A 72089-nucleotide genomic window follows, 5' to 3' on the forward strand; every position below is an offset into this window, starting at 1 on the left:
ATCCCTGCTTAGCCATTTTGCACTTCCTGTCGATCTCATTTTTGAGACGTTTGTATTCCTTTTCGCCTGTTTCACTTACTGCATTTTTATATTTTCTCCTTTCATCAATTAAATTCAATATTTCTTCTGTTACCCAAGGATTTCTACTAGCCCTCGTCTTTTTACCTACTTGATCCTCTGCTGCCTTCACTACTTCATCCCTCAAAGCTATCCATTCTTCTTCTACTGTATTTATTTCCCCCATTCCTGTCAATTGCTCCCTTATGCTCTCCCTGAATCTCTGTACAACCTGTGGTTCTTTTAGTTTATCCAGGTCCCATCTCCTTAAATTCCCACCTTTTTGCAGTTTCTTCAGTTTTAATCTACAGGTCATAACCAATAGATTGTGGTCAGAATCCACATCTGCCCCTGGAAATGTCTTACAATTTAAAACCTGGTTCCTAAATCTCTGTCTTACCATTATATAATCTATCTGATACCTTTTAGTATCTCCAGGGTTCTTCCATGTATACAACCTTCTTTTATGATTCTTAAACCAAGTGTTCGTTATGATTATGTTGTGCTCTGTGCAAAATTCTACCAGGCGGCTTCCTCTTTCATTTCTGTCCCCCAATCCATATTCACCTACTATGTTTCCTTCTCTCCCTTTTCCTACACTCGAATTCCAGTCACCCATGACTATTAAATTTTCATCTCCCTTCACAATCTGAATAATTTCTTTTATTTCATCATACATTTCTTCAATTTCTTCGTCATCTGCAGAGCTAGTTGGCATATAAACTTGTACTACTGTAGTAGGTGTGGGCTTCGTATCTATCTTGGCCACAATAATGCGTTCACTATGCTGTTTGTAGTAACTTACCCGCATTCCTATTTTCCTATTCATTATTAAACCTACTCCTGCATTCCCCCTATTTGATTTTGTGTTTATAACCCTGTAGTCACCTGACCAGAAGTCTTGTTCCTCCTGCCACCGAACTTCACTAATTCCCACTATATCTAACTTCAACCTATCCATTTCCCTTTTTAAATTTTCTAACCTACCTGCCCGATTAAGGGATCTGACATTCCACGCTCCGATCCGTAGAACGCCAGTTTTCTTTCTCCTGATAACGACATCCTCTTGAGTAGTCCCCGCCCGGAGATCCGAATGGGGGACTATTTTACCTCCGGAATATTTTACCCAAGAGGACGCCATCATCATGTAATCATACAGTAAAGCTGCATGCCCTCGGGAAAAATTACGGCTGTAGTTTCCCCTTGCTTTCAGCCGTTCGCAGTACCAGCACAGCAAGGCCGTTTTGGTTATTGTTACAAGGCCAGATCAGTCCATCATCCAGACTGTTGCCCTTGCAACTACTGAAAAGGCTGCTGCCCCTCTTCAGGAACCACACGTTTGTCTGGCCTCTCAACAGATACCCCTCTGTTGTGGTTGCACCTACGGTACGGCTATCTGTATCGCTGAGGCACGCAAGCCTCCCCACCAACGGCAAGGTCCATGGTTCATGGGGAGGACATGACCAGTAACCCACAGAAACATGACATCGGCTCCACCAAGACTGAGCAAATGACAGTTTTCCTGGACCCGCTGCACTAAGGGATGAGCAGTGTACAGCGCACAGAGACTTTGGAGGGCGCTGAGTGAGTCTGAGCGGAGGACACAATTGGGAAGGCTGTGTCGCTGGATGTACTCCATGGCCTGATACAAGGTGAAAAGCGCGGCTGTAAATACTGAGTAGTGCACCTGAAGCCGATATCGAAAGACACGAGTGCCTAGGATGAATGCACACCCAACCCCGTGGTCAGTCTGACAGCCATCAGTGTACACGAAAGTACTATCTCTAAGTTCCATGCAAAGGTTGTGAAACTAGACGTGATAGACTGAGGCTGGAGTAGTGTCCTTAGGAAGTGAATGAAGGCCAAGGTTAACATGCACCGCTGCACGAAGCCAAGGTGGTGAAGGGTTCACACCCACGGGGAAAGTTGCAGGTAGCACGAAGTTAAGCCGCCGTAGCAAGTGGCAAAAGTGGATGCCAGGAGGTAACAGGGAAGAGGGACAAGCCCCATACTGATGATCTAAGGAATCATCAAAGAAGGAGGCATAGGAAGGGCAGCCACACACGGCAGACAAACAACATGCATACCTGCTGAGGAGAAAGTCACGGCCTTAGGACAGTGGTAGTTCAGCAGCTTCAGCATACAGACTCTCAATCGGGCTGGTGTAAAAGGCACCCGTGGCCAAACAGATGCCAATGGTGGACAGTGTTGCAATGGCATAAAAGGGATGGGTGTGCAGATGCATAAACAAAGCACCCATAGTCGAGTTTCGAATGGACAAGGGACCAGTACAAACGGAGGAGGGTGGTTCGATCGGCACCCCAATAAGTACCACTGAGGACATGGAGGACACTGAGGGACTGTGTACAGCGGGCTCCCAGGTAAGAGACATGGGAGGACCAAGAGAGTTTCCTATCAAGCATGAGACCCAAAAATTTCGTAGCATCAATGAGTGGAAGGGCAACAGGCCCAAGACTTAGAGATGGCAGGAGAAACCATTTGCGCAGCCAGAAATTCATACAGACAGTTTTGTCATTGGCAATGCTCCAGGAGTGAAGACAGTCAAGACAGCACCGAAGACACCGCTCAGTGAGACAGGTCCATGGGGAACTGAAATAGATGGCAAAATCATCAACAAAAAGGGAGCCTGAGATGCCCGGCGGAAGACAGGCCATGATAGGGTTAATGGCGATAGCAAAGAGGATGAAGCTCAGGAGGTAACCCTGAGGCACACCATTTTCCTGAATAAAGGTGTCCAGCAAAGCAGAACCCACTCGCACCTTGAAAACACGGTCTTGTAAGGCTGGAAATGGGGGAATGGATCTTAGTTCCGGAGAGCTGTTGGAGATTGGCCCACACAACAGAGGAAGGTGTGGAACTGGTAAAAGAACTAGTGAACGAAATCCAACTAGCTCTTTTGCTATCCCGAAGAACTCGATGACACTTTGCATGCATCTGTTTATAATAAATGCAGTTTTCCAGCGTAGGGTGTGGGATAATCTGGATAGGAATACATGTGTTAGATTGTCTGGACATCACAATTGCATTGACTAGATTCTAGGCTACCTACTTTGGATCCTTTTGTTCCTGTGTGCAGTCTGTTCAGGGGTGTCTAGACTTCTCAGGGGTGTTTTTTTTTTAAGTTGATCATATCTCTACTTTAGGCTGATTTTGGGTTTTGTCATAGAAAATGTTGCTCTGAGGAAATCTACTACAGTGGTATGTAAATATCTGGAAATAACTAAACGCCTGTGGGATAAATGGATATTTCAATGAGTAGTCACAAGCACCAGATGAGATGAATACTAAATGAAAGGATTAACTGATGTACACTGTTGCAATATTATGCTTCAGGGAGACTCCCCCACCCCTATATTTAAACAATAATGTATGAAAACCCAAGATGGAGTGGTTGTATTTACATGAAGGAAAGGTTAGACATACCTGACAAAACATTGCAACAGATAATTTGTTTGATTTTGAAATTTATCGATCTACCATACATTTGAACAATAAGTGAAGGTTAATTGTATGCATCAATTCATTAAAGTGGAATATCTCACTGTTTTTTAGTAAATAATTATATTACACAAATTTTTTTCATGTAAAATGTTGAATGTACAAAAATAAATTACATAGCTTTGGCATGTATGAAATTTAAACCTGTCCAATACTTCTAACAAGTTGTTTTCCTGCAGTCATATTTTTAAGAAATTCTTTCTTCTGTTCAGACTTCATCATAGACCAATTAAACCATGATACCTAGAAAAAAGAAAAAAATATTTATATTTTTTCAAAGTCGGTCTCTGGCAAATTCTAAAAATGAATATACATGTCACTTACCAAGGTAGGTTTGTAGCCCAGTCTCTTAAGCTGTCGAATTTTAGTAACTATTGCACCAACAGGTCTGTCCTCCCCTCTTATAAATAAATTCCATCCTCCAATTACAACAGCATACCACAAAGTTTGATCTTCATTTGTTGGAGGTGGTTTCACAAGATGAAGAGGAAGTTCCTTGAACTGAGCAGGTATATTACTTGGCTTTCCATTGTTGTCAATACCAAAGACAATATCTGTTAAGGCATCATAAAAGAAAGACAGTGATGTAATTTATAACAATACAACTCTATTAAGGGTGTAATATGATACTATGGAGTGCTTCTAAGCAATTAACTTCCAACACATGCTTAGTACTGATTTTAAATATACAATTAAATTTGTGACTACCCTACAACCTTCTTCCTACAAGCAATTATACTTCAAACACATGCTTAGTATTGATTTTAAATATACAATTAAGTTTGTGACTACCCTAAAACCTTCTTCCTACAACTTAATAATATTTTCCATAAATAACATATGAGTTTACTATGTAGAAATAAATACATTATCTCCAGGGAAATTCACTTGAGAAATTAGGAGGAGACTGAATGGTTGGGCAGTGCTTGCCTCTTGAAAGTAAGTACTGGTCAGCCAGTTTGTCTCCTCTTGATTTTAATTATACAGGGTGTCCCACATAAAACTACTATGCCTCACGCCCAAGATTCAAGTAACAATGAACTAACCAAAAAAAGAAAACAGTAATGTTAAAAACATGTAGTTACCTGTTTATAAGAGATGCCAGTGGTGTGCATAAGCATCTCGAGACATAGTATTGGCACTTCACAAGCAGTTAAACTAGAGATGATTAACTGGTATGAAAGGCATACCAATTTTATGTGGGAGACACTGTATTTTCCGAAGTTGTTCTTGTCATCCTTACCTGCTCTCTCATACTGGGGCAGAATATGTACAGCATGTAAATTATGTGGTCCTCCAAGAATTTCTTCAAGACTGTCCATCACTTCAAGCATAAATTTGTCTGTTTGGCTATGGCTTCTTTTTCCCCTCGATGGAGTCCACTTTGTATTACTCTGCAACAGTATTTACAAAAGAACAATGATAGAAGAAATGAGCTATCCAGGCATGACACACAAGCTGCCCTTACAGTTTTACTTCCACCAATACCAATCATACTTTCCAAGCTTCACAGAGGTCCCTCTGTATAACTCACAGAATTAGCACTCCTAGAAGGAAGACTATTGTCAAGAAAAGACTTAGCCAGAACCTAGGGGATTGCTTCCGGAATGAATTTTCATTCAACAGTGGACTGGACACTGAAGAGTAAACATTAATTCTGGGAAGTTTACACTATTTTATGCTGCAGCATCTATGTCAATTTCTTAAGGCCATTTGCATATAGTTCTCTATCTTGAAGGTCCTATCTTTTATATGTTAACAGCTATAATCTTTGACTACAAAAACAGTGAGCTTAAATCGGCTAACACACAGACTGAAATGGTTTGAAATTTTTGTGTTCTAATTCGAAACCTTGTAAAAACTAGTCAAAAAAGTTTTGTATTGTTCTCATGACTATTTCAGATTATTTTTTAATTGGAAACCTCTTTCTCAACACGCTTTTGACCACAGGAAATTGCTATATACAACTATCAGCGTGATGAAGGTGAAAGTAAACCGCCATCCTCAGCACAGTTCAACAGAAGTGCACTAGCACTACGTCGCCAAATCATGACTGGGAGAAAGCAACTTGTGTACACTGTTCAGTCTATCAAGATATCAAAATGCCTTGAACAGTCATTTCAAGTTTACACCACATTCATATTGTCACTTTATGGTAAGAAGGTTCGTCAGCATAGGAAATTAACATCTGCCAAGGGGACACTTCTCCACCCTATTTCCACCTCAGTATTTGTTTTTCTTAAATATGATCCCGATGGACCAACTGTGGTAGGGACAATAATTCTGATGCTCGGATTTTTGCATATTTGCATGTTAATGTATATAACTGCATATACATATAATAGAGGGAAACATTCCAATTGGGAAAAATATATGTAAAAACAAAGATGATGTAACTTACCAAACGAAAGTGCTGGCAGGTCGATAGACACACAAACATACACACAAAATTCAAGCTTTCGCAACCAAAGGTTACTTCATCAGGAAAGAGGGAAGGAGAGGGAAAGACGGAGGGATGTGGGTTTTAAGGGAAAGGGTAAGGAGTCATTCCAATTCCGGGAGTGGAAAGACTTACCTTAGGGGGAAAAAAGGACAGGTATACACTCGCACACACACACATATCCATCCGCACATACACAGGCACAAGCAGACATTTGTAAAGGCAAAGAGTTTGGGCAGAGATGTCAGTCGAGGCGGAAGTACAGAGGCAAAGATGTTGTTGAAAGACAGGTGAGGTATGAGCAGCAGAAACTTGAAATTAGCGGAGGTTGAGGCCTGGCGGATAACGAGAGGAGAGGATATACTGAAGGGCAAGTTCCCATCTCCGGAGTTCTGACAGGTTGGTGTTAGTGGGAAGTATCCAGATAACCTGGACGGTGTAACACTGTGCCAAGATGTGCTGGCCGTGCACCAAGGCATGTTTAGACACAGGGTGATCCTCATTACCAACAAACACTGTCTGCCTGTGTCCGTTCATGCGAATGGACAGTTTGTTGCTGGCCATTCCCACATAGAAAGCTTCACAGTGTAGGCAGATCAGTTGGTAAATCACGTGGGTGCTTTCACACGTGGCTCTGCCTTTGATCGTGTACACCTTCCGGGTTACAGCACTGGAGTAGGTGGTGGTGGGAGGGTGCATGGGACAGGTTTTACACCGGGGGCAGTTACAAGGGTATGAGCCAGAGGGTAGGGAAGGTGGTTTGGGGATTTCATAGGGATGAACTAAGAGGTTACGAAGGTTAGGTGGATGGCGGAAAGACACTCATGGATCTCGTTTCAGGGCAGGATTTGAGGAAGTCGTATCCCTGCTGGAGAGCCACATTCTCAGAGTCTGATCCAGTCCTGGAAAGTATCCTGTCACAAGTGGGGCACTTTTGTGGTTCTTCTGTGGGAGGTTCTGGGTTTGAGGGGATGAGGAAGTGGCTCTGGTTATTTGCTTCTGTACCAGGTCGGGAGGGTAGTTGTGGGATGCGAAGGCTGTTTTCAGGTTGTTGGTGTAATGGTTCAGGGATTCCGGACTGGAGTAGATTCGTTTGCCACAAAGACCTAGGCTGTAGGGAAGAGACCGTTTGATGTGGAATGGGTGGCAGCTGTCATAATGGAGGTACTGTTGCTTGTTGGTGGGTTTGGTGTGTGGACGGACGTGTGAAGCTGGCCATTGGACAGACGGAGGTCAACGTCAAGGAAAGTGGCATGGGATTTGGAGTAGGAGCAGGTGAATCTGATGGAACCAAAGGAGTTGAGGTTGGAGAGGAAATTCTGGAGTTCTTCTTCACTGTGAGTCCAGATCATGAAGATGTCATCAATAAATCTGTACCAAACTTTGGGTTTGCAGGCCTGGATAACCAAGAAGGCTTCCTCTAAGCGACCCATGAATAGGTTGGCGTACGAGGGGGCCATCCTGGTACCCATGGCTGTTCCCTTTAATTGTTGGTATGTCTGGCCTTCAAAAGTGAAGAAGTTGTGGGTCAGGATGAAGCTGGCTAAGGTAATGAGGAAAGAGGTTTTAGGTAGGGTGGCAGGTGATCGGCGTGAAAGGAAGTGCTCCTCGCAGCGAGGCCCTGGACGTGCGGAATATTTGTGTATAAGGAAGTGGCATCAACGGTTACAAGGATGATTTCCGGGGGTAACAGATTGTTTTGGTGGCAACACAACCACCTAACCTTTATGCACATCGTTGTCTACCAACCCTAGTTCACCACAGGATCAACACAGCCCAGCGTTAACCAACACTTTTTCGCCTTTTTTCACACCAGATCTCCAGTTGCTTTCTAGTTTACCTATACCTCTCCCCATATATTTTTATTTTCATTTTCATTTCAGCCTCATGTTACACTTTCAACCTTCTAATACCATGTCACCCTCACAACACCCCCACAACGACCCCATTAAGTTTTATTTACATTCCCTCCGCAAACATGGCTTCGCCCTAGCCAGATTACGCTCCCATATTCTATTTTCTCAGGCTTGTCTGACATTTGGCATCACCCCCAAAGGCCTCACACTTAAAGTTCCCATCTCTGGCTGCAACCCTTCTTTCCATCAGTCCCTATACCAGTTCCAAACTGAACAATCCATTGCCGTCACCCACCTAATCCTTCACCTTCCTTTCACGCCGATCACCTGCCACCCTACCAAAAACCTCTTTCCTCATTACCTTAGCCAGCTTCATCCTGACCCACAACTTCTTCACTTTCGAAGGCCAGACATACCAACAATTAAAGGGAACAGCCATGTGCACCACGATGGCCCCCTCGTACGCCAACCTATTCATGGGTCGCTTAGAGAAGGCCTTCTTGGTTACCCGGGCCTGCCAACCGAAAGTTTGGTACAGATTTGTTGATGACATCTTCATGATCTGGACTCACAGTGAAGAAGAACTCCAGAATTTCCTCTCCAACCTCAACTCCTTTGGTTCCATCAGATTCACCTGGTCCTACTCCAAATCCCATGCCACTTTGCTTGACGTGGACCTCCACCTGTCCAATGGCCAGCTTCACACGTCCGTCCACATCAAACCCACCAACAAGTAACAGTACCTCCATTATGACAGCTGCCACCCATTCCACATCAAACAGTCCCTTCCCTACAGCCTAGGTCTTCGTGGCAAACGAATCTGCTCCAGTCCGGAATCCCTGAACCATTACACCAACAACCTGAAAACAGCCTTTACATCCCGCAACTACCCTCCTGACCTGGTACAGAAGCAAATAACCAGAGCCACTTCCTCATCCCCTCAAACCCAGAACCTCCCACAGAAGAACCACAAAAGCGCCCCACTTGTGACAGGATACTTTCCGGGACTGGATCAGACTCTGAATGTGGCTCTCCAGTGGGAATACGACTTCCTCAAATCCTGCCCTGAAATGAGATCCATCCTTCATGAAATCCTCCCCACTCCACCAAGAGTGTCTTTCCGCTGTCCACCTAACCTTCATAACCTCTTAGTTCATCCCTATGAAATCCCCAAACCACCTTCCCTACCCTCTGGCTCATACCCTTGTAACCGCCCCCGGTGTAAAACCTGTCCCATGCACCCTCCCACCACCACATACTCCAGTGCTGTAACCCGGAAGGTGTACACGATCAAAGGCAGAGCCACGTGTGAAAGCACCCACGTGATTTACCAACTGACCTGCCTACACTGTGAAGCTTTCTATGTGGGAATGACCAGCAACAAACTGTCCATTCGCATGAATGGACACAGGCAGACAGTGTTTGTTGGTAATGAGGATCACCCTGTGGCTAAACATGCCTTGGTGCACGGCCAGCACATCTTGGCACAGTGTTACACCGTCCAGGTTATCTGGATACTTCCCACTAACACCAACCTGTCGGAACTCCGGAGATGGGAACTTGCCCTTCAGTATATCCTCTCCTCTCGTTATCCGCCAGGCCTCAACCTCCGCTAATTTCAAGTTGCCGCCGCTCATACCTCACCTGTCTTTCAACAACATCTTTGCCTCTGTACTTCCGCCTCGACTGACATCTCTGCTCAAACTCTTTGCCTTTACAAATGTCTGCCTGTGTCTGTTATGTGCGGATGGATATGTGTGTGTGTGCGAAGTGTATACCTGTCCTTTTTTCCCCCTAAGGTAAGTCTTTCCGCTCCCAGAATTGGAATGACTCCTTACCCTTTCCCTTAAAACCCACATCCCTCCGTCTTTCCCTCTCCTTCCCTCTTTCCTGATGAAGCAACTGTTGATTGCGAAAGCTTGAATTTTGTGTGTATGTTTGTGTTTGTTTGTGTGTCTATCGACCTGCCAGCACTTTCGTTTGGTAAGTCACATCATTTTTGTTTTTACATATAACATATATATACAGAGTGACCAAAAAGTCAGTTAACATTTGAAACTGCACAAGTTCACAGAATAATGTAGGTAAAGTGGTAAAACTGGACACACATGCCTAAAATGACATGGGATTTTACTGAAACCAAAAACGAGTGCAGAAACTTGCCAACAGATGGTGCTGGACAGCACCACACTAGTGATGCCGCATGAGAACCCTGTATATAATGAGTTGTAGTGAGAGAGTGAGTCAGATGGGCCAGCAATTGTGGCATGTTGACTTTACCAGAAAAGGAACTGTTAGTGAAGTTTTGCTGTCAGAATGGAGAATCTGATATTGCAGATTTGTGTACCTACCGCCATAAGATGGGTATTTGAATAGGTAATAGCCCTGTGACAAATACTGCTGTGAAGAAATTGATTATGACGTCCAAAGCCATGGGTTGTTTAGACAAATCGTTCTCCTCGTGGATGACAAGACAAATGCTACTGCTGCTTGGAAAGTTCAGGAAGAAATGGTGATTTTAGCAATTCATCTCCCTGTGATGATGTTAGCGCTCCTAAAGTTGTGCATTGCACCGGCATTCCATGCACTGCTTTCTAGTGTCTGCTCAGCTGAAGCATATTCCCTGGGTTAGTGCGAGCAATAAAATTTCTCATGGTCTTTCCCCTAAATTATTCTACAGTGCACACTGTTTGTCCAATGTAAGGTATTTTGTAAACCCCTGGTCTTCCGAGATCTGCTGCATTTTTAACTGATCTCAGTAATTTCCAGATTTTTGATGCAGACCTGCAGTCAATTTGATTGTGTGCCTTTTCAGCAGGTGGCTTATTTTACCTGTCACAGAGCCTCTAAACGGGAAAAAAGCAAGTTTCTTTTCTTGCTCCTTGTCATTGGTCTCACTGTGATTCTTGCTTTTGATACTTCATTAATTTGCCGATTGTTGTAACAACTGTTCCTGAAGACCTTATATATATGGTTAGCTCATGAGGCAGGTTATTGGTGTCTGATATTGTTCTTGCATGATATGTTAAAGTTTGTAACACAGTACACTTTTCTGCTGGGTGATGATGGCTGATGGCATGCAAGTCCAGATCAGTGTGATGTTTCTCCAGTATTTGAACTCCTCCCTTCTGAATATTCACTATGAAAATGGAGATGCCAGTAGCTTAACGTTCCTGGATGTCACGGTTAGAAGAAAACCCAACGGAATACTGAGACATAGTGTATACCACCATAGAGTTATATTTGCAGACCAAAAGCTGTCATCATTCTGCAAAATATGATAGTGCCTTTGTGTCGAAGCAAGCCGGGATAATTTCACTTCCCCTCTTGTTTTGCAATCTGCCTTCTTAAAATTCATTGTTTCACTTTTAATTAGCATTAATATAAATGAGTATAATCTGCATTTTCATAAAAGAGAAAGGTTGGCCCTCAGTTTTAAAGAATATAACACCAGATCTAATTTTGTGCTTAGTTTTATGTATGTAATTGATTTTATAATTTAGTTTGACTATTCCTAGTTAATACTTTCATTATAGAGTGGAATCAGTAATTGTTTCGTAACTTCAATTCTATTGTTGACATACAAACAAATATAAATTCTGTATTAATTGTAAACATTCGGAGGAACAACTAATAGTATTCTTAAAGGATCCATTGGCTCTATTAGAAAACATGTTAGCAAAGCCTGCTCTTAGTTGATTCCAAAGTAATTAACAGTTTTGTCCAAAATATTGTTTGCGTAATGATATTTGTCAATTTTAAGACGTAAACAAATAATTTGGCCTGACTCTTGCAGTAGAAGAAACTGTTAAAAGAACCAATTTTTTGATGCATTCAGTTAATTTAATGAGTTAAGTTTTAATTGTAATTTCTGTAAATTAAACTTCAAACCGATTTTTGGTCCCAAGACAGTCAGTCCACGGCCGAGTTTCAGACGAGAAACCTGTATTTGTTAGAACAAAAACAATGCATCTGTGAAATAAGTGTAACACAATTAGGCCATGTGTTAAAACAATGACAGCGTCTGCTCCCTATGTACCTTGTCATTCTTCAAGAACTGTGTGGTTAGGTTTTTACTGTTCATAGATATTCAACAGTAAACTAGTGTAGCAGTATGTTGATGTTTGCCTGAAAACTATTAATGAGGCTTATCGAAAGCTAAACAGTAGTGCACTGGTCATATTAAATGTGTATAATGGGGGTTGTGAAAAGTGAAAGTAAACAACTGTGAAACGCAAATGTGCATTTGTTGGCTACATCATTTACAGTAGACAGTACTGCACTTCCACCCCTTATTTTTCCAGCCAGTACGTTGACACTGAGGACAACAAATGAAGAATAAAAGAAGGCAGGACCATCCCATGTGGTGCCCCAGGTGAGGGCTATTATGTGTGGGCACAACAAAATTGGACTCACGAATTCTGAGCAGTGAACTAGATAGTGGTTTACAGTGCAGTGGTGCAACAGCCAATCAATGCATGGGTTTCATGGCCACAGTATGACAGCAACCAATCAGTGAGCGGGTTCTATGGAAGCAGCCATTGAGTACAGGAGTAGCCTATCTGCATGCAGGTGGACACAGCTGACTGGGGTAAACAAGACGCTTCACCAAGAGAATTACAACTTTCCGCAGCCGTGCAGTTCCAGATAACAACCACAACAACAGCAGCTGAGAAGAAGGAGAAGAGTGATTGAGAATAAGGTAATTCATTGCAAAAGCTGTTTTGTATTCAGTGATACACAATGAATGACTTTGATGAACAAGACAGTGTGACTGAGAACAAAGCTGTAGAGGTTAAGTTGTTAAATGAACAGAAAGACCTAAGTGGGACTAGTTCTGTAGTGATTATAAATCAAACAAGAATGTAACTTTGAATGATGTGGATGAAAGTCCTATTGTAGGTGGAATGATGAAAGCGTCATCTACATTGTGTGGTTATGTGAGTGAAATGGACGAAAACAGTACTGAAATGGGTGAGATCGTTAAGGTTAAGGAGGAGGGCATCTAGTAGTGAAAGTCAGCAAGGGCAACAGTTTATGGCAGACAGAAATTTGGAACCAATGTTAAGGCAAATTATGAGTAGTCTGAGTATTACGAGTACGAAAGAAGACATTAGTAGTATGAAAGAAGACATTAGCAGAGTAGAAAAGAAAACTGATAGCATTAAAGCTGACATGACTAGCTTAAATGATGAACTGAATAAAGAAATTATAAAGGAGATTCAGATAGTCAGCTCTAATCTTTCAGAATTAAATAAGAAGGTTGAGGCAGTAGGGAAAGATTGTGATGAAACGATAAAGAAAGTAGAGCAGGATACTAGTGAGAAATTAACATTAATGAGCAGTAAATGTGTAGAAGAGAGAAAGAAGCTTTGTGATGACTATAGTAGGATGGTGGAGGCTTCTGAAAAACAGTGCAAAGATGAAGTCAAAGGAGCCAGGAAATTTTGTGCTGAAAACAGGGTTAAACATGAGAACCAAATTGATCAGATTAAAAATTATTTAGAAACAGAGGTAGAAACCAAGTGTGCAGTAGTGGTAGGGGAAAAACCGGTAAAAGTAAATAAAAATGTAGATTCAAAATTGGCTGAAATAGAGAAAAAGATGGAAGAGGTGCAAAATCAAAAGCATACAGTGTATAGTGCCCCAAACAGTCCTTCATTTGTTGGTTGTAAGAAATTTAATAATTTTGAACCATACGGAAAGGGCATCCACTGGAATTAATGAGAGAATTTAATTATTTGCCTGAAATATGGAATGACAAAAGAGAAAATGTCATTTGTGAGAGGTTTTTTTGAAGGGGGACGCTTATGGATTGGCAGCTCAGGTAGCTGATAGTTGTACTATTGTGGCAAAGCTTTGAGAAAGCATCTTTTGATGAATATTGGACCTCAGCTTTGGATAAACAAAGTGAAATATTTGGACAAAGAGCTAGGTAGCGAATCAATAATTAGAAATTAAGTTGTCCCAGAAAGTTAGATAATTGCTTGTACCTGCCCCTAGGGATAATATTAGTGATTTCTTGATTTATGTTGATAAAGTGGAGAGAGTGAAGCCCTCAGTGGAAGATTGTAGGAGGAATTTTGATGACAATATTTAATCAGGGAGAGAATTTCAGGTAAATAGGGTGAACAGGATTAATTACAGTAGAAATTCAAGGAATGGTTGGGTAGATGAGAGCTAGAAATGACATGGAAATGGTAGGAGAAATTCAAATAAAAGAAATGGAGGAGATGATTTTAGTTCTGGATCAAACCATCTAAACGAGATAATGCTTCAGTTTTGCCTCACACTAGAGCAGGTAGTGATGAAGAGCCACTTGTATATAAATGTGCTTTAATCAGAGTTAAGAGTAATGTAAATGATAGTAATAAGAGGAGTGTAATTTCTAATTCTAGTGAGATGCAGAATGATGGTGTGGGTAGCAATTTTTATCACCTAAAAGGAGGAGGAGGAACTTACTATAATAAAATCAAGCCATGAAACAGTGTGCGTTGATGTTGCTCAGGTTGTCCAAAGTGTCAAAATGGATAGTAAATTTTTAAGAGAACATAAGGAATTCAGATGTTTTGCTTTGTGGTCTAATACTGGAAACAAGGATCAACTAATGAGCCAAGTATTTGAGGACAGCATAAGTGACAGTGGGTCTGATTCTGACTGTAGTTGTAATGAGAATGGGGTATTTGAATTTATAATTGATAATGAGGACAATGTCTTAAGTAAAGAAAGAATTAATGAGGATTTGTTGTATGAAGATCACTTGGTAAGCAATATGGAAGTGTGTCACCCTGTAATAACGGCAAGTGTACAAGGTATACATGTTAAGTGTTTATGGGCAATGGTAGTGATTTGAATGGCATGTCATAGGCATTTTTTAAAAATATATTAAGAACACAGAGGGTATAGTGGTGATCCATGTTTCTGGAATAAAAATTGTTGGTGCTACTGGTAAGCTATCAAAGAGTGTGAAATGAGAGATACTATTAACTGTGAAATTGGCAGGACAGCCGTTGGAGTGTAACTTACTAGTGATTCAAAATCTCAGCATTGATGTAATATTTGGTACTAACTCCTTGTGCAATTAGCAAGTAGGGGGTTCAACATTCTGTGTTGGATTCACTATGTGGCGATAATGCTTACCCCAGCTGTCTGTCTCATTTTTTGTGTTTCCTGAGGCAGTCAAATTCTTCTCCTATCATATCTGTAAGTTATAAGTGGATCAGAAGCATTCTTTCTTTGACTGTCACATGATTTTCTGCAGTAGGATACTTTCGTATACGAATATTTTAGAAAAGGTTTCTCCAGTGTTTACACACACACACACACACACACACACACACACACACACACACACATGTTGTGTTAGTGATAAGTAATGAAATCATAAGAGGATGGAAGAAAGTAAATTGGTACAATGGTTAAAGAATTTCTGTCAAAGAATAAGTTAAACAGAAAATACTCGTAAAAGGTGTCAACATATGTGGAGGAGAAGGTGCAGCTTATCTGAAAACTTTACCATCTGAAGTAATCAGCTCATTGGTGTAGTAGCAGATGCAATAAGCAATATAAACTGTTGTGACTTGGCAAGACAGCCAAGCCACTACGAGGTGAAGCCGAAAGGCACGCATTTAAGCTCACGCAGGCTGGCGTGAGGTCTGGAACAGGTAAGGGAATTTATAGTAGCAAAGAACATAAGTAACTACTGGAATACTTAACTTTAATTCATAATTGGTGAACATCGGTCTGACGGTACATGTATCACAAGATAAATAGCAAATGATAATGGCGCCTTGCTAGGTCGTAGCAAATGATGTAGCTGAAGGCTATGCTAACTATCGTCTCGGCAATTGAGAGCTTAATTTGTCAGTGAACCATCGCTAGCAAAGTCGGCTGTACAACTGGGGCGAGTGCTAGGAAGTCTCTCTAGACCTGCCGTGTGGCGGCGCTCGGTCTGCAATCACTGATAGTGGCGACACGCGGGTCCGACGTATACTAACGGACCGCAGCCGATTTAAAGGCTACCACCTAGCAAGTGTGGTGTCTGGCGGTGACACCACATAAACCATCTTGGATACTACGTCTTAATATTAATTGGGATATAATAGAAGTGTTTGCTTTCAGTGCAATCTGTATATTGAGATAAATATCTACCTATAGATGTGTGTCATGGTACAGCTTTTTTTAACATTAATGAATTATAACTTTGAACATAGTTGTCTGGAGTAATGTGTGTGGAAAGAAGAAGCAAGATCTGTATGTATATCACCCTTCAGGCTAGAATCTCCAGCGATTTGATGGAATACACTGAAATAATAGTTTTTCTAAGTGATAATTGTGTCTGATCAGTAATGAGAGTTAAGTTTGCCTTAGCGTAAGGATCTGTTACTGTGGAGTGTTTTTATGTAGAATCAATTTTGCATTAGATAAGCAGAGCAGGTGTTTATTTATTAGATAATGAAGCAGTAAGACGAGAAAACTGTACTGGTTAGATCAACAACAATGTACCCGTGAAATAAGCGTAACACAATTAGGCCGTGTGTTAAAACAATGACAGTATCTGCTCCATATGTACCTTGTTATTCTTCAAGAACTGTGTGGTTAGGTTTTTACTGCTCATAGATATTCAAGAGTAAACTAGTGTAGCAGTATGTTGATGTTCCCCTGAAAACTATTAATGAGGCTTATTGAAAGCTAAACAGTAGTGCACTGGTCATATTAAATGTGTATATGGGGGATTGTGAAAAGTGAAAGTAAACAACTGTGAAACACAAATGTGCATTTGTTGGCTACAACATTTACAGTAGACAGTACTGCACTTCCACCCCTTATTTTTTTCAGCCAGTACGTCAACACCAAGGACAACAAATGAAGAAACAAAGAAGGTGAAACATCACACCTTATGTTCACTCTTCATTGTAAAACATTTGCTCTTTGATCCTTCAGCCTGCCAGGTGATCTGCAACATCCAAGAATGGTGTTCCAACAGAATGGTTATTCTGATAAACAGATATGTAATGCATTGCCATGAAAGTGAATTCAGTGTATGGATGTAAATGAATATGTGGAGGCAACCACTGCAAAAGCCTTCTCGTTGTATTTTGGCAGTAGGTCTTAGAGAATAAAACGAATCCTCAAAAGAGACATTTTTAAGTGTGTTTTTTATCCAATGGTAACAATGATCTTGGCTGTCGAAAATGGAGTTTATTGTGAGAAATCTTGTATTGGACAGATATGAACATGTTGCACACTGTCAGAACAATGTGTAGAAAACTACTGTTGTATATGCCTGGGTCAACACGATAATTCAGCAGCAGCATAGCGCTGCCTGTACAGGGGGGCATCACATGTTTTATGAAAAACATATTTCATCATCATTCTGGATTGTATTTTTGAGGAGGCCATAAGTATCCATATGGCAGACAATCTTATAAACAGGGATGTGCGATTTGAATTAAGCATTGTTCTCATTTTATTAAGACACAAGAAACAAGAACCTGTTATTTTTATCCACAGAAGCATTTGGCATCACAATCATTGCCCACTGCTTACATGCAGAAGGCCTCTCTTTGGTTCCCAGTAGTGGGCACTATGAGGCCACTTTCATCCAACTGTAACACCTGTCAGTATATGTGTAATTAATGCTTACAGCACAATAAATTTCAACACCTGTACTGTCAACCAGACTGTACTGGGTGGGTATACCAGACAGGTCTTATACCTGGATGTTACACAGTGGTGTGGTCCACATAGCAAGAGGCTGGGAGCATATGTGGCATAAGGATGGTCTAGGTTATCACGTACACTCTGTGGGTTGCTAATACCACTTTGGGAGGGGTGGGAAGGATTGGTTGGTTAGTTTAAGGATTAAAGGGACGAAACTATGAGGTCAGTCTCTCCTACTGCAACACGAAAGTCAACAAAACTACACACCAAAGAATGGCCTAGTGCATGTAACCGAAGGGAAGAAAACCCCAATGTCTATTGAAGGTCAACAAACACTAGTGAAAGGAACAAGGAAGAAGAAAAGGGGGAAAGTCAGAAAGGCAAGTGAGGTGCCCTGTCCAGGGATCAGCAGAGGTCCTCAAGGACAGAAACTGAGATGAGGGACATACCACCCGTGCCTCCCCCACCCAGACCAAAGGCATCCCACCCAACAATACACAGTAAAGACTAGCAACATGAACATGGCAACTGTGAGAGAAGCACAGGAAAATGGAGAAGAACACGAAATCAGTCAGAGAAAGGCTCCAAGAGCAAAAGAATGGGTAGGGCAAGGGCTAGGGCATACTATCAAGCCCAGAGAGCCATTGCCCGGTCAGGGCAGAGGAGGCAACAGGGCGTTCTGCCACCCCCTAAAGAAGCCGACAAGGCTGAAGTGTCTTCTCTTAGAGAGAGTGATCAAAACTTCCTTCACAAATAAACAGTAAACAAGGTCAGCTGCTGAAGCATCATCTGGTAGCAACAGGGGTAACGAGTCAGGAAGATTGAGAGTCCCCCCAAAAGGTGGCTAGGTTAGGACAGTTAAGCAAAATATGGACCACTGTCAAATAAGCGCAACAAAGACAGTGGGGGAGATAACGATGAGTTGTCAATCAAGTACGGCTGATGTGGAGCCAACACAGGACAATGGAGTCCTTGTGAGAAGGCTGCATGGAGGACCTCCACAAATTCGTGGTCTCCTTTATCACCCATAGATAGTTTGGTAAACTCAGAGTATGCAGTTCCATATTCCAAATCCTAAGAACTTGATGGTATAATACCAATCAAAAAGGTCCAGTGCCATATTACCAATCTCAAAAGATGGCTTGCCAGCAGCCAATTTGGCCAGTCTGTCAGGGAGTTCATTCCCCGGGGTAGAGACAAAGGCCACCGTACATCTACATTGTTTGAGGGCAAAAAGGGTATCTTGGATAGTCAGGACCATGGAATGGTGAGGGTAACACTGGTCAAGAGCTTGTAAAGTGCTCACGGAGTTGCCACAGATGAGGAAAGATTCAAGAACAGATTTGCTCAAGAACACAAGACATGGCTACTAACACCACAGTGAAAACACTGCAGCTGTATGACAAGGAATGAAGCTCAGTACATCCCACATGAATGTAAGCAAAACCAGTGTGACATGCAACCAATGTGCCAAGAATGGAGAAGAATTGCGTCTCAGGCAGGGCTGGTCTTTCGGATCTCATGACAAGTCAAGACAGAACTGTGGGCGATGGATGCACCCAGGATGGGCCCAGAGAAGAAGTGTTACAGGGGAAAGACGGAGTTCTGAAGAAAGGGATTGGATGTGGATACTGATTGTAACCCCAGACATAGGCTGTCGTTGTGGGAGGCAAATCTCTGTACCTGGAAAGAGAAGTAGTTTGGGTACTCTGGGTAGCAGTAGATGGCTAATACATAAGCGATCAATGCTTACTGGTGCCGAACATGCAATGATTGAACCCCTGCCTCTCCCGGGAGGCTGACCATACAGTTCATCCCAAAGACAACAGTTGCCAGTCGTACCCCACCATGGTGTATCAGGTCCACCAATATAATGTCGAAGATGACACCAAACTGTATGCGAGACTCCCATAATTTAGATGGGACTGGACCAGCACTTTGTAGAACCATAGCAGAGTAGAGCAGTTTGCGCTCAAGTTGGTATTGCTTAGGCATCAAAGAGCATTGAGATCTGACCAACATGTCTGCTTTAGTTAATGAAGATAGGGAAGCCATGTCAATCAAGCATCAAATGCCAGTCCTAAAAAAAAAAAAAAAAGTATTGAAGAGTCCACCACACTGAGGAGCTGGCCATCAAGGTACAGATCCAGATGGGAACGCTGGCAGCTGAAAATTGGAAGCTATGAGTAAGAACCCAAAACTGCACTCTTTTTGTATTGTTCCCTGCAGTCCACAGTCAACAATGCCCATCATGGATGAATAAAAATAAATACAAAAGTCATCAGCATACAAAGAGGAAACATAGGTCCCACAACTGCCACCAGACCACTGATAGCCACTAAAAAGAGAGGTACACTCGAAACAGAACCCTGTGGAACTCCTTTCTCCTGCAGATGGGAGGTGCTACAGGAGGTGCCACCCTGTACCTGAATAGCATCACATGAAAGAAAATCCTGGATAAAAATCAGGAGCGAGCCATGGAGACCCCACTCATGTAAGGTGGCTAGGATGTGGTGGCGCCATGTGGTATCATAAGCTTTATGCAGATCAAAGAAGACTGCAACAAGGTGTTGCTGCTGGGCAAAAGCCATTTGTATAGCAGACTCCAGGTGGACTAAATTATTTGCAGTAGAACAACCTTATTGAAAACAACCCTGGGTCAAAGCCAAAAGGTCCTTGGATTCAAGGATCCGATACAGCCTTTGACTCACCACACATTCAAGCAACTTGCAGAGGAGATTGGTTAAATTGATCATATGGTAGCAATCCATCTGAAGAGGTTGTTTACCCAATTTCAAAACTGGAATAATGAGTCTTTCTTGCCAATGGGAAGGGAATTCTCCTTTGCTTCAGAGACACTAAAAAGGGAAAGTATATGATGTTGGCTAGCCACCAATTAGTGTTGAAGCATTTGGTTGTGCACTCAGTCCAGTTCAGCAGCCATGTAAAGGCAGGAAACAAGAGTGCTGGCGAATTCCCACTCACTAAATGGAGTGTTTCAAATCTCCAGGCGATGGGAAATGGAAGATAAAGGAAGTCGTTCCAGACAGTGTTTGAGAAGACGGAATGTGGGCAGATAGTGGACCGACGCTGAGGCCTAGGCGGAATGCCGAATAAAATGCTCAGCTATAGAGCCCGCAGACTGGTGAGGATAACACCATTCAGGAAAATTCCCGGGACACCTGTTGGAGGATGGTGGCCAAAAATGTGCCTGATCTTTGCCCATACTTGCGAACAGGGAGTACGCCGTCCTATGGCAGTGATATATTTCTGGTATTTAATTAAATATCAGGCATGGGCATGAAGTTGTTTAACGGACAGGAGGTGGTTGAGAGACAAGTGCCATTTGTAGCATTGGAGAGCCCGATGGCTCTAGCAATTTCAAGGATCCATCAAAGGATATTCTTCAACATGGGAGATACTGAGGAACAGAGAATCGCTGGAGCAGCTGCGAAAATGATGGTGTTGGTCTAACTCTGTACGGACTTATCAATGCCATCATATGGTAGAACGGTTGGGATGGCAGCGCAGGAAAAGACATCCCAGTCCACATTGGTAAAGGACCACCTGGAAGGGCACCCAGGCGAGTGATGCTGAAGAAAAGATCGCTGTTGCACAAATTGTCATGAACTCCCCACTGAATCATGAACTCCTCACTGAAGTGTGAGGGAGCTTCAGGGTTGAGGAGGCAGAGATCCATTCCTGCCAGAAGGCTTCAATAATCTAGCCCCGATCAGTGGTCGGAGAACAACCCTAAAGAGGGTAATGGGCGTTAGAATTCCCAAGGAGACTGACGGGAGGAGGGAACTGTTGAAGGAGGGCAAGAAGAACAGGAAGCATAGGAGTGAAATCTGTGGGGAGATAAAAATTGCAAATTGTTACTGCAGAGTCTAAATGAGCCCGAACAGCTACTGCTTCCAGTGCTGTTTGAAGAGGAATCCAGTAACTGACAACATCCGTATGGACCAATCTGCAGACACCAAAGGAGGTTCACAAAGGGGCCAACTGGTTGTGGCAGAAGGCATGGGAATCACAAAGAATCGACAAATGAGTATTCATAAAATGAAATTCCTGCAATACAATACAAGCTACAGAGTAGAGAAAAAGAAGAGACTGCAATTCTGGAAGTTGATGATAGTAACCATTATTGTTCCATTAGAGAAGAGTAATATGAGTGCCAGATCAGAATCAACCATCGGGCTGTGTCGGAGTGTGTCACCAGTAAGGGTGGAGTGACATCCATCAATGTAATACTGAGCCCAATTTAGAAGGAGGGGGTGACACCCTCTGGGATGTAGGGTGGGCCTCATGCCGAGACATACGCAAACTTCAGTTTCTCCTTAGCAGAGTGTGGGGAGGTGTGTTTGGGAAGAGAGCAAGTCGCAGCAATATCTGGGTCCAAAAGAGAATGAGTGGTCCTGAGGCCCACAGGGCACAGTTCCTGCGTCCAACTCAAAGTAGCAGGCTTCTTGTCTTGGAGAAGCCAGGGAGAGGGGTTCCTAGAAGCAGCTCCATCCCCAGCGGGTACCAGAGAAGAGGTTTTTTCTCTGGTTGAGGAGAAGGAGCAGCTCTGTGAAGGGAGGGAACAGGAATCGCCGTGGAGGAGGAAAGGGAAGGGGGACAGGATGAGGCACAGAGAAAGCAGGAGGAGGAGGATGAGGAGGAAAGAACACAACAGAAGGAAAAGCAGATGTTAAAGAAACTAGGTGCTGACAGACTAATTTCTTTTGGACTCAGAGGAGGACGGATGGTCAAGAGTTTTGAGTTCCTCACTCTTTCTTTCTGTTTTATGGATCAGGCAATATGGCGAGCAAGCAGAAAGTGGCTGGAACAGTTCATGTACTTGGGCGGTGAGTGCAAGGACTCCCCATATATACAGGGTGGTCGCAGGTGCTGCAAATAGGAGTCGCCTCCCATTGTGAAGACGTGACCAAAACAGAGACACAGGAAATGGTACATGGAAGGTGGGCTATAGGATTTCAAATCTCAACAGTAAACTGTAACTTTGACTTTTTCCAGAAGGTATTCCCCTCAAAAGCCAGGATGATTGTCCTTAGGACCTCTCTGGACTTGCCACACAAAATGAATGCCGTGTTGTGCCAGATCAGTTCCAATTCGCCATCAGATTGAAGGAGGAGATCCCTGTGGAAAATAATGCTCTGGGTCATATTTAAGGACTGGCGAGGAGTAACACTCACTGGGATGTCTAAGTGCTCAGAAGAACAAAGGAAAACTGACTGACTGACAGCAGAGGTTTTAATCAATAGGGGAACTGACTGCATTTTACCTAGGGAGTCAACTTCCCCAAACTTACCTCCAATGTGTCCTACAAAAAAAGAGCAGTTATACAGCAGCGAAAGTCCATTACTGCACAATAAAAAAACCAAATAACAGGGAAAGGGTTTTGCCACAAGTTGTCAATCCTTGCCCTTCTTCAAGGGAGTGGCCAGGGAGGGTAAGACTGATGAGGTAAAATTAGGAGCAGAGAGTGAACTGCTCCTATTTGAAAAGAAAGCTGCAGAAGAGTGACCAGAAGTTTGGAGCTTACCATGATTCTTGCGCAGAAAATCTGCCCTGGTACCACTCACTCTGATCAGGGGCTCACATCATGGGCACTGCCTGGCCGCAGCGAGGGTTGCCTGTCACAGCAGTCGTTGCTGGGAGTTTTGAAGCCCCAAAAAGATGCGCACCCACAATGAAGCATACATGAGGTGGTGACAGCTCAGTACCAGAAGCGTGATCCCATTGTTGTCAGGGGGCTCAGCTGGAATGGTACATAACAGTCCCACCACAGACTGGCTACTGTGCCAGTGACCAAGCTGGGGTGGGGGGAGTGTAGTGGACACTACAGTGGAGAAGAAAGGGAGAAACATGAGGATAGAGAGGACCCACACCAGGGACACTAGGGAGAGAGTTCTTCCCCAAATGGCTCACACTATGGAAACAATTTAGAATGAGAGATCAAACCCCAAAGGGGACCAGCAAAAGCTGAGAAGGAAAAAAAGAAAGAAAGAAAAGGAGGGAGACTGGAAATGCCAGACAAGACCATAAAGGAATAGAAGAACCAAGGAAATAGCTAGTCATCGTAAAGGGAAACACTGAGGTAGATAGACGGGGAGCAGGAGGGGGGGAGCTAGGATGGGAAGGAGTGGATGTGGGGAAGGGAATGCAGCCTGGTAGAGAAGAGAGGCTGCAATAGGTCGAGGCCCCATGCATGCCACACACATATCCACGAAAGAGCTATGGACCAAAGGGGGGGGGGGGGGGGGGATAGTGGGTAGAACGTTCTTCGTTTATGGATATGATGAAAGTAGTCAAAGTGCTGGCAAAGAGTACGGTTAAGTTGTTTCAGTGCAAAATGACATTGAGTCATGGGGGAAAGTTGTGCGTGGGGGGGGAGGAGCAGCCTCTTTGCAGTCAGTAAGAGGAGAGGATTAAAGGTGTCTGGATATGGCATGTGATATTTGTTTGCGGGCTATGTTTGGGGGTAATATCTGTCTGTGACATCATTAGTAAGACCTTCGGCATACTGAACAACGGATTACTTGTCACTGCAGAAGGATCACACATGGATGGATGTAAGGCCTTGTAGAAGTATTTTATATACAATAAATTAAACAGGGAAGAGTGGTCACAGAATGAACAAGGGCAAGAAAATTTGCAGTTTGGGTAGGGTTCAGAACACTCCACTAAGTCGTGATAAAAACAAGGATAACAGTTCAAGATTAACCACGATAAGGAAAAAATGTCTAATAATTTTGGAAACAGAGCTTTTTGTAGGGAAATGCACATGGCACCATCATATGTCATGGTGTATTTTTCCTGTAAACATGCATGACTGACATAATGCAAAATATATACATTGGTTGACAAAATAAGTGACGCACCCAGAAGACAAGGTCAGATATTAATGTAATTTCATACACAATCCCACCATTGGCTGGTATGTTACTCATTAGACTTGCAATTCTCTGCGACAAAATGACCACCAGTGTGCATTATAGTGTTGTTACCAGGCCTGGTATGGTATATAAGGGACCAGAACAGCAGCAGGTGTTGAATGATCACTGTGAATGAAATGAAGATGTCATGTACTCATGTAAGACAGCGTTATCAGCACCTCACCTCACTGTGGGTCTCCATTTGGCTAGCTGGTCAAATCACACAATGTCTATAATTAAGCGGTTTTTGACGTGACAGAGGCCTGATGTTGGATTGCATGGAAATGTGAGAGTAGGCACACTCGCTGTCAAGTTTCCTGTCGATCACATGTGACGATCACAAGAGAGAATCACTATACTGTGTTCCAACCACATTGTAAGCCCTTCACACCTAAGCCCGCCATCTGAGAACAAGTAATGGACTCCGTAAAACAATCTGTGCCATCCTGCACCATCAGTTGGAGACTAGCAGCAGCTGGACTTGGGAATTAACATATAGTGTGTATGTTGCCGTTGACATCATAACACCAACAGCTGCATATGGAGCAGTGCTGCAGTTGGGAAGCATGGAGTGCCAACAAGTGACATTGCATTGTGTTCAGCAATTAACTGCAGTTACGCACTATCCTGGAAGACCATCATCGGTGAGTATGGTGACAACCTAACATGAGCTCTCATTTCTCCAATGTTTTGGAGAGGCACAACAATGTTGCTCTTGGCGTCACAGTATGAGGAGCCATTGGGTGTGACATCAGGCCACAAGTAAAAGTGGGCGAGAGAACTCTGATGGCACAACAGTTAAGTCACAGACATTTTGTGTACTCGTGTGTTGTGTCTCACGCAACAATACTGAGGTACCATTTTTCAACAAAAAAATGCTTGTCCACACATGGCACGTGTCTCTATGAACTGTCTGCATGTTGTTGAGGTACTCACGTGGGTCACGAGATCCCCAGATAAGTCCCTGGCAGAACATGTCTGACCACCTCAGATGTTAACACTGGCCCAGTGCCAGTATCCAGGATATGAAGTGCCAGTTACAAAAATGTGTGTTTCAGGAGGGAATACAACAGCTTTATGGCACCCTTCCCAACAGAACCAATGCATGCGTTTAGGTCAGCAGTGTACAACATCCAATTGATAAAAAATGGGCTCATACTACAAGTTCTTTGTAAATTTGACTTGAATTTTGTAATCACTGAAATAATGTTGCATACCATCTCAACCCCTGTGGTTTCATTTCAATCCCTCTTTCCCTGCTTCAATTCTTTTTTTCAGGCAGTGTAAATGCAGAAAAGCATCAAATAAAATTGTTGACAGTACGAAAATCCAACTGCAGGTGTAGGTACGGCAAGATTGCAAAAAGTAATCTGCAACAACACTGGACACTCGAAAGTATAGTAGCAAGGTAGTTCTGGTAGAACAGATCCCATAAAGGAAGTGAACACATACTATTACAGTAATTTCTAAGAGTGAAAACACATTGCAAGAATGTTAGGGGTATAGGGAAAAAAATCAATGACTGATGCCCATTAATGTGCATCTAACATTATGGAAGGCCCAATAAAACTACTTCTGCACTCTCAATGCTGCAGTAATACCTATATCACAATTCTGCACTGGTAAATATGCGCTGTCATCCGAAGTGATTTTTTTTCCTCCATAAAGTGCAGATATATTATGTATTACATTATTACCTTTGTAATCCTTGATCTTGTTTTCTGAGAAAGTCTATTCCCATTATAGTCTGGGCATTCCAGTTCCACACCAACATCCAGACAAAGTAACTCACGTCCATAGGCAAACTCATTTTTACCTGTTACGGGGAAGAGGACCAAAATAATTATACACACTGAATTTAATAGTGAAAATAATCAAAATGAAAATGCTCACTCACTCATGCCATGTTCCTATCAAAAGAACTGAATATTTGATGAACATTTCAGACACAGGAAAATGATGTACAGAGGAAATATGGGAATTTCTTATCCAATGTACTTAATGAGTGTAGTAGAGCTAATCACTGAGAACACACAAAGCTTAAAGTAGGAGGACATGTGCAAACAACTGTTTATACAATAAAAACTACGGTTGCAAAAGCGACACTAAAATCTGTAGGTTGACTACGAATACTACTGCACCTTCCCTCAATATATACAATTATTGTTTGGCTATCCTGCAAGTCTTCAGTTTTATCATTCATTTGATTTTTCTTCATTCATTACATTTACGTATTGTATTACTTGGATTATACTATTCAGATAAATTTTCAGGAAGGTGGACCGAGTTGAGACATATTAGGCAGCAGAAGAAGTAGTTAAGAACTAATTCCAAATATGGTAATAACTATCACTAAACTTCAACACACTATTAGTCCTTATGAACACTTTATTTTTAATTGGTGATCATTTTACATGAAATTAGCTTCATTGTATATAGACCACAGTAGGGTCATTAAAAAGTAAACAGTACAGATACAGTCTTAAATACTAAAATCGAGATTGTTCATCTCAAATGAAAGAATACAGCTATAATCTTGTACATTAAAATCAACACTGTCCTTATGATAGAACTCTTTTATATTTTAACTTAGGTTCGTTGTTATACCTGTATCTACATATATACTCTACAAACTGCCATATAGTACATGGCAGAGGTACATTTTACCAATACTAATCATCTCCCTATCCTGTTGCAGCTGCAGACAGAGTGAGGGAAAAATGATTGTCTAAAAGCCTTCACATGTGCTCCAATTTCTCTCATCTTATCTTCATGGTCCCTATGCGAAATGTACGTCAGTGGCAGTAGAACAGTTCTACAGTCAGCATAAAATGCTAGTTCTCTAAATTTCCATCCATAATGCCTTGCAAAAAGAGTGTCACCTTCCTCCCAGGGATTCCCATTTTAGTTCATGAAGCATCTCCTAATACTTGCAAGCTGATTGAACCTACCAGTAACAAATGTAGCAGCATACCTATGAATTGCTTTGATGCCTTCCTTTAATCCAACCTACCAAGGATCCCAAACACTCACACAGTATTCAAGAATGGCTCACACTAGAATTAAGTACACCATCTTCTTTATGAATGAGCTACATTTTTCCAAAATTCTCCCAATAAAATGAAGTCTAGAAAATATCTTCTCTACTACCAGTCTGACATGCTCACTCTATTTCATGTTGCTTTGCAACATCATGCCTAGATATTTAATCACTGTGACTGTGTCAAGCAGCACCCTACTAAAGCTATATTCGAACAATACAGGACTGTTTTTCCTACTCATCTACATTAACTTACATTTTCCTACTTTTAGAACTAGCTGCCACTCATCACATCAATTAGAAATTTTATCTACATCATCTTGAATAGTCCAACAGTCGTTCAATGATGACATTTTCCTGTACAACATAGCATCATCAGCAAACAGATTTAAATTGTTGCTCATTATATCTGTCAAATCATTTATGTACATAGAGAATAAAAGCAGTCCAATCACACTTCCCTGGGACACTCCATGACATCCCCGTCTCTGATGAACACTTGCTGTCGAGGACTGTGTACTGGGTTCCATTATTTAAGAAGCCTTTGAGCCAATCACATATCTAGGAATCTAAACTATATGCTCAGGCCTTAGTCAACAGTCTGCAGTAGGGCACCACATCAAACACTTTCCAGAAATCTACGAATCTGGGCTCTGCCTGTTGCCCTCCATCCATGGGTTGTAGGATATCATGTGAGAAAAGGGCAAGCTGAGCTTCGCTCGATTGGTGCTTTCTAAAACCATTGACAGAACCTTTTCTGCCAGAATGAAATTTATTATAGTCAAACGCAGAATGTGTTCAAGAATAATATAGCAAACCAATGTTAAAGATATTCATCTGCAATTATGCCAGTTTCTTTTCTATCTTTCTTATATCCATGAGGCATTTGCACTCTTTTCCAGTTGCTTGTGACTTTTTGCTGGGTGAGAGATCCACGATAGTGCAAGCAGACTAAGGGGCCAATGCCACAGAGTAGTCTCTGTAAAACCGAATTGGGGTTCTATCTATAACTAGTGACTTATTTGTTTTCAACTCTTTCACTTGCTTCTCTATGCCACAGATGTCTATTTCTATGCCTTCCATGCGGGAATGTTTATGACAGTCAAACAACAGTATGTTTGTATCATCCTCCTGCATGAATAATTTCTTAATCGTCAAATTTAAAATTTCAGATTTGTCTTCTATTGCCACCGCAGATTGGTCAATGAGGGGATGAGAAGCCTTCGACCTGTTTAGTGATTTTACACACGACTAGAATTTTCTCGGAATCTCAGCATGAGCTTTTGCTGAGGTATGACAGCGAAAGTAGTTGTATACTTCATGCATTGATCTTCTTATGGTTGCATAAATTTCTGCTAACATTTGCCTGTCAACATCTGCTCATTCTTTTTTTAATTGACTGTGTAACAACATGTTTCCTCAGCATTTCCTTTCCATAATTAACACAATTACTTGGCACATATGTCTCCAGAGTGTGATTTACAACCAGTTTAAACTTTGCTCATAATTTCTCTCTGTCAGTCACATTGGAGCTAAATTATGTCCTTTCATTGTCTAAGTTGGATGCTAACAAATGGTTATCTATTTTTTCTAGAAAAGTTACAATCCTAGCCTTCTTGATACATTTATAAACTTTCAGAACCATCTTCGCTATAATGACATCATGATAACTAATCACTGTCTGTACACTAACTCTGTCAATAAGGTCAGGCCTGTTTGTAGTTACAAGGTCTAAAATATTTGCATTAAGTGTGAGTTGTCTAGCTACTTGTTCAAGGCAGTTTTCAGAAAATGAGTTCAAAAGCACTTCACAAGACTGTCATCAATCTGTCCCACCTGCAGTGAATACATAGATGTCCCAGTCTATACGTGGTAGATGTTGCCTCCAACTAATACTGCATGATCTGTGTATTTCCATGCCACTGAACACACAATTTCCTAGAACGATTCTACAACTATTATGGCAGAATCAGGAGGCCAATAAAAACACCCAACAATGAACTCGAGGTCATCTAGGCCTGCTACCACTGTCCAGATAACTTCACAGATCATATCATTTTATTTTAATTTTTTATTGACAAGGATTGAGTAGAGAGGACACTTGGTAAACATTTTGAGGACATTCAATTTGCATGAGTTTGCAGCTACTGCAAACCTGTGCCTTAGTTCTAGTGTTGTGTTTGTGAAATGTTTCCCTGGCAACAATTTCCTTAATGTTGTTCCTGACAAAGAGCGCAGACACACAGATTTAAAGATTCACAGCAGTTAGTATCCTAAACCTAGTAAGAAAGAGGGCAACAGTACTCCACAGGACCAGCCTTGCATATTGTACATATAATGTTTTTCTTCTTTTAAAATGTTACTGATGTAAGAGGAGTGTCCCTACATGAGAAGGCCATATGAAATATGTGACAAAGAACCCAAAATAGCCGGCCGCGGTGGCCGTGCGGTTCTAGGCGCTGCAGTCCGGAACCGCGGGACTGCTATGGTCGCAGGTTCGAATCCTGCCTCGGGCATGGATGTGTGTGATGTCCTTAGGTTAGTTAGGTTTAAGTAGTTCTAAGTTCTAGGGGACTGATGACCTAAGATGTTACGTCCCATAGTGCTCAGAGCCATTTGAACCCAAAATATGTCCTACAGAGATAATTATTAATGACCATATCTCTCAGTTTACAAATGAAGGAGGACATTCTTGAGATATTTTTACAAACTTGGTTGACATGCCCTTCCCAAGTAAGTTTGGTGTCAATATGTATACATAAGAGTTTGACACATTTATTTTCTACATTATTAGACAATCATAGCATCTACATCTACTCGACTACTGTACAATTCGTAAACAAGTGCTTGGCAAAGGGTTCATCAAACTATCTTCAAGCTATTTCTCTACCATTCCACTTTCCAACAGCACGCAGGAAGAATGAACACTTAAATCTTTCCATGCGAGCTCTGATTTATCTATTTCTATACTTTGCAAACAACCATGACGTTCATGGCAGAGCAATATATAGGGGGTTGTAGTATATTCCTACAGTAATCATTTAAAGTTGTTTCCTGAAACTTTGTTAATAGACTTTCTTGGGATAGTTTACTTTTATCTTCAAGAGTCTTATTTATTTATTTATTGTTCCGTGGGACCACATTAAGGAGATGTCTCCATGGTCATGGAACGAGTCAATACATGAATTTATAACACGATTGTAGAAACAGATAAAATGAAATATAAGAAACATATTCAGTTGTAGATTGTAGAAACAGATAAAATGAAATATAAGAAACATATTCAGGCGACAAGTCGTAAGTTTAAATAAAGAAAATCAACAATGTCACACTGGAATTTGCTTAATTTTTTAGCTCTTCCAGGAGCTCCTCAACAGAATAGAAAGAGTGAGCCATGAGGAAACTCTTCAGTTTAGACTTAAAAGTGTTCGGGTTACTGCTAAGATTTTTGAGTTCTTGTGGTAGCTTATTGAAAATGGATGCAGCAGAATACTGCACTCCTTTCTGCACAAGAGTCAAGGAAGTGCATCCCACATGCAGATTTGATTTCTGCCTAGTATTAACTGAGTGAAAGCTGCTAACTCTTGGGAATAAGCTAATATTGCTAACAATAAACGACATTAAAGAAAATATATACTGTGAGGGTAAAGTCAAAATTCCCACACTATTGAATAGGGATCAACAAGAGGTTTTCGAACTTACACCACACAAAGCTCGAACAGCCCGTTTTTGAGCCAAAAATACCCTTTTTGAATCAGAAGAATTACCCCAAAAAATAATACCATATGACATAAGCGTATGAAAATATGCGAAGTAGACTACTTTTCGTGTTGAAATGTCACTTATTTCAGATACTGTTCTAATGGTAAATAAAACGGCATTTAGTTTCTGAACAAGATCCTGAACATGGGCTTTCCACAACAGCTTACTATCTATCCGAACGCCTAGGAACTTGAACTGTTATGTCTCGCTTATAATATGCCCATTCTGTCTGATCAAAATATCAGTTCTTGTTGAATTGTGAGTTAGAAACTGTAAAAACAGAGTCTTACTGTGATTTAACATCAAATTATTTTCCACAAGCCACAAACTTATTTCATGAACTACATTATTTGATAATGTTTCAATATTACACACAAGATCCTTCACTACCAAGCTGGTGTAATCAGCAAACAGAAATATTTTTGAATCACCTGTAATACTAGAAGGCATATCATTTATATAAATAAGAAACAGCAGTGGCCCCAGCACCGACCCTTGGGGAACGCCCCATTTAACAGTGCCCCATTGGGACTGAACATCACTACCACTCTCAATACTGCGGAGAATTACCTTCTGCTTTCTGTTCTTAAAGTAAGAGGCGAACCAATTGTAAGCTACTCCCCTTACTCCATAATGGTCCAACTTCTGCAGTAATATTTTGTGGTCAACACAGTCAAAAGTCTTCGTTAAATCAAAGAAAACACCTAACGTTTGCAACCTTTTATTTAATCAATCAAAAACCTCACAGAGAAAAGAGAATATAGCATTTTCAGTTGATAAGCCATTTCTAAAACCAAACTGTACATTTGACAGCAAATTATGTGAATTTAAATGCTCCAGTAACCTGGTATATACAACCCTCTCGATAACTTTAGCAAACACCGATGGCATAGAAATAGGTCTAAACTTGTCAACATTATCAACGTCTCCTTTTTTATAAAGTGGCTTCACTACCAAGTACTTTAATCGGTCAGGAAACTGACCACTCCTAAAGGAAAAGTTACAGATATGGCTAAGTACTGCGCTAACATACATGAAACAATACTTCAGTATTCTGCTAGATACCCCGTCATATCCATGTGAGTTCTTGGTCTTTAGTGATTTAATTATTAACTCAATCTCCCTCTTATCAGTATCATGGAGGAGCATTTCAGGTAACAGTTTCGGAACACTTTTTTCTATGAGCGCTATATGATTCCCTGTTGGGACTAGGTTTCTATTTAGTTCACCTGCTATATTCAGAAAGTGATTATTAAATACTGTACATATATGCAACTTATCAGTAACACGGACATTCCCACTACGCACTGATTCTATATCCTCGACCTGTCTCTGCAGACCAGCCACTTCCTTTACGACTGACCATATGGTTTTAATTTTATCCTGAGACTTAGCTATTCTATCTGCATACCACATACTTTTTGCCTTCCTAATAACTTTTTTAAGCACGTTACAATACTGTTTGTAATGGGCTGCTGCATTTAGATTGTGACTGTTTCTAACGTTTTGATATAATTGCCACTTTGTTCTACAAGATATTCTTATCCCTTTAGTCAGCCACCCAGGCTGCCTGTTTGTGCTAGTACCCTGTTTTGAACGTTCTAACGGAAAGCAACTTTCAAAGAGCACGAGAAAAGTCTTGAGGAATGCATTATATTTATCGTCTACTGTATCAGCACTATAAACATCTTGCCACTCTTGTTCCTTGATAAGGTTTACAAAAGTCTCTACATCAACTGGATCAGCTTTCCTAAAAAGTTGGTAACTATATTTAACATGTGTTGCAGCACAAAAATCTTTTAGACTTAAAATTTGTGCATCATCATCTGAAAGGCCATTCACCTTTTTGCTAACAGAATGCCCTTCTAGTAATGAGGAATGAACAAAAATATTGTCTATGGTTGTTCTACTGTTCCCTTGCACTCTCGTTGGAAAGAATACGGTTTGCATAAGATTATATGAATTAAGGAGGTCTACCAGCATCCTTTTCCTTGCACAATCACTTCCTTCAGTATCTCTGAGAGACTCTCCCATGGATGAAACAAACCTGTGACAATCCGTGCTGCCCTTGTATATATACACTCAGTATCCTCTATTAGTCCTATCTGTTTTGGGTCCCACAAACTTGAGCAATATTCTAGAATTGGTCACACAACTGATTTGTAAGCAATCTCCTTTGTAGACTGATTGCTCTTCCCCAGTATTCTACCAATAAACCGAAGTCTACCACCCACTTTACCCACCTACAAAGTGTTACACAACCAGGTATTTGTATGAGTTGGCCAATTTCAATGTCACTCATTGATATTATAGTCATATGATACTATGTTTTTCATTTTGTGACGTGCACAATTTTTCATTTTGAACATGTAAGAGTAAGTTACCAATCTCTGCACCACACTGAAATCTTATTAAGATATGACTGAATATTTATGCAGCTTCTTTCAGATAGTACTTTATTATAAATAATTGCATCATCTGCAAAAAGCTGATTTTACTATTGTCTGCAAGGTCGTTAATAAACAATATGAACAGTAAGGGTTCCAACACATTTCCCTGGGCATACCTGAAATTACTTCTACATCTGACAATGACTCTACCTCCAAGTTAACATGCTGTGTCCTCCCTACAAAAACGTCTTCAATACAGTCACAAATTTCACTTGATACCCCACATGGTTGTACTTTTGACAATAAGCATAGGTGTAGTACTGAGTGAACTGCTTTTCAGAAATCAAGACATACTGCATCTACCTGGTTGCTTTGATCCAGAGCTTTCAGCATGTCATGTGAGGAAAGCGTGAGCTGGGTTTCACATGATCGATGTTTCTGAAATCCATGCTGGTTGGCACTGAGGAGGTCATTGTGTTAAAGATATCTCATTATGTTTGAGCTCCGAGTATGTTCTAAGTTTGTACAACAGATTGATGCCAAGGATATTGGGCAGTAGTTTTGTGGATCACTTCTACTATCCTTCTTGTAGACGGGTGTGAAGAGCACATTTTTCCAAGAGCTGTGTACGATTTTTTGTTTGAGGGATCTATGATAGATTATAGTTAAAAAAGGGGTCAAATCAGCTGCAAATTCAGTATAGAATGTGACAGGGATTCCATTGGGGCCTGGAGCTTTGTTCAATTTTAACAATTTCAGCTGTTTCTCAACACCACTGATACTAATACTTGCTCCATTCATCTTTTCAGTGGTATGAGGATTAAATTGGGGCAACTCTCCTGGGTTTTCCTTTGTAAAGGAACATTTGAAAATGAAGTTAAGCATTTCAGCTTATGCTTTTCTACCCTCAATTTCAGTTTCTGTCTCATTCGATAGGGACTGGACACAAACTTTGGAGCCACTAACAGCCTTTGCATATGACCAGAATTTCTTCAGGTTCTGTGTTAACTTCATGTTGTGGTCTTCAGTCTGAAGACTAGTTAGATGCAGCTCTCCATACTACTGTATACTGTGAAAGTGTCTTCATCCCTGAGCAACTACCGCAAATTAAATCCTTCCTTGATGTTTCAGACCCAACCAATCCCTTCTTCTAGTCAAATTGTGCCATGAATTTCTTTCTTCTCCAATTCTATTCAGTATCCGATCATTAGTTACAAGATCTACCCATCATCTTTAGCATTCTTCTGTAGCACCACATTTCAAAAACTTCTATTCTATTCTTTTATAAACTGTTTTATTGTCCATATTTCTCTTTCGTAGATGACTACACTACATGTAAATACTTTCAGAGAAGAGTGCCTGACACTTAAATCTATGCTCGATATTAAATTTCTCTTCTTCTTATTTTATTACAATGACCATTTCTCCCTATGTAGGTGGGTGTCAACAGAATATTTTCTCATTTGGAGAGATAGTAGATGACTGAAATTTCACGAGAAGATCCTGCCGCAGCGAGAAACACATTAGTTTTAATGATTGTTACCACAATTTTCATATCATGTCCATGACACACTCAACCCTGTTAGGCAATAACACAAAACGAGCTGCCCTCCTTTGAACTTTTTCTATGCTATCTCTCCATCAATCCTATCTGATGCTGATTCCACGCCAAACAGCAGTTCTCTAGAAGATGACAGACAAGTTTAGTTCAAAGAGTCTCTTTAGAAGACTGTTTTACCTTCTACGTGGTTTGCTTTCCCCACACCATTATCCATGTGATCATTCCAATTTAAGTTATTTATAATTGTGTAATCCTTAAGTATTTAGTTGAATTCACAATCTTTCAATTTGCTACTCACCATATAGCGGAGATGCTGAGTTGCGATAAGCACAAAAAAAGATTGCAAAATCTTTTTGTTGTGCATATCGCGACTCAGCATCTCCGCTATATGGTGAGTAGCAACTTTTCTCCTCTAATATTGTTACATTCCATCCTGGATCTTCCACTGCTCAATCTTTCAATTTGTGTGAGTTATTATGTAACCAAAATTTAATGCATTCCTTTTAGTATTCATGTTGATGACTTCACATGTTTCATTCTTTGCAGTAAATTGTCATCTTTCACAGCATACAGATATCTTGAATAACTCATCTTGCAACTTCTTTTGATCTCTGATGAATTTACAGGATGGTAAATGATGGCCTCATCTGCAAATAATCTAAGTGGGCTGCTCATCATTTATATAGTGCAGGAACAGCAGAGAACCTCTAATACTCCCCTGGGGAACACCAGATATTATTCCTGTTTTACTTGATGACTTCCTATCAATTACTACGAACTATGACCTTTCTGACAGGAATAATGGCTTCAGTTACACAACTGATATGATGCTCTGAGTACACACAATTTGATTAGACGTGTCAAAACCTTCTGGAAATTAAAAATATAAAATAAATTTGATATTCCATGTCGATAGCACTCATTGTTGTGTGAATAAAGAGCAAGTTGTGTTTGACAAGACCAGTATATTCTGAAACTGTATTTGTTAACAAATTGTTATCTTCGAGTTAATTCATAATGTTTAAACACACAATATCTTCCAAAAGTCTAATGCAAATTGATGTTATTAACATGGATCCGTAATCCACTAGATTACTTCCATTTCTTTTCTTGAGTAATGGTGTGACCTGTACAACTTTCCAGTCTTTATGTACAGATCTTTCCTTGAGTGAGTGCTTGTATATGATTGCTGGATATGGAGCTATTACATCAGTACACTGTGAAAAGAATCTAACTGGTATAATACCTGGACCTGAGGCCTTGCCTTTATTAAGTGATTTAAGCTGCTTCGCTACATCGAGGATATCTACTTCTAAGGTACTCATGTTGGCAATTGTTATCGATTCAAACTTTGGAATATTTACGTCAACAGTCTTTGGTGAACAAATTTTTGTTGGTTGGTTGATTGGTTTAAGGGCGGGAGAAGGGACCAAACTATGAGGTCATCAGTCCCTTGTTCCTAATAAAACAATGTCACAAGTGTGAGAATAAAACAGACAAAACATATAACACAAAACGGAAAGAAAGGAAAAGCCACAAGAAAGAAGGGAAGGAAATGAACACTAAAAGGAACAAAAGATGACAAGAAAACAACAGAGAGACGCCAGAAACAGAAGAGAGTAAAAATGAAAGCAGATTACAATGGTCAACCACAAGAATAAAAAGGGAAAGCCAGCCACTCTGCAACACATTTAAACGTCCACCCTAAAAGCACTAGTGTGGACGACACCAAGGGACATGAGCTAAAACCTATATAGAAGCGACACTGAGGTGGATCCTCGCGACGGAGTAGGTAACCATGCATTAGCCACATATGGCCAATGTGGAGGCAGCAGAGGACAACTGATTCCCTGTGAGAGGCCTGCATGGAAGACTTCCACACATTCATAGCCTCAATAACACGCAGTTTGTTGTGTGTGCTGTTATGTCAGTCCGTCTCTCAAAGCCAGAAAACCCCGCGGTGTAAGACTGAACGCAGGTCAGCTTCGGAGATGCCTATCTCCAGAAGCAGTTTCTGCGTCAACTGTTTGTCCAGCCTGTCGGCAAGTTCATTGCTGGGGATTCCGACGTGTCCTGGGGTCCACACAAACACCACAGAATGGCGGGACTGTTCCAGGGCATAGACGGACTCCTGAATGGACGCTACCAGAGGGTGGTGAGGGTGCTCAGTGAGACAGGAGAAATAACGCACCAGGGCATAAGCGGATGTACTCAAGAGCACGAGATATGGCTGCCAGCTCTGCAATGAAAACACTGCAGCCAACTGGCAAGGAGTTCTGCTCAATATGTCCTCCATGAACATATGCAAAGCCTAAGTGACCATCAGCCTTTAGGCATTGGTGTAAACCACTTCAGAGCCCCAGAACACGTCAAGAATCGAGAGGAAGTGACAGCGGAGAGCGGTGGGGATAATGGAGTCCTTAGGGCCATGCAAAAGGTCCAGACAAAGCTGTGGCCAAGGCGTACACCATGGAACTGTACATGAACAGACCGCAAGTAGAGGTGGTAAAGGGAAGGACTCCACTTAAGAGAGAAGGGACTGCACGCGAACAGCAATCGTTAGCCCCGATTTGGGCCGCCGATGCAGGAGATGGACTGCCGCGGGTGGGAAAAGGAGACGGTAATTCGGATGCTCAGGGGGACCATGAATGTGTGCTGCATAACTGGAGAGCAGTTGCACACGTCTGATCTGCAGTGGAGGGACACCAGCCTCCACCAGTAAGCTGGTCACCGGACTCGTCCTAAAAGCTCCTGTTGCTAATCGAACCCCACAGTTGTGCACAGGGTTGAGTAAATGCAATGCTGAAGGCGGTGCCGAACCATAAACCACACTACCACAGTCAATTCAGGATTGGACAAGAGCTCTGTAGAGCCTGCAGCGATCTGCACCCCAATTGGTGTTGCTCAAGCAACGGAGGGCATTGAGGCGCTGCCAGCACTTCTGCTTAAGCTGACATAGATGAGGGAGCCAAGTCAATCGAGCGTCGAAAACCAGTCCTAGGAACTGATATGTCTCCACCACAGTGAATGGATCGTCATTAAGGTAAAGTGCGGGTTCCGGATGAACGGTACAATGCAGACAGAAGTGCATGACATACGACTTTGTGGCCGAAAATTGGAAGCCATGGGCTAGAGCCCACGACTGTGCCTTGTGCATGGCTCCCTGGAGGCGCCACTCAGCAACAACAGTACTGGAGCAGCAGTACGAAATGCAGAAGTCGTCTGCATACAGAGAAGGTGAGACGGAGGGCCCAACAGCTGCTGCTGCTGCTGCTAGACCATTAATGGCCACTAAAAATAGAGAGTCTCAAAACAGAGCCCTGCAGGGCTCCATTCTCCTGGATATGGATAGAACTATGGCAGTCACCAAATTGAACACAAAGTACGGAGCGATGGGAAGTTTTGGATAAAAATCGGGCGTGGTCCCCGGAGAGCCCACTCATACAATGTGGCTAAGATATGATGTCGCTGAGTGGTGTTATATGCTTTACGTAAGTCAAAAATGACAGCAATCAGGAGTTGCCGTTTGGAAAAGGCTGTTCGGATGGCAGACTCAATGGACACAAGATTATCAGTGGCAGAGTGACCTTGGCGGAAGCCGCCCTGACATGGAGCCAGCAAAGCCACGTGACTCCAGGACCCAACCCAACCGCTGACATACCATATGTTGCAGCAGCTTACAAAGAACACTGGTGAGGCTGATGAGCCAATAGCTATCCACATCAAGCAGGTTTTTACTGGGTTTGAGCACCGGAATGATTGTGCTCTTCCACGATTGCGATGGAAAGACGCCATCGCACCAGATCTGGTTGAAGATGACGAGAAGATGTAGCTTGTAGTCAGATGAGAGATGTTTAATCATCTGGCTGTGGGTGCGCTCAGGCCCAGGAGCTGTGTCAGGGAAATGTGCAAGGGCACTGGGGAGCTCCCACTCTGTAATTGGGGCGTTATAGGATTCACTGCAGTGTTTAGTGAATGAGAGGGCACTCCCTTCCAGCCGTTCGAGTGTGCGAAAGGCTGGGGGGTAATTCTCCAACGCAGGGGCTCGAGCAAAGTGCTCAGAAATCGCGTTTGTGTTGGTACATAGCTCGCCATTTATGGTAACACTGGGGACAGCTGTTGGGGCCTGGTACCTGAAAAGACGTTTGATCTTTGCCCAGACTGGGGAAGGTGACGTGTGACACCCAATGGTGGAAACGTATCTATCCCAACAGTCCTTCTTCCGTTGTTTGATAAGGTAGCGAACATGGGCACGGAACCGTTTAAAGGCTATGAGGTGCTCCAGGGAAGGGCGCCACTTATGCCACTGTAGAGCTCGCCGACGCTCCTTAATTGCTTCAATGACTTCCTGCAACCACCAAGGGACTGCCTTATGCCTCGATCGCATTTTCTGCCGCAGAAAATACTGTGCTATTCACCTGCTCAACCATCAGATTGAAGTTACCGTGTGGGGGGGGTGGGGGTGGGGGGGGGGTGGGGGGGGGGAATCAGCGGTGACAGCAGAGGTGAAAGCTCCCCAGTCCCCCTTGTTCAAAGCCCATCGTGGCAGGCATCCACGCACCTGATGCTGGGGCAGTGACAGGAAGGTGGGGAATTGGTCACTACCACACAGGTCGTCATGTGCTCTCCAGTGGATAGATGAGAAGTCCTGGGCTGCAAATTGATAAATCAATGGCCGAGTAACTACCATGTTGCACATTGAAATGTGTGGCGGCCCCAGTATTTAAGAGGCAGAGGTCTAATTGTGACAGTAAAGTTTTGACATCTCTGTCTCGGCCAGTAAGCATGGTACCACCCCACAAGGGGTTATGGGCATTAAAATCTCCCAAATAGGAAAAGTTTAGGAAGTTGATCAATCAAGGCAGCTAATACATTCAGGGGTACTGCACCATCTGGAGGAAGATATCCATTGCAGACAGTTATTTCCTGCGTCATCCTTATTCTGACAGCCAAAGCTTCAAGAGGGGTTTGAAGGGGCATATGTTCACTACAAACCGAGTTTAGGACATAAACGCAAACTCCATCTGACACTCGATTATAGTCGATACGGTTCCTGTAATATCCCTTATAGCCACGGCGGGCAGGGGTCCACATTTCTGGGAACCAAGTTTCCTGGAGGGCAATGCAGATAGCAGGTGTAAAGCTTAACAGTTGCCGTAGCTCAGCCAGGCGGTGGAAAAAACTGCCACAATTCCACTGGAAGATGATTTCGTGAGACTGGGAAGGCATGGAACATTCAATGAGGCAGTTTATGCCTCAGAGTCACCTGCTGCCACCGATTTACTGCCTGAGCAGTCTACATCCATTGTGTCTGAGGGTCTTGCGAGATCTAGGTCCTCAGCGGACACCAAAATCTCCACCCCATCCTCAGCCACAGAGCTTGTAGGTTGTGGTGGTGTGGGTGCCACCATAATTTCATTGGTCTTAGGGGTTTTCTTTTTGGATTTCTCTCACTGCTCCTTGGCTTTCCCAGGCTGGGAGGATTTCACTGGCTCAGTCTCTGGGACTGAGGATGAGTGTGAAGCCCTACAACCAGCTGCTTTTGGGCTCTTCAGCCAAGGGCAGGTGTCGTCCTTCCCACTATAAGAAACCTGGGAAGGGAGTGACCCAAGGGACCCCATCCTAGTGAGCGAAGCCGAAGAAGACTTATGCTTCTCTGGCTTAGACGTGGGGATGGACATCCCCGATGGTTGGTGGGTGTTGCTCCCAAAGCAGGTGGTGCAGGAGCAACAGGGAGGGAAATGCCCCCACCATCAAGGGGGCAGGTGTAGTCCTCCGCCTATGAGAGGTGACCTGGGTTGGTGGAGTTGATGGTGCCAGAACTGTTGTAGCGGCGGCATAAGATGATGTCATATGGACAGGATGCAGGCATTCAAATTTTCTCTTAGCCCCAGTGTAGTCAGTCTGTCCAGGGTCTTGTACTCCACGATTTTCCTTTCTTTCTGGAGAATCCTGTAGTCAGGCGAGCAAGGCGAATGGTGCTCTCCGCAGTTGACACAGATGGGAGGTGCGGCACATGGAGTATTGGGATGTGATGGGCATCCACAATCTCAGTTTGTGACGCTGGAAGTACAGTGGAAAGACATATGGCTGAACTTCCAGCACTTAAAGCACTGCATCGGGGGAGGGATATAGGGCATTACATCATACCGGTAGACCATCACCTTGGCTTTCTCGGGCAATGTATCACCCTCAAAGGCCAAGATGAAGGACCCTGGTGGACAAGCCGTATGAAATGTAAACTTCCTGCTCTAAACTGGCGTGCAGCTCGTCATCAGACTGCAGAAGAAAGTCTCTGTGAAATATGATACCCTGAACCATATTTAAGCCCTTATGGGGTGTGATGGTAACAGAAACACCCCCAGCTTGTCACAAGTGAGTAACTCCCGTGACTGGGCAGAGGATGCTGTTTTGATCAAGACTGACCCAGATCTCATTTTGGACAAGCCCTCCACCTCCCCGAACTTGTCCTCTAAATGCTAAAAAAAAACTGAGGCTTCATCATCATGAAAGATTCCCCATCAGCTCTCGAACATACAAGGTACTGTGGCGAATAAGATCCACTGCCATCCTTAGCCTGATGTTCCTCTCATGGTGTGGCCAGGGAGGGGAACAATTTGGGGCCATACTTCTGTGTGTCGAATTGAGCTCATGATTGCATAGAGACTGCTGGTGTTTCACCACTAGCAAGAGATGATGTACTACGCTTCATCGTGTGTCATTCGCCCTGGTGCCACCTACTACGACCAGGGGCCCTCCCCACAGGCACCATCCAGCCACAGTAAAGGCCACCTGGTAGGATGACCATTGCTGGGAGTCCTGATGTCCCAGGGGGATGGGCATCTACCCCTTGGCATACGTGGGGAGTTAATGGCGCAGGCATCAGCAGAGCAATCCCTGTGTGGCCAAGGAGCTACAACCAACAGGGTACATGGCGGCCCCACCACATCGGGCTGGCTATCGTGCTGGATATCAGGTGCAAAGAAGTCAATGGTCATCATTGACGCAGAAACTGACACTGCATAGTGCATGGTGGAAAACACACCCAGGAAGGTGTCCTTGCCCAAGAGATGGAGAATGAGCAGGACTCAATGCGACGACGAAAAAGTGGGCTAAGGATCTCAATGCATGATGGACACAATTCACCTCATAAGGCGCCCTTCCCCAATTGGCTCGCTCTTCGGGAAAATTTTGAAGAATGGAGGTCAAACCCTACAGGGGACCATCACATAAAGGCTGAAACATGTGAAACTCCTTTTAGTAGCCTTGCACGACAGGCAGGAGTGCTTCGGGCCTATTCTAAATCCCGGACCCGCAGGGGGGAACAAATTTTGGAAAATCATGTTTAATAACTCTGCTTTAGTGGCACTGTCATCAGTAACATTGTCATTGCTACTTTGCAGTGAAGGTACTAATTGTGTCTTGCCACTGGCGTACTTTATATACAACCAGAATCTCTCTTGGATTTTCTGTTTCAAGACGAAGTTTTGTTGTGGAAACTTTTATAAGCATCACACATTGAAGTCCATGCTAAATTTTGAGCTTCTGTAAAAGATCACCAATCTTGGAGATTTTGTGTTCATTTAAATTTGGCATGCTTTTTTATTTTATTTATTTATTTATTTTTTTGTTGGTTGCTTCTGCAACAGTATTCTGATCTGTTTTGTGTACCATGGAAGACCACTACCATAAATTATTATTTGGTATAGATCTCTCAATTGCCATCTATAGCATATTTCTTTGAATTTAAACCACATTTGGTGTACAATTATGTAATCGGCTTGGAAGGAGTGGAAACCATCTCTTAGAAAGATGTCAAGCAAGTTTTTCTTTTCTTTTTTAATAGGTATAGTTTGTTCCTATTTTTGGTAGATTTGTATGTTATAGTATTTAGTCTTGCTACAATGTCCTTGTGGTCACTAATCTGTGTATCCATCATGATGCTCCCTATTTGCTCAAGATTACTTGCTGCTTAGAGGTCAAGTATGATTCCGCAACCATTTACACTTTGAATGGGCTCCTGAACTGATTGTCTAAAAATGTTTCAGAAAAAGCATTCAGTACAATTACAAACAAGATTTAGTGGCTACCATCAACTTTAAACAAGTATTTTTGCCAACTATAATTGTATGTGTTGGGTACCTACTTGAAAAGTGATTCAAGTTTTCTTTGAACTCTTCAGCAGCTGTATCGTCTAAGTCAGGTGGCTGGTAAAAGGAACCAATTATTGATTTATTCTGGTTGTCAAGTATAACCTATACCCTTACTTACACACAGGATTCATCAACTTTAATTTTGCTACAAGGTAAACTATTTTTGACAGCAATAAACACTCCACCACCCACTGTACTTAATCTACCCTTTCTGAGAAACGTTAGTGTTACAGCAAGAACAAACACGATTTATGGAAGATAGTACTTTATAGAACAACACATAAGACACAGGTTGTGCACAGCACTGAACACACTGTCTGGACAACAGTAATGCAGAATAAAGAATAGGTCAAGCACTCGTTTGCTGTTGCTTAAATAATGCTGTTTCTTTGGTGGCTCACCAGTATGTGCCAGAGGGCCAACAGGTGGCCTCTAAAGTGGGCCCGTAAACTGTACTGATGCATGCTCTCTGAAATCGCGCAGTCATGAGGGAAGGTACATCACTCGTCCATTCTAGGGGGTAGTAAAATCACATACAAACATATTCAAAAAAACACTAGCACTGGTACCGTGGGGGAGGGGGAGGGGGAAGGGGAGGAGAAGGAGAAGGAGAAGGAGAAGAAGAAGAAGAAGAAGAAGAAAAAACACTGATCTCACAAGGCACTGAGATTACAAATCATGGAGAACACTAATGACAGCACTGATGTCCATTTCATTGTTCGATGATGGTGGCTGCTGCAGCATTTGGCGGGCAAGCAATGGTGAGCAGGGGTGGAAGTGGTAGGGGAGTTGTTTGGCGTGCCTTTCCCCCTCTCATGAGGCTTGTAAGGCAGGACTGCAGATGGCATCTCCAGAGTGGCATTCTCGTAGTGGTTAACAAGTCAGCACTGGAGGTATCAGGGGGCGTGTTGGGGACGACAGCCACACAGGACCCAGCAACAGAGGCAATTGTGGCTGCACCAGTGACAGCAATTGAAGAATGGGAGCGGAGGCAGGAACCCCAGACAACTATCTGTCAAGCAGCATCACCTTGTGCAGCATGAATTGGAACATTTGCGACACAGGAATAGGCATTGGTGGCGGCAGGGGCTGGGGAGGTGGAGGGTCCTCTGGAACAGGCCCCACATGGGTGTCCGCAGTTGTTCAGTGACGGGACGTCCACTCATCAGGAGTGAGGATGACACACAGGCGCTAGTCCCGGCAACAATAGATGACAGCAGGAACCCAGTTTGGCTGGTGGCCGAAACAATGAGTCCAGACAGGTGTATCCAGTCAGAACTGTCGTGGAGCTGCTGATGCTGATGGAAGCAGCATCAGATGCAGCAGGTGAAGGAGGTTGGTTGGTTGGTTTAAAGGAGGGAGGGAAGGGACCAAACTGCGAGGTCATCAGTCCCTTGTTCCTGGAAAAATAATTACACAGGGGAAAGAGGAAAAGAAAGGAGACGTACAGCATGATAAAAGGAGAATGGAAGAATCAAAGGTGGAGTGTCCTCTGGAACAGGCTCCGCATGGGTGTCCAAGGTGGAGTGTCCTCTGGAACAGGCTCCGCATGGGTGTCCACAGCTGTTCAGTGACGGGACATCCACTCGTCAGGAGTGAAGATGACGTGCAGGCGCTGGTCCCGGTAACGGTAGACAGAAGGACAACCAACACTACTATGGACAAAACAGGAAAATAAAACCACACTGAGAAGCAAGAAACAGGTAGAAGCGATAAAAACAAGAGAGCAGATGACCGTGGCTGGCCGAGCACGAGAATAAAAAGGAAAAGCCAGCCACTCTGCAACACATTAAAACACCCAGCCTAAAAGCATTAGAGTGGGGAACACAAAGGGACAAAGGACATGCGTGAAAACTTATATAGAATGATAAAACCCACCGTCACTTATAAAACATAAAACTAAATTAGCAAATGAGGTGTTGTCAGCTAAAATTAATGGCAAAGAGTCTGGTAACTGAAGAGTACATTGCAGAGCAGCCAAAGGACAGCTCACCAAGATATGGGCCACTGTCAGCCAGGCACCGCACCGACACTGAGGTGGGACATCATGGTGCAGGGGGTAGCCATGCGTCACCCAAGCGTGGCCAATGCAGAGCCGACAGAGAACCACAGAGCCACCGCGAGAGGCCCACTTGGAAGTCTTCTACACATTTGTAGTTTCCTTAATGGCAAACAGTTTGTTGTGCATACTGAGGTTATACTATCCTGCCTCCCAAAGCTGCAAAACCTTGTGGTGTAGTACTGAACGCAGGAGAGTTGCAGAGAAGCCAATGTCCATAAGCGGTTTCCACGTAGTCTGCCTGGCAAGCCTGTCGGCTAGTTCATTGCCTGGGATTCTGACGTGACCTGGGGTCCAGACAAACACCACTGAACGACTGGACCGTTCCAGAGCATAGATGGACTCCTGGATGGTCACTACTAAAGGATGACGGGGTAGCAATGGTCGATAGCTTGTAGGCTGCTCAAGGAGTCAGTACACAGAAGTAACGACTCCCCAGGGTACGAACGGATCTGCTCAAGAGCATGAGAGATAGCCACTGCAGCCATCAGGCAAGGAATGCCGTTCAATATTTTCTCCACAGACATACGCGAAGCTGATGTGATCATAAGCCATCAAGCAGCTGATGTAAACCACTTCATGGCCTCAGTACACGTAAAGAATCGAGAGGAAGTGGCAGCGGCGGGCTGCGGGGTTAACTGAATTCTTAGGGCACTTGAAAGGTCCAGGCGAAGCCATGACCTAGGTGTATGACATGGAGGTGTACATGAATGGACCTCAAGTAGAGGGGCTAAAGGCAAGGACTCCAGTTCGGAAAGAAGGGATCGGACATGAACTGCAATTGGAAGTCCTGACCTGGGCCGCCGATGCGGGAGATGAACCAACGTGGGTGGGAAAAGGAGATGGTAATTCGGATGTGCGAGAACTATGAATGTGTGCAACGTAACTGGCCAGCAGTTGTGCACACCTAACCAGCAATGGAGGGACTCTGGCCTCCACCAAGATGCTGGTCACCAAGCTCCTGTGGCTAGGTGAACGCCACAGTGGTGCACTGGGTGGAGTAAATACAATGCTGAGGGTGCCGCTGACCATAAACCAGACTCCCATAACCAAGGCGGGATTGAACAAGGGCTCTGTAAAGCTGCGGCAGCGTAGAGCATTCTGCACCCCAGTTGGTGTTGCTCAGGCAGCGGAGGGCACTGAGGTGCTGCCAGCACTTCTGCTTAAGAACGAAGGTGTGGAAGCCATGTCAATTGGGCATTGAAGAGCAGTCCTAAGAATCGGTATGTCTCCACTACAGTGAAGCTGTGGGCTGGAGCCCATGGCTGCACCATGTGGATGGCACCGTGCAGGTGCTGCTCAGCAACACCCGTGCCAGCGGAGCAGTACGAAATGCAGAAGGTGTCTACATACAGAGAAGGTGAGATGGATGGCCCAATAGCTGCTGCTAGACCATTAATGGCCACTAAAAATAGAGAGAGAGTCAATACAGAGCTCTGCAGGACTGCATTCTCCTGGATATGGGGGAAACTATGAGAGGCACCAACTTGGACACTGAAAGTATGAAGTGTCAGAAAATTTTGGATACAAATCGGGAGCGAGCCTTGGAGACCCCACTCATATAATGTGGCAAGGATATGATGTCACCAGGTCGTGTCGTACAGTTTTCGTAAATCAAAAAAGACGGCAACCAGGTGTTGGCGACTTGAGGGACACAAGATTATCAGTGGTAGAGAGACCCTGGCGGAAGCTGCCCTGACATGGAGCCAGTAGGCCACGTGACTCCAGGACCCAACCCAACTGCTGACACACCATGCGTTCCAGCACCTTACAAAGAAATATGGTGAGGCTGATAGCTATCCACATCAAGCGGGTTTTTACCGGGTTTGAGCACCAGAATGATGGTGCTCTACTGCCATTGTGATGAAAAGATGCCATCACACCACATCCGGTTGAAGACGACGAGGAGATGTCACTTGTAGTCTTATGAGAGACGTTTAATCATATGACTGTGGATCCGATCTGGCCAAGGAGCAGTGTCAGGGCAATGTGCAAGGGCACTGAGGAACTCCCACTCTGTAAATGGGGTGTTATAGGATTCACTGTGATGTGTAGTGAACAAGAGTATTTTCCCTTCCAGCCACTGTTTGAGAGTGTAAAAGGCTTGTGGGTAATTCTCTGATGCAGAGGCTCGAGCATAGTGCTCGGCGATTGTGATTGTGTTGGTAGATAACACGCCATTTATGTTAACACTGGGAACATCTGTTGGTGTCGGGTACCTGAAAACTCGTTTGATCCTTGCCCAGACTTGGAAGGGTGACATATGGCACCCAATGGTCGAGACGTATCTCTCCCAATTGTTTGATAAGTTGGTGAACGCGGGCATGGAGCCATGTAAAAGCTATGAGGTGCTCCTGAGAAGGGTGCCTCTATAGAGCTCCTTAATTGCTTCAGCAACTTCCGACGACCGCCAAGGGACTGCCTTTAGCCGGGGGCACCCTAAAGGAAACGGGAATCGCAACCTGGGGAGCAGAGTCCCCTGTAGCTAGCAAAAGAACCCCATCAGACAGAAAAGCGGTGTTGGAGGGAAAAGTAATTACTCAATTATGCAAGGGATCAGAGGCAAGGTCCAGGGGTTTTTCCAGCCAGCCGTGGTGTACAAAAGAGAGGACCCGACTAAGTACAGGATCTGTGGTGATGGCTGATGCTATTGTAGCACTAGTGATGGGAAAACCACAGACTGCATTCTGGTTTTCAGTATCTGAATAGAAACAAAGCAATTTGTCCTGATCAAACTCCGGGTCTGGCTCGATCAGAAGGTGAAATAAGGTATTGGCCTTGGTGTGCTCCGCCATTGGCCGGTAATGGATCTGGTAATGTTAATGGGGAGGAAGACAGCCCACCACTAATGATGTGCTACCTGGTCCGACACAGAAGCTGAAGGGCTAAAAAGGGCAACCAGCAGGTTGTGATCCAAGGTTAAATGGATTTGGAAACATGGAAAATGATTTGAAATTTTTTGAAGATGAATACAATTGCTAAAGCTGCCTCTTCAATCTGAGAATACCACTGCTGAGCGAGAGTGAAAGTCTTAGAAGTATAAGCAACGGGTCGTTCAGACCCATCTGCATATTTGTGCACCAACAGCATGCTGAGAGGCATCTGCAGTGATGAATCAACACACCATTAAACTAACCATGAAGCTCAGTTAACACAGTGTTACATTTTTAGATTCATCTTTCATCGTGCTGACTTTAAGACCAGAGTGTTGGCTTATTTTGGATGTTTCCACTCCTTGTTGTCTTATGGAATTATCTTCCGGGGCCTCGCACCTATAGTAAATAATGAGTTTACTCTGTAGATGTGAGCAGAAAAAAGAACATTTTGCAGAGGAGACAATTGCCACATCTTGCCTTTTTAAGGATTTTGGAATTCTTACACTCACATCCCAATGCATATAGTTACTCAATGGTTTTTGTTCCTAATAATAAAAGTCCTTTCCAGCTGAAACATGATTTACACAGTGGCAATAAAAGACACAAAATAATTTTCATGTCAAATTCATCTCCTTGTTTAGGCTTCAGTCTGGACTTGTGCATTCTGCTGGAAAAATATTCAACAAACTCCCATTTAACATAGCAAGAATTTGGGAATACCAAACAAAGCAATGGAATGAAATTTTGAGCAGTGTGAGTACTGATACAAAACTTAATGGCAGATTTAAACTGTCTGCCAGAGTGGGACTTAAACTCGGGACCTTTGCTTTCATGAACAAGTACTTTACCAACTGAGCTATCCCAGCTTGGCATATGACCCGGGCTCACAGCCTAGAAGGTAGAAGATGAGGTACTGTCAGAAGTAGAGCTGTAAGGATGGGTAAAGAGTCGTGCTCTGTTAGCTCAGTTGGTAGAGCACTCACTTGGGAAAAGCAAAGGCTCCGGGTTCGAGACTCGTTTTGGCACACAATTTCAATCTGCCATGAAGTTCCTAGATCAAAGGAAAATTAAAAACCTACCTTATCACCCATAGTTTCTACAAATTATTTAAATATCTAGGTTTAGAGACTGAACAGTTATTATAGCTACATGGCAAGTAGTAGATTTTATTGAAATCTTGCCTGCGGGCCTATGTAAACAACACTCAGTATTCACAGATTTAGGGAACATTTTCTTTTGAATGATACCGTTGTAATCAAGTAATATTATGCTACCAACATGTAAACAGCAGCTATATGGTGTAATTGAAGAAGCAGCAGTTTTTTTTTCACAGTAGCAGCTTTTTTCCCTATCATTTACTCAATTACATTTAGCATATGTAAGAATGAATAATAATTTCAATCCCAAAGAAAGCAGGTGTTGACAGATGTGAAAATTACCGAACTATCAGTTCAATAAGTCACAGCTGCAAAATACTAACATGAATTCTTTACAGACGAATGGAAAAACTGATACAAGCCAACCTCGGGGAAGATCAATTTGGATTCCGTAGAAATGTTGGAACACGTGAGGGAATACTGACCCTACGACTTATCTTAGAAGAAAGAATAAGGAAAGGCAAACCTACATTTCTAGCATTTGTAGGCTTAGAGAAAGCTTTTGACAATGTTGATTGGAATACTCTCTTTCAAATTCTGAAGGTGGCAGGGGTAAAATACAGGGAGCGAAAGGCTATTTACAATTTGTACAGAAACCAGATGGCAGTTATAAGAGTCGAGGGGTATGAAAGGGAAGCAGTGGTTGGGAAGGGAGTGAGACAGGGTTGTAGCCTCTCCCTGATGTTATTCAATCTGTATATTGAGCAAGCAATAAAGGAAACAAAAGAAAGTTCAGAGTAGGTATTAAAATCCATGGAGAAGAAATAAAAACTTTGAGGTTCGCCGATGACATTGTAATTCTGTCAGAGACAGCAAAGGACTTGAAAGAGCAGTTGAACGGAACGGACAGTGTCTTGAAAAGAGGGTATAAGATGAACATCAACAAAAGTAAAACGAGGATAATGGAATGTAGTCAAATTAAGTCGGGTGATGCTGAGGGAATTAGATTAGGAAATGAGACACTTAAAGTAGTAAAGGAGTTTTGCTATTTGGGGAGCAAAATAACTGATGATGCTCGAAGTAGAGAGGATATAAAATGTAGACTGGCAATGGGAAGGAAAGCGTTTCTGAAGAAGAAAAATTTGTTAACATCGAGTATAGATTTAAATGCCAGGAAGTCATTTCTGAAAGTATTTGTATGGAGTGTAGCCATGTATGGAAGTGAAACATGGATGATAAATAGTTTAGAAAAGAAGAGAATAGAAGCTTTCGAAATGTGGTGCTACAGAAGAATGCTGAAGATTAGATGGGTAGATCACATAACTAATGAGGAGGTATGGAACAGAATTGGGGAGAAGGGGAGCTTGTGGCACAACTTGACTAGAAGAAGGGTTCGGTTGGTAGGACATGTTCTGAGACATCGAGGGATCACCAATTTAGTATTGGAGGGCAGCGTGGAGGGTAAAAACCGTAGTGGGAGACCAAGAGATGAAAACACTAAGAAGATTAAGAAGGATGTAGGCTGCAGTAGGTACTGGGAGATGAAGAAGCTTGCACAGGATAGAGTAGCATGGAGAGCTGCATCAAACCAGTCTCAGGACTGAAGACCACAACAACAAACAACAAGAATGAATCATGTTAAACAATATAATGATACTGTTCTGTTAGTATTGTAAACAGATTGAGTTTCTGTAATATGTTTCTCTATTGTATATGTATACCTCAACTCATTCCACAGCCCAGAAAGTTCTCCTTCTCGATGGGATTTACAGAACAGAATGAATGAACGAATTCAAACTGTTAAGAGTTCTTGCCACCAACCACAATGCCCTCTCTTCCCTAGTAAGGCTCCAAATTGACTCAACATGCAGGTAAAGGCAGTATGTGATCTACTCAAGAATCTTGCATGCTTGGTTTGTTCATACAGAAGAGACATGAAGCAGGTGACCCAGCAGTTCCAGAATTCCCAGTCCCTGGCACATTTAATACACTACCAAAGTTGGTTGCAAAGGAACATATAACACTTCTAGTAATAACATTACGCAAAAGAAAGTTGCCACTCACCATATAGCGGAGATGCTGAGTCACAGATAGCTTTCGGCCTGTAAGGCCTTTGTCAAAAACAAAAACAAAAACAAAACACACACACACACACACACACACACACACACACACACACACACACACGACTGCTGTCTCACGCAACTGTAGCCACACTGCGAGCAGTAGCAGCAGTGCATGATGGAAGTGGCGACTGGATGGGAGTAAGGTGGAGGCTGGGGTGGGGACGGGAAGCGATAGTACGGTAGGGGTGGTGGACAGTGAAGTGCTGCTGGGGAGCGCGCAGGGATAATGTGGAGAAAGCGTAGGGCAGCTATGTGCAGTCGGGAGATTAAATGGATGGTAGGCGGGAAGTGGGAAGAGGTGTGGAGGTAGGAAAAGGAGAGACATAAAAAGACTAGGTGCAGTGGTGGAATGAGGGCTGTATAGTGCTGGAATGGGAAAGGGACACTGGATGGGTGAGGACAATGACAAACAATGGTTGAGGCCATGAGGGTTACGAGAATGTAGGATATATTGCAGGGAAAGTTCTCACATGTGTAATTCAGAAAAGCTGGTGTTGGTGGGAAGGATCCAAATGGCACAGGCTGTGAAGCAGTCACTGAAATGAAGAATGTCATGTTTGGCAGCGTGCTTAGCAACCGGGTGCTCCACTTGTTTCTTGGCCACAGTTTGTCAGTGGCCATTCATGAGGACAGACAGCTTGTTGGTTGTCATGCCCACATAGAATGCAGCACAGTGGTTGTAGCTTAGCTTGTAGATCACATGACTGGTTTCACAGGTAGTCCTTCCTTTGATGGGACAGGTGATGTTTGTGACTAGACTGGAGTAGGTGGTGGTGGTGGTGGTGGTGGTAGTGGTGGTGGGAGGAGGAGGTATGGAACAGTTCTTGCATCAAGGTCTATTAGAGGGATATGAGCCATGAGGTGAGGGGCTGGGGGCAGGGGTTGCATAGGGATGGACAGGTATACATGTAGGTTCGGTGGACGGCAGAATACCATTGTGGGAATGATAGTGGGCAGGACATTTCTCATCTCAGTGCACAACGAGAGGTAGTAGAAATCCTGGTGGAGAATGCAATGCAGTTGCTCCAGTCCTGGGTGGTACTGATTTACGAGGGGAATGCTCCGCTGTGGGTGGGCGGTGGGGCTTTGGTAGGTGGTGGGAGACTGGAAAGATAAGGCATGGCAGACTTGTTTTTATACAAGGTTGGGAAGATAAGCCAGGGGATTATGTACTTGTTTCTTTAACTGAAGTTGGAAGATCCAGGAAGAATTGGGACTATTTTGCAGACGTGAAGGAATATGAGGAAAAATCTCACCAAATTTTACACAACTACGTGCTTTCCCGTGGGAAGTGCTGGGTTTGGCACCAGTAAATGATGACAAGTCTTTGGAAAAGATATATCAGTAATTTTGAAGAAAGTGTTATGTACTGCATATTTTGACTGATTTCATACTAACATATTATATCTCTGTGTGTCACACACACACACACACACACACACACACACACACACACACACGCACGCACAATTCACAAGTATCAATACATGGCACATAACTGTTTATTTTACATACAACTGCAGTACGTCAAAAGTTAACCATACGGTAGGCCTATACTAATTTGTTTCAATTTGTTACTGTAACAAACTGATAATCATCACATTATCAACAAAAAGCATAAAGAATGGATAAAAAATATGTTTATAGTGAAACAAGCACTGTTGATATATAAATCAATGCTCAAATGTTACAACTTCACTCCTGAGAGAAAAAGAGGAAGAATGAAGTGTAGGAAGACTGTTGTGTAATAGGAAGTTATGATTTACATACACACAGTCCTGTAAACATTTCTCAAAAGCACTTCACTATCGACACAGTTCTGAGAATGAAATCTTTTTTGAATTTTCTTACAGGTGATATATTATTACTTGAACATGTGGATTTTAAGTGCTGTGCAAGTCTGAAACTACATTTCAGTGCAAAAATCTCTTTTGTAGTTATGATTCTCTTTCTAGTTCTTAACCACCACATAAAAAACTGTGTATACATACCATAAGTATTTTTTATGAACTCATGTTGTAGAACACTGTCAATCAGATCCAAGTGATAGGTATCTCTCAGCGATAGATAGTACAAGCAACATGCGAGACATTTTGGATACAGCTCAATTTCTCGTCGTCGGCTTGGACTGTGGAGTTCTTCAGCTATTATCTTATAAATACACGGAGTTGTCTGCGGATCGTAATCGTATTGCGTGAGGGCTAGGGCGAAACGCTCCAAGTCTTTCAACCTAGCCGTCTTCACCTCATCACAAAACCGCTGAGAAATAGTGCGCATCAGATCCTTGTGAAACAGCTGCACGTTTGTACCTGCTAATGCTACATGGACGAGACTTAACAGTGAAAGACGGGGCACCTGATCCTTTAATTTCTCTAGACAATAGTATAGGATGTCGGCGTGATGTGGTGTTAAGGAGTATCTAATTATCTTCAAAATAGCTGCGAGTGTAATGTCATGAACATTATCGAGTTCGTTTGTTGTACGTGCCAGTATTTCTGATATCAAGACATGGCTGCGAATTTTTGTTTGCGATTTGAAAAAGCCCATTGCAAAAACACCAATCTCGTCAAGGGACAGTTCATCGAAGCACTTCTCAACACTATATTCGAATTCGTACTTGATGCATTCTGGATGCCACCTACGGTAAACATTTGTATAAAACATGCACTGTATTAGTTGATAAGGCAACAAACGTGTTGGCTTTTTACCCAATTTAAAATTTGCAAACCACATAAAATCTGACTTTCGTACCAAATATAGTTTGTACCAGTGATCACAGACGTAAAGTACCGTGTTCAAATCCCAAGTTTTAATTCTTTTTACACATTCCTTATCAACAGAACGCCAGATTTTAGCAAAGTTTGGTGTTTCTACTGACTTTGCCATCGGCCACAAACGTAAACACCGAAGCATACCAAAGAGATTTTCATCAGACATTTTTTCACTCTTGTCCGCGACAGCTGCACATAGGTTACTGAATAGCTCGTCTGAAATCTCATGTGGATGACTAGCTACATAGTGAGATACAGTTTCAAAAGCGGCGTATACGTCATCCACTTTACCGTCGCTCCAATCTGTTTTAACGATTTCTTGGAAATTTTCTTCAGATACATGCTTTACCTCAATTACGGCAGGAGCTAGAGTTTGTGAATACACTGGAAGTCTCTCAAAAACCGTATGAGCGTAAGCATTCTCTCCTTCTGCAAAAAGCTTCACGTTTACTGCAGCAGTCGTGCATATTTGTTTATGAAGAACCGGTAACCTATAACAGATTCTACTCAAGCACGGTTCTCTGAGAGTATTGTAGTGACTAGCGAAATATCTGGATGCTGTATAGAAGTTACACAATTTATCACAAGCTGACCGATTCAAACATTTGTAAGTAAACGTTGAAAACTTGAGGAGTGTTTTCATTTTGTAATTTCAAACATCTCACATGCGCTAGCGTGAGTAGCGTCTATATACAGTACGGACTGCAATTGTCAAGTGTTCAATGCAGTTTCGCCAACTCTGACGCACAATTTCCCCCTATCGCATTTGATATCCCCCTTAGATCTGGCCAAAATCACCTAAATAGTTTATCAAACCACGGGCCGGTTAGACAATCTCCCGTTAGCAGTCGGTTAAGGTCTGTTCCCGGAACAGCGCGAAAAACGCGTTATACGAAACCAGAATAACGCCTAACCGGAGAATAAACTCGAGATAACTTAACTGGCTATTTTTGGCTGGTTAGCGAGCTTATCCGGGGAATAAGTTTTCAAGATGGCATGAATAGTGACAGTTGCAGCTGCAGACAGCGATGTCGAGTTTTTGTCTGAACTGTTCAAGAGAATGAGGAAGGAGAAAACAGTGAGATGACGCCGATTCCGAATTTATATTCAGATTTCGATTTGTCTTTTCAGTCTTGTACGTGAGAAAATAGTTCAAATGGCTCTGAGCACTATGCGACTTATCTTCTGAGGTCATCAGTCGCCTAGAACTTAGAACTAATTACACCTAACTAACCTAAGGACATCACACACATCCATGCCCGAGGCAGGATTCGTACCTGCGACCGTAGCAGTCGCTCGTTTCCAGACTGTAGCGCCTTGAACCCAACGGCCACTCCGGCCGGCGTACGTGAGAAACTGGAGCATATGACAGACAGTTGAGACTATTTCTCTGTTACCTCGCTCGTTGTCGTCATGAGAATGTCCGTTTGATTTGTATATTATGGGAAGCATTCCCTTTTTGCGATAACCTGGCTAGATTCTGCCAATGTCAGCATGTTACACCCTGCGAATCCTTGCACCAGTGTGCAATATTTCATCCGTCAAAGTAGCCTACTCTGGGTATATGCATTCAGTCCTCAGTTATGGGATAATGTTTTGGGGGGTAAGTGCTGGAAACATACAAACTATTTTCAAGATACAGAAAAGAGCTGTTCGAATAGTAACAAATAGCAGTAACAGGGCACACTGTAAAGAGTTTTACAAAAAGTTAGAAATTATGACAGTTCCATGTGAATATATTTATCAAAACATAATGTATATAAGGAAAAACGTTAATCTGTATACCACAAAGAGCACAATTCATGACCATGGAACCATATCCAGACACTGTTTACATCTAAACAGAAGAAACAAATCAAAAACTCAATATAGTGTATTGTATGATGGTATTAAATTGTACAACAGATTATCACTAGAAATAAAAGATGTAAATGATCCCCACACCTTTAGTCAAAGGCTAAAAGATATTTACTAGATAATAGCTATTACACTGAAGATGAATATTTAAAATAACTATAGACTAATGTTCATGAACATTATACTCCATAACAGATTTAACTTGGCATGATTAGAAAAGTAAGACTAAGTATAGGAGCTGTATATACTGTAAAGAGACATGTTTATTTTATAAGAAATATTGTACAAACATTTGACAACATCCATGCAATGTATATTGTTCTATGGATGAATAAATAAATAAAAAAATATGGGTAGAGCTTTTTTTTCCATGCCCAAACCGGCATGATGGCCAACTGAAAAGGTATACTGCCAGCTCTGCATAAGGGTTAGTTTTCACTAAAGTGAGGTGCCGCAGGATGTGAGTACTGCGATGTTTGCGTATGTCTGATTAAAGTTAACCATTAATACAAGCTCGTCCAGGGATAGATTGGGTCGAAAGTCGAACGAAGGGTAGCGGTTTGAAGGGCAGAGGAAAAACAGTCCCCAGGCTGGTGCCAAGGGGAAAAAAATAACCCTGTGATAGTTAGGTCGGGTAGTAAGAGCAGTAGCGGATGTCTTGCTGCCTGCTACAGGTCGTGCAAGGGTAGGGGGTATCATGTATGTCGATACCTTTGACGTTGTGCGGCGCTGTTACTCGGCGGCTGCCGCTGGGTGCCTTGTTGATCTCTTGGTCAACATCAACAAACCTATAACAGTTAGGTTCATCATCGTTTTGTGTCCGATAGGTCATATATCAGATACACAGTGTAGGGTGTTGTTGGCGATTTGTTTGTGCGTCAGTATGCGAGCTCGTCGGTTTCCCTGCTGTGGCCTGTTGGTCGGGTTTGATAGCAGCTGGTGTATCCAATCAACGTTGCTGATACGCAGGGGCTTGCCGACGTTTGTCACTTGTTGGTGTATGTTCGCTTGCCATAGGTAGTTATGCCCTAGCTAGTATTGTCTTTAGCCGCTTATGCTTCCACTTATGGTTGTGATATGGGTAGAGTGTCACATTTCCGACAACAATTCAAAAAATTTTCTACATTGCATAAGCATGGAATTAGACTCTTCCACGTGAGGCAATCGGCCGAAGAAACGTCTACAATACCAGACATCCCATTCGCTACCGTCATAAATCGTTTGGGTTTTCCTTGCATCTCACAAATAGTTTATCATAACGCCCGCCACCACAGTCACGTGATCGATTTAGAATCGCACTTTCGATATATATCGTTTGCAGCCCGCGGCTTCGATAGGGAAACATTTTTGGAAATTACGTTACCTAACACTGCTTATTTGTAGTAGTATGCATGTGCTTTCAGCACTTCGTTAATTCCGTTGTGTTATTTATATAAATCAGGCACATTAAAATGACGGTACGTGCCAAAATAGTCTTATGTCTGGCGTTTGATGCAATTCCTGTTTTCTTTTATTTAGCAGTGCCTTAATGGACTTAACAAATCGAAGAACCACATCAGTTATGATTACTATTTGTATTAACAGCTGTTTCAGTTTTAGACATAAACATGTTTTTTCGTGTAGCAAAAAGTTTTGATGAAACGGATGTGTTCCAATTTCTTTCAGCCACATTACTTTAGTAGCAGAAGATCTTTTACACTCTTTTTTCTACTAGGAGCGACCCGTTTATAAACAACACAACAGTATCAAGACAACTTTCACGTTTTGGTAAAAATGTTAAGATTAGAAGCCCATTAATGCTTCAGAACAACATTCTTTCCCATCTACCATTATTCACAGTAGCCTGTGAACTATATGTGCTCACTCAAGCTATGTTTATCACAGTAAGATTAACAGGAAACTTAGTATTTAAAAAGATGGTGATGCCTCCTCAGCTACAGAACATAGCTGTTGTGTTTCTCAATTATCAGCATTATCTGCATAGATCCATCTATATTTATAGTAAAACAATAGACATATATGTATGTTATAGGAGCAGAACAGGAATCTAGTTAAAAATATACATAGTTGTAGCATTTGTCAGTCACAGACAGGTAGCCTAGTCGCAGACAGAGTCAGTCAAAAAATGGCTCTAACAAGGTAAGCACCGTAGCGGTCGCGCGGTTCCAGACTGTAGCACCTAGAACCGCTCGGCCACCGCAGCCAGCCAGAGTCAGTCGCAGTCGAAGTCAGCTCAGTTAGTTGCTAGCTCAGTAGTTGGCGTCTGTTAGTTCACATCATCGACTATGGGAGCGTAGTGTTTATAGCGGGACTTGTATTTCACCAGCAGTGAGGCTAACGTGGACTTTTACGGAAGAGCTTGTACCACTACACATGGACTGTCTTAAAGACAGGTAACATTCGGTTTTGGAAAATGAAAAAAAAACCTGTTAATACCTGTATGCAGTTATGTTGTAGAAGGAGGATACCGGCCGCCAAACAACATCCTCTCCTTGTTTGCCCTGGCAGAATACTTTCAGTAGCAACGAGATGACACAAAAGTGGCGACGAGAATAACTCAGAGCATAAGAAGATTTTGTTTGCTTCTCTTGTGTTTTAGCTTTCAGGGGTGATAGTGTTTCTTTTTGCTAATTTGTTGTTGTGTTCTTGCATGTATTCCAGGAGGGGGAGCCGCAGAACTAATCAAATTTCGTTTTTCAGAGGCTTTGGTTGCTTTCTAGCTATAATGTATTTGTGTAAACAGTGGCTACCCTGCCACTCCCCGCGCCTCAGCTGCAGACAGCCAATGTGATGGATCTAACACAAGTTCCTCAGTTTCAGAACCAGCAAATTGCTACCTTGCTGACGACGTTACAACTAGATGCTGCACGAGCCACATTGGTCGCACAACAGACGAACAAATCAGGCCAAGAAGTGCTGCCGACCAGCATGTCACTGTCCCGGCAGTCTATCGACACAGAAGGGGAATGGCTCGAATACCTGACACAGTTGCAAGCACATTGTCAAGTTCATCATGTAGAAAACACTGTAAAGCTACAATACTTTGTTTCGGTTGTGGTGTCCCCAGTGTTCAAGTTAATACAAAAAATTTCCCAATGGCGTCTCCCGACCAACTCAGCTCTGACCAAGTAATCGCTGCGTTAACTCAATGTTATGACCAGCAAGTCCAAGTAGCTACAACCAGATATCAGTTCTTTCGCTCGCAAGAAAAAGCCAGAACAGACGCACCACCAGTAGTACACAGAATTAACGGGAGTGACTAGGAAGTGTAAATTTAAGTGTAATTGTGGCAACTTTTACAATGATTTGAGGTGCAATAACATTCAATGTCCCAGATAGAAGAATAAGGAGCAGATCTTAAAGTACTCAGATCCATTACTTTCCAAAGTATTGCAAAGCTTAGAGCAATATGACTTGGGTGCTACAGAGGCCGATAAGTTTGACCAGGTCCTGATTTGTCAGGTCGAGTCGCTGCTCGATTGCGCCACTCCGAGCAGCCACAACTACGAGCGCCTCTATGGTCGCACGGACAGCCACGTAGACATGTAAACAGCATTGTGAACTTAGTGAAGTCTTGTCCTAGATGTTTTGCTCGCCATAAAAGACAGGACTGCCCATCACGTTAAGCAACGTGTCACACACGTGGAAAAAGCCGGCCGCGGTGGTCTCGCGGTTCTAGGCGCTCAGTCCGGAACTGCGCGACTGCTACGGTCGCAGGTTCGAATCCTGCCTCGGGCTTGGATGTGTGCGATGTCCTTAGGTTAGTTAGGTTTTATTAGTTCTAAGTTCTAGGGGACTGATGACCTTAGATGTTAAGTCCCATAGTGCTCAGAACCATTTGAACACACGTGGAAAAAATGGCCATGTACAAGCAGTTTGTTTGCAACGGCACAAAAACGCCAATTTTGTCAACTTCCAGAAAAAACAGGCTCATGCACATGCAGTGAACGCTGTGTTTTCCAAACCTACAACAGTTTCTGACAAATCTAGTGCTTTGCAGCGTCGTTCTAACAAACTATTTGTCTCATTACACATTGCTGGCCGTTGTGTGAACTTTCAGTTAGACAGAGGTGCCTCAGTAACTTTGCTTAATCGTGCCACATACGAACAGTCTCACCACGCCTTTCTAAATCTAGCAAGCACCTCACTGCTTACAACGGACGGGAAATTCCAGTGCTTGGACAGTGTATTTGCCAGCCACTTACAAATCTCACACTGGGACAGTGAATTTTACTGTGTTGAAATCCAGAGATAGTGAAAATATTTTCGGTTTAGACGCCTTTGATTTGTCTGGCCTTAGCAACAACAACAAACTTTCCACACCGGATTTTGATCCAAAAGACAATGTAGCTAGCTTGCTTTCAGAATTTCCTGAACTATTTTGAGAAGGAATGGGAAAAGCCAATAATTTTGTAGCATGTGTTACACTGAAAGACAATGCACAGCCTAAGTTTTTCTGGCCTTCCCGTTCCCATTGCTTTAAGAGAAAAAGTAGCCAGTGAACTGAAAGAATTGCAGGACAATGGTGTAATTGCTCCCATTCAAGCTAGTCAAGGACAAGTCCTCTCGTTTTGTTGCCTAAACCTTCTGGTCTCATTCCTATTTGTGTTGACTTCATGTCTATCTCATGGATAACCTTGGTGCAGGACATTTCTTTTCTAAGATAGATTTGTGTTATGCCTACTTGCAGATTTCACAGGATGAGGAATCGCAGAAAGTTTTTGTTGTAAATACACATTTCGGACTCTTCAAGTATTTGCATCTGTTCTTCGGCAGTGCTTCCTGACCCGCCATTTTTCAACGTCACTTGAAACAGCTGACTGCAAAAGTGCCATTTTGTTTAAACTACCTCGATGATATTGTCGTCTCAGGTATCGTACACCAGAGGGGCACATTGCAAATTTGCGTACTATTTTTCTAGTGTTGTCAGAAGCATGACTCAAGTGTCGTCTCGAAAAGTGTGACTTTTTTTCAAACTGAACTACAGTAATTAGGTTATATGATAAATATTCATGGTGTGCACCTTCTCCAATCTCATTTGCTTGCAATCCGTGACCTGCCTGTTCCTCGCAACATGTCTGAACTGCAGTCAGTACTAGGCAAGACATACTACATTCGGTTCATACCGAATGCTGCTCAGATCGCAGCTCCATTGCATCGCTTGCGTCGCAAAAATGTACCCTTTGTGTGGAGTAAAGAGTGTAAAGGCGTATTTCAGAAACTCAGAAATTCTTTGCTTAGTGACAGATGTTTAGTGCATTTTGACCCCGCCAAACCAGTAGTTTTGCAAGTCGGTGCTTCTCTCTACGGAATCGGCGCTGTGCTTTCGCACAGAATTGGTGCATAAGACTGACCTATTGCTTTTGCCTCAAAGCTGTTAACTCAAACTCAGTGCAATTATTCTCAAATGGAAAAAGAGGATCTCGGTACGGAGTATGTTGTGACCAAATGTCATCAATATTTGTATGGTCTCAAGTTCTATTTACTGACAGATCACAAGCCTTTGCACTTCTTGTTTCATTTGTCAAAGCCAGTTCCTACACGCACTGCTCAAAAATTGCAACGATGGGCTTTGTTGCTTTCGCAGAATCAGTATGAAATTGTGTACAGACATACGCAAAGCATGGCAATGCAGACACCCTATCTCGCCTTCCAATTGGCCCAGACTCTCATTTTGATGCATCTTGTTGCTAAATCGATGTGCAGGATTCTAAATTGCTGGAATCTTTTCCCTTGCACTAGAGAAAAATTGCACAGGCCACGGAAGCAGACCCAGATTTCAAGATTTTGTTGCGGTACATTCGCACGCCTTGGCCTCGTTCACTGAACCGAATCCAGAACTCAGTTGTGTACCGTTATTCTGCACCTCAGCATAGCCTTTCAGTTCAACAAGATGTAATTCTAGTTCAGAACCATAGAGGACAATCGCGTGTGCTTATTCCAAAAGTATTGCAAAAGGATGTGTTACGATTGCTCCACCAAGGACATTGGGGCATTGTTCGCATCACACAGTTAGCGCGACAGCACTGTACTTGGCAGGGCATGGACGCCCCCATTGAACAGACGAAATCAGGGTTGCGCATGTGCAGAAAACCAATCCGCTCTGCAACAGACATTGTCAGCTGTACTGTACTTGGCAGGGGATGGACGCCCCCATTGAACAGACGAAATCAGGGTTGCGCATGTGCAGAAAACCCATCCGCTCTGCAACAGACATTCTCAGCTTGGCCTAAGACTCAATCGCCATGGCAACGAGTGCAAATAGACTTTGCAGGACCAACAGACTTTGCAGGACCATTTTGGAGCATTCGTTGGCTCATGGTGGTAGACTCTTTTAGCAAGTTTCCATTTGCGGTGTTTGTGAACTCTATCATGTCATGTAGCACCATTCAAGCGTTGTCCTCAATATTTTGCATCGAAGGTTTGTCAGAAGTACTTGTGTCGGACAATGGACCAAAGTTCACTTCACATGACTTTGAACGTTTTGTGAACGCAATGGCGTTCCGTCATCTAACAAGTGCTCCATTTCACCCACAGTCCATCGGAGAAGCAGAATGTTTCGTACGTACTTTTAAGCAACAGATGGCCAAGCTTTGCACCACTCACACATGGGAACAGGCGCTGGAACTATTTCTCGCCTCCTGTCGCTCCCACCCTTGAGCCATCGGACGCTAGTACACTTACTACCAACCGCAACATCCGGCGCCGCCAATGGTCCGCAAGTACCGCTTTGCGCCGCGCGATCTTGTTCTTTTCGGGGTTTATGCCAACCGTGGGCACTGGGAAACAGGCATGATCCACGAATGCATTGGCTCTTCTGTGTATTTGATTGCAGGTCCCGATGGTATGCAGCGCCGCCACCAGAACCAAACTCGCGCATGTCATTTGCCCTGTGATTCTGCTGCTTTTCTTCCCCCAGATTCACGGCCTCGTGGGACCGCGCGGCCTTCGCAGCCGCCCGCTGGTGCCACCAGGGCACCCCAGGAGGAGCGGATGGACGACGCTCCCTCGCCCCTGGCGCCCCCGCGGATCTGGACCTGCCATTGCCGTAGTCGTCATCGCCCTAAGAAACGCCCTCAGGGCTGTACGAGTGCCCTGGCAACAGTTTACTGGAAGATGTTCCTGTTGCCTCGCAAGCCAGATTGTGGTGTAAGTTTGGGAGTAAGCTGTCCTCCACAGTCTCGGCTCCCAGCTCATCTGTATATCCAGCGTCCTGCCTCCATCACCACTGTCGTTCACAGCTTCCCTACGTGACAAGAGTGCGGCATTTTGGGGGGGAGGAATGTGCTGGTGTAAGATGTCGTCAGCATACCGGTCAGCATAGAGGTTGCAAGACGATCGATAAAAGGCGCTGAATCAAGCGCTCCTGTCAGCAGTGAGGCCAAAGACAGACTAGCAAACAATGTGCCGCCAACACCCTCTCAACTGCCAGTGATTAGATCGCTGCCACGGACCGGACGGCCCAGTCAGTCACAGACACTCTGCCCAGTTTCAGACAGTCAGTTGCATCCGCAGTCATCTCAGTTACTATTCTAATTGGTGTCTGTCACTTCATGTCACTGGCTGTGAGAGTGTGGTGTTTATAGTGGGACTTGTACTTCACTAGCAGTGAGCCTAACGTGGACTATTACAGAAGAACTCGTACCACAACACGTGAATTAGCGTAAAGATAAGTAGCTTTCTGTTCTGGAAAATAAAGAACCTTGTTAATGCCTGTGTGCAGTTATGTTGTAGAAAGAGGATATCGACCGCCAAACAATGTACTCTCCTCGTTTCCCCAGGTATAAGACTTGACAGTGGCAACGAGGCGATACAAAGCTTCGAATCAGACTGCAGGAGTTTTCGAGTTTTCTACTACGCTTTTGAGTATGTATACAGTATCTACCAGCCTCAAAATATCCTCAAACGAATCATTTTGCGATCTGGAACGCTTATCGTTCACGTTAGACAAGCTATTTCTGCGAACGACGACTGAAGTATATTAAATGACATACGCAGAAATACCTTGCGTGCTATTAAGTTGTTACCAACTTAACTGGAGAGGAATATTGTTCCGGGAATAACTAACTGGGCAATAAAACAGTATAATGCAACACATGCTCCAAGCTAACTGGTGGTTAGCCTTTTCCTTGGGTAGTTATCCCTGGATTTAGCCCGAGATTGTACAGCTGGCCCTAAATGGCTATGTTATTAATTTGCTATTTTCTTTTTTTTTTTTGGTTGGGGGTGGTGTCCGGAACCATTTAAATAACTTGCAACAATTTAGATGGCGCAACTGTGAATTGGAATTCTATCAGAAAATGCTATGGTCGCCTCAGTGTATAAAGCCGGGTTCACACAAACAACAAAAGGGTCACTACAGCTAGTGGCGTACTGCAGTTGCATGTGTAAGCTCCCAGTTTTTAGTGGCACAGCGTAAGGGACGCTAATTTTGTCATGCCACAAAAAGTTATACTTTGTTGCACCACATTCCTCCCACCACTGGTCCCAGGTGGCCGTATTTCGGAACACAAGCATTATGTCACAGTTATCACGGAGTAATTGAGGCTGTACTCAATACGATTTCAGTGTCTTTTCATTTTATTACCAAGAAAAGTGAAAATAGTGGTCGGCATGTACACTTCCGCAGCTTCTGGATGTACAAGAACAGCAACCTAGTTTCATTTTCAGCAGCAGTGTGTTTGTGTGTTTGCAAGTCAATGACAAATCCCACAATATGTGAGAAATAGCTCCAGAGTGTGATGTGGCAGCTGTTAAACTAAAAATTAGTTATTCGAAATGCCTATGTCAACGATTACAGTAAGGTTTGAAACAGTGGCATATTTGTAGACATACATGCCAAATGTTGTTTAGTTTGACACTGAAGACAACATTTTCGTCTCCGAGTGTTATTTCTGTTATAAATGTTTATGTCGCCCTTGATCTATCCATGCGCAAAGTCTATTTTCAGATCCAACATTTAGGTTTCGTCTTCCCTGTATTTAACTCTTGTTGCAGCTCTAATGCCATAAACTGCACTACAACATTCATGAGCACTCATACGATTTCTATTGACGCCATATTGAAAGCTGTACAACTACGTAAAATTTGTGGCATCCTGTGTGAACTCGGACTGTTGATATTTTTAAAAATGTCGGAGTCTGATATATCGAAAGGAAAAATAAGATTCTTTTTTGTCAGCACTCGATATAGGATGTGTCGATATATCGACTGAAAATATATCGACATATGGGCCCTGAAAAATATCGGCTATTTAAGTACTGATTTATTATCAGGTATTCTGTGAAGCAACATGCTAGCAGCGTGTCTCGCTGTCAGAGAGAGAACGGAAAGGAAAATGATACATGTTCATGTTTGGAGATAAGCACTTTGCATGTAAGTAGCACAATAAAAGGTATCTGATGGGGTCCATAATTCGGTTCGTCACCTATCAGATTTGTCCCGAACACTTTATGAGGACTTCCCTATTTTTTCATTTCTGCAAACGCCAGCAACCTAGTAGCTGTAGTGTCAAAATTGCGTTGTGAAGCAAATCGTTGCAGTTACTGTTGGTAACGCCGTGCTCCTATTACGTCAGCATTTCCTCTCACACATCTCCGCCCACTGCAACGACCAAACTTGTCATTTAGATTTTTGTTCATCATTTTCAGCAACTGTTTTTAAAAAATGTCGATGTGAAGAAATATCACAATAGTTGCGTTAAAAATGTTTAATGCAACTGGTGTGCCGCTTCTTCACATCGGAAAACTATACTTGCTTTACATAGTCAAAGCGAAAGATTGGATGAGATGAAAGCTCAAAAAGTAGTAAGACTACTTCACACGATGAAAGTAAAATTAGGTTCTACTACAATTTCAAAAGAACAGTTTAAAATATTTACCGAAAAAATATAATATAAAATAAATTATCGTCACTCGATATTGCCGTTTTGAGATATATTGGTGTCATAAATTCCGCTCATGTATATCGACATTTTTTGGAAAAATGTCGAATTATCGATATTTTATCTACAGCCCTAGTGTGAACGGTAGCTAGCGATGACACTACAGAAAGCCACAAGCTGTGGCGCCACATTTATTGCGTGTGTGAAATCATTACAAAGAACTTGCACTTGAATGAAGTTCTCGCAAGTAATTTTACAATGTTTGTAAGCATGTAGATAAACACATAGAATACAGGATTCGACTCGCAAATTTTGAAGTTTCCATTATTCAATCAAGGTGATTTCTCCGTGGGAAGTACGGAATTTAACGCTTTTGAGTAGGACATACATCTGTGACAATACCCAAGGTATATAATACAAAACACATACCAGGCGCAGTAATCAACCGCGTGGTGATAAAACCGCCGCCATTTTCGCAACAGAATCCTGTCCTGTGGTTTGTGCAGCTAGAAAGCCAATATGTGCTAGCACACGTAACTACAGACGATTCTATGTATAGTTAACGCCGCCTCAGCGCTCAGCGAAGATATGACCACGGAGGTGCAAGATATTCTGACGTCACCGCCGAGCGCTGAACCTGCCTCTCGCAATACGAGACGAAAGACTGGAGAAGCTACTCCGCACCGAAGAGCCAGAGGATCGCACTTCATCGCGTACGTTAGCGAGCAACCCTGTTAACGAAGACATTCTGCGGAATATTTGGTTATCGTGCCCGCCACGTAACTCGCAGATGAAGTTAACAGTGTGTGCAGGAGAGTTCAGTGTGATGACGCAAACTGCGCAACGCATAGCGGAGACGCATCCGTCCGCGTGTGTCGCCACAGTTTGCCCACAGCCTCTGTGACATAGTGGACTCCTACTTGAATTTTTAAAAGTTTATGTACGATGTACGCGTGTCATCCGCATCAAAATACTTGTCGGAGGATTGTCCATTGTCTTATATAAGTTTTCTGAAATTACCATGCAATTTTAGTTTTTATGATGAAATGTGCGCCAGGTGTACTTAAATGTGGCGCGATTATAAACATTAGGCTACGCAATACTGCTCTCTATTAGTACGACCTTTATTTGGCATTCTCATTCGTTAGCTTCACAAACTCTCAACAGATGTCTGACATGTGTATCTAACCTAGACCTTGGGCTATGGAGAGGGGGAAGTGAAGGGAGGAGAGGTGTCCAATATTACATTCTGGCCAAACATAGTAGTGCTGCAGCCAGATAAAACACCAAGTGAAACTTTCTCTCAGAGCAGATTAACTTCTTGGTTGATTTCTTCGGCTATAGGTAGGTAATATATCCTTAATGTGATATACAAGCTTCTTAGAAAGAAGTACGAACGTTGGTCAGCACATGTCACACGGTGTTCAATGTTAAATACTACTTTCAGTTGCGACTTGTAACTGAAATCGCAGCCAGACTCGATGAAGTAACACAAGGTTATTCGAAAGAAAAAGGAACTTCAACAGATGATAGTCGGCGATGAGTGTTAAATGATTCTTCTATTTGCTACTTGGTAACTTTTTGTTGTGACTGAAATCGCAGCCATATTCTGTAAAGCCGTTATTCTGAAAACTGCGACTTCTCAGTCATTGTGGTCTGTAATAGATACGTGATTTCTTGGCCACCTCTAGTACTAGGTTCAGTCTTGAGTCCAAATGGCATTCTGCAATATTGATAATGGCCCCCTTTTGTTGTGAAGGCAGTTTTCGGTCTCTCTTCTGGGACTACTTCTAGCTGGTCGTATTCGCACCTCAGGTTCGTCGTTGAAAATATTTGCATTGGTTTAAGGTGTCCGTCCTCCCAGTAATATTCTGTATAGGACATGCATCAGTGAGAGTTTTCGAATACAGATATCGGTAGTCGTAACAGAAACTGCATTTTTTAGTACCATACCCTGATTTTTTGGGACGATGACCACCGTTACACTCGACGAACTATCACAGTATTCTATCATTCCCTCCGCTAGCTGCTGATCAATGAATTCTTCCATTAATGGCTGCAGATGCCTCGGTATCCGGCACGGCTACCTATAGACTGCAGTGTAACTTGTTGCGGGTATACGCTGTCGTGTAACAGGCCTTGCTGCAATCGGACCTTTGTATTAAACAAATCCATGAATCGATAGCGGTAAGGCTTCCATTGCTTGTCGATCACTATCTTGTAAGTGATTCACCATTTTACGTAGCGCAGATGTACCAACTGTTTATTTGCAATTTGGTCATCAAATGACCTATTAATGTCTTCTTCTTCCAAATGAACTGATGTGGCAATCACTGACCCCTTTCGTAGACTAATCTTGTCCATCATGCCAAGATTATCTAGCTAACAGGAACCATAAACTCACTCGTCTATATTACTAACACGCGCTACGCTTCTACATACGAGTATAAAACAGTGCATTTTATCCTATTCTTCATAATTCTCTAGTGTTTGTAAGACACACAATACTTTTTGTGGTAAAACGGTACACACAGCAATCAATATTGTACTCCCTGTATCTGATAGTATGTTATCGTGCGAAACAATTTTTAGCGTACTTGTTTGCAGTTCAGTTAGCAACACCTTCATGACCGGTGCACGTTGCGACATTGCCTCGCTTGCAGTTGTTGTTTCAGTTCAACTGCATACCGCAGAAGATCGACTTTAGCGAGTTGTTTGTCAAGGATGTCAAGTCCAAAAACTGCAGAATACCCCTCACCAACGCATAGCGACACTTCTTTGTGCTCACGGAAACTGTTAGCTCCAATTCTGAAGTTGAGCGGTGGGGTCCTTAACGAGTTCAACGTCATTGCCACCTACCCCGCGTAACTTGTAACGTGGAGACCCGAGACTCTTCCTGTCTAAAAAGCCAGGTTAACGACTGAGAAGTGCACATCTGTGTCTACTAGAAATTTATGTTCCTCGCTATGTATTAAGCATAAAAAGCAGAATTCCGTCCCAGCATATGTCTGTGCAGTATTGCGTCTTACAGGGAATGCTTTTAGATGACCGATATATTCCCACTTGCGTTTAATGGACGCTTCTGCCGATGCTGTTTTCCAGTTTCTTATTTCTGCACTCCTGTGTTTTATATCCAGCTCGTCTACATTCGTAGCACCCCGGCTGACGACATTGCCTTAGGTCCACGCCTGTAACACTTTACTTCGGAGGCAAAGATCCGGTGGTCACCCTTTACTGGCAATGTCACTTTTCTTCTAACTGTTGGCGATTCTAATAACTGCGGGCAGGTCATACAGGTTCTCCATTCCGACTCTGCTTGACATGTCGGCGGGTTTACCCCATAAAAAGACATCGAGAGCCCTATTTTCAGCTTCACCCAGGAAGATTTGTCAGCGTCTGCACTCAGCGTCAGCCCATTTGTTTGCACATTAGTCTTTCAGATTCTGTCCGAGAGTCACTCCACCTATTAACTGTGCTTCTGTGCCAAACTACGAAATTATCCCTGAAGAATTTTGTGCTATTTCGTTTTCGGTAACGCTGTCGCAGGCCGTTAGCTAACTGCTCAAACGTTTGTGTCTAAGCTTTTCATGATGCAGAACGTTCCTTGTAGTCTCTCCTATTAGCCGTAAATGAGCCATACAGACATGTCTTGTCTGACCAATTACTCAAGTTCATAAACGCTATTACATCCTTCACTGTTTTCCTAGAAAAAGGCGTTATCAAGTTGGCTGCTAATAGATCCACAGAGTGAGGAGGTACACTCAACATTGATCTTGCCTCCTCTGATTCCGATTGTATCTGTTGTTCAAAGGCTGCAGTACTTCCACTTGCCTATGTAATTCCTCAGTGTACTCTTTCTGCTGAGAATTAACTGCCAATAACCTGGTTATCTGTTCAGATAAACCAGCAGCGGTCTCATCTGTAGTAGCCGTATGCATGTTTGGCACTTTGTATAATCTACAACTGCCGTGGCAACAAACTAAAAACGGGAAAAACTGCACTTACAGTACACAATAAAAAATTAACTAAGTTAATGTTACAGAGAATCATCGCCCAACGGGACTTATAATAGTCCGGTGCCTAGTGACCAAATCGTCTAAAATGACACACGTGGCTGGCACTGCCTTAGCGCATGGCAGCTCATGCCCTGACAGATTACAGTATGTACACCAGACTAGTGCTAAATATGTTTCCCTACAATTTCCTTTAAACTGTGACAATTCTGCAGGCTCCAACGGCCTCACAAAAGTAACCATAAGATTATGGTGCACATCAGAGCGAACTGTCGTGGCCAAAGCAAAGTTAACGCAAAAAGAAGACAAACAGCAAAATGTTCACTCGCTCCAATGCATCGTGTCCGTCTGCAAGTCCAGACAGGCGACAATGGCTGATGCTGCAGATGTGGTTTCACTGTCACCAAAGTCTTCAGGAGACAGTCAGTCTGATACCAGCTGTGGAGACCCCGGAAACCAGGGTCTCAATGTGTGCAAGGTGGAAACTCGGAGAAATGGAGTGTGGCCCGGTTCCACGATTGTGGGCGCCAGTAAAACATTGTCGACTGTTAATCATTCATTGTGAGGGTTGATACAATGCAAAATAGCTCCTCCGTGGCTTGACAGGCGGCTTCTCGAAGAGCGTGCGTGGCTTGGAGTTGCTTACTCCCCCAGCTCAGCAGGTGTCGACGTTGCTTGGTGTGGTCGGGAACCCCAAAATTCATGGGGCAGCGTCATACAGGATTTTGGCCTGGAGGTCTGCAGGCATTGCCCGTCCAGCAGGGACGCAAGCAACTCCTCGAGTAATTCCATCGAAGTATTCTCGTGGTCACTATAGTTTGCGCTCTGATCGGTGGCCGACAGCTCCACATTTGGTCACGACCCTGGCCTCCCAACAAGAGATGGTCAAGACAAAGGTAGTTGCTCACAGGTATAGCCGGAGGGGCAGCACGAACGCGCTTCCTCTGGATGGCGTGAGACTGGCAGGTCAGGGTTCACACTCGATTGACCCCCCAGTGGGTCGTTGGTCGAAGGCACTCAAGTCTTCACATCAATGGCTGCACGGATAGCTACAACTGCAACCCACGGCAGTGGAGTGCATCAGGCTGACTGGCTGGTGTCTTGTAGCTGAAGTCCTCAGACTGATGATGGTAGTACTTCACGGAACAGGTTTGATGTTGATTCACTATAACTTACAAGACTGTCAAACCGATTGATTCTGGGCTTCAGAAGTCCAAATATTTATACAAATTATCTCGTGGCTACGACGTTATCGAACTATGATGATGAGCGAATTTGGCTCACTTTTCTAGGTTTGTCAGTGTTCTATAGCACACCATGGTGTCTCGACTGTTGCTTCCAGATCTTCGGCTTGGCACTTTCTGCGACGTCTGGATGTTGTGAAAGCGTCTGTCTTACATGGTCTTACTTCACTCTGCAGTATTTTCAGAATGGCGTTATAGTGCGGTCATTCTGCTACAGTCACATTATGTGGTCTCTACTTAAGTGCTGTGTGGCAATGCCCTAGTGGTGTGCCTCGCTATATGCAGCACTGGCTTTTCTTCTTGATTTACATTCCAATCTAGACATTGCATTTCAGCCCGTCTTAGTTCGGCTCTTTGTTTGCCGGGGAAGAACTGTAAAAAGTTGTAGGTTCACCCAGAATTCTGTGGTACAACAGGCCAAAGCATTCTCTTTTAGATGTAAATTACTTACCGTCGAAGTTAAATAGAACATCATAACATATTTAGAAATTTCATTGAATTTGTCTACATTTAACTAAAATATTAATGGTGTACAAATTATATAAAAAGCATCATTACATATATTGTTCATCATTGGAAATACGAGTCTGCTGTGTTAATTTGTGCAGAGAAAACCTGTGTCACACCATCATCCTGTCCCTTCTTTTGTCAATGGTTTCCACATGTTCCTCCCCTCGTCAGTTTTGTAGAGAATCTCCTCATTCCTTATATTACAGGTCTACTTAATTTGTTTGACAATACAACTCAAATGCTTCCATTCTTTTTCTTTTTGGTGTTTTCA

At 43.0% G+C, this 72089-nt stretch overlaps 1 protein-coding gene across 1 annotated transcript; it reads right to left on the minus strand.

The window, feature by feature from the left end:
* Positions 1 to 3607: 3607 nt before the first annotated feature.
* LOC126475255 (FAST kinase domain-containing protein 5, mitochondrial) lies at positions 3608 to 55015 on the minus strand. The gene is made up of 5 exons (XM_050102968.1): positions 53532 to 55015; positions 26174 to 26292; positions 4820 to 4970; positions 3901 to 4130; positions 3608 to 3819 (listed from the first exon to the last, which is right to left on the minus strand). Exons 1-5 carry the CDS (start codon positions 54952 to 54954, stop codon positions 3715 to 3717), a joined length of 2028 nt encoding a protein of 675 aa, XP_049958925.1. The 5' UTR covers positions 54955 to 55015; the 3' UTR covers positions 3608 to 3714.
* Positions 55016 to 72089: the final 17074 nt, after the last annotated feature.

Source organism: Schistocerca serialis, chromosome 4 (genome assembly GCF_023864345.2).
Source record: "Schistocerca serialis cubense isolate TAMUIC-IGC-003099 chromosome 4, iqSchSeri2.2, whole genome shotgun sequence".
Classification (NCBI taxonomy): domain Eukaryota; kingdom Metazoa; phylum Arthropoda; class Insecta; order Orthoptera; family Acrididae; genus Schistocerca; species Schistocerca serialis.

Excerpts from the sequence above, each read along its gene's own strand:
- LOC126475255 (XM_050102968.1), bottom strand. The coding sequence starts at position 54,954 with ATGAAAACACTCCTCAAGTTTTCAACGTTTACTTACAAATGTTTGAAT. Across the intron at positions 4,971-26,173 it reads CAAGATCAAGGATTACAAAG|AGTAATACAAAGTGGACTCC; the intron begins GTAATAATGTAA and ends ATACTGTTGCAG. Across the intron at positions 4,131-4,819 it reads GCCCCAGTATGAGAGAGCAG|ATATTGTCTTTGGTATTGAC; the intron begins GTAAGGATGACA and ends ATGCCTTAACAG.